Source organism: Ochotona princeps, chromosome 4 (assembly GCF_030435755.1).
Source record: "Ochotona princeps isolate mOchPri1 chromosome 4, mOchPri1.hap1, whole genome shotgun sequence".
In the NCBI taxonomy this organism is placed as follows: Eukaryota; Metazoa; Chordata; class Mammalia; order Lagomorpha; family Ochotonidae; genus Ochotona; species Ochotona princeps.
The window spans coordinates 95,885,256-95,940,705 of record NC_080835.1 but is presented as its reverse complement, the minus strand read 5'-3'; the positions used below and the strand labels follow the sequence as shown (position 1 = coordinate 95,940,705).

The 55,450-nt window shown below is 40.6% G+C and overlaps 4 protein-coding genes across 4 annotated transcripts; all 4 read left to right on the top strand.

The window, feature by feature from the left end:
• Positions 1 to 7,167: 7,167 nt before the first annotated feature.
• LOC101525152 (olfactory receptor 143-like) lies at positions 7,168 to 8,100 on the top strand. Its single transcript, XM_004597714.2, has one exon. The coding sequence runs from the start codon at positions 7,174 to 7,176 to the stop codon at positions 8,098 to 8,100; it is 927 nt and encodes a 308-aa protein (XP_004597771.2). The 5' UTR covers positions 7,168 to 7,173.
• Positions 8,101 to 26,163: 18,063 nt separating this feature from the next.
• LOC131480110 (olfactory receptor 8B3-like) lies at positions 26,164 to 27,440 on the top strand. Its single transcript, XM_058662559.1, is given in 3 exon segments — positions 26,164 to 26,476; positions 26,479 to 26,830; positions 27,179 to 27,440. Coding segments are annotated over 3 exon segments (927 nt in total).
• Positions 27,441 to 40,967: 13,527 nt separating this feature from the next.
• Positions 40,968 to 41,906, top strand: LOC101525391 (olfactory receptor 8B3-like). Its single transcript, XM_004597715.2, has one exon. It carries the CDS (start codon positions 40,977 to 40,979, stop codon positions 41,904 to 41,906), a length of 930 nt encoding a protein of 309 aa, XP_004597772.2. The 5' UTR covers positions 40,968 to 40,976.
• Positions 41,907 to 51,025: 9,119 nt separating this feature from the next.
• LOC131480109 (olfactory receptor 8B3-like) lies at positions 51,026 to 51,955 on the top strand. Its single transcript, XM_058662558.1, has one exon. It carries the CDS (start codon positions 51,026 to 51,028, stop codon positions 51,953 to 51,955), a length of 930 nt encoding a protein of 309 aa, XP_058518541.1.
• Positions 51,956 to 55,450: the final 3,495 nt, after the last annotated feature.

Here is a 55,450-nt window from a genome sequence, read left to right as displayed (position 1 = left end):
GGCTCACCCATGTGGAACAGCAACCTCCCTTGGCACATGCAAGATCTGTGGCTGTGAATAGGCCCAGCCAGGGAGCAAAGGGGATGCACTGGCTGGGTTGGGAGTCCCACTGGTGAGCATAAGAGCCAGAATGGGGGTAGCATGCTGGGCTGGACATGGCTGCAGTATCCCCAGCATGAGTTGGGACTTGCTCTGGGGATCACCAGACTGGGCTAGACTTCAGCTCCCACTCATGCTTGTAGGAACAGGCTCGGCTAGGTCTCTTCTCCCACTGAACCACATTAGGGCTATCTGTGGTGTGGACTCTGTGTGGCTGAATTGTGACACCCAACAGTAAGAACTGAATTGGGTACGGGCTACTTGGGCAAGGACACTGTTCCTGTCAGAACAAAAGGTGGACAAAATCAACTTGGGCCAAGGATTCATTGGTGTGTGCAAGATCTGCCATGGAAAAGGGACCTGATAGAGGAGTCTGGGGAGTTCCTTTGTCAGAATGCAGTCCCTGCAGGTGAGCACAGAACCAAGACAAGGATCAGCCTAACTTAGGTCAGGTTTCAATAACCACCAGCATACATGTGGGTCAGGTCTGGGAGCCAGGCCAGGCGAGTTCAGTGCATCCACTGGTATGTCTGAGGACCAGGACAGGGTGCAGAAGAGGCCAGGTTGAGCTGCAACCAGCCAGTTCATACACGGGCTGGGACAGGGGCTGGCTGAGCCAGCATATGCTCAGCATCAACCAGCAGGAGCTGGGACTGGGGGTAGGCTGGATCAAGCCGGGCTGAAGCGCCCACTGGTCGATGCTGAGGTGAGACAAACCATGTCAGTCTGGAAGCGGTGGGTGCTGGGATCATGAGCCCCAGAAGCCAGGGGTCTGGTAAGGCCTAGGTTGCCTGGCCTGGGTCTTTGAACCCAGGTGTGAGGTGGGTGCTGGGTCTTTGAATCAAGGGGTTAGGGATCCAGTGGGGTCCAGGTTTCCTGGCTTGGGTTTTTGGGCACACCTGCATGATGCATGCTGGGACCATGAGCCCCAGGGATGAGGGGTCTGGTGGGATATGGGTTGCCTGGATTGGGTCCTTGGGCCTGCCTGCATGGTGGGTGCCAGGTCCATGAACCCCAGAGGAGCAGGTCTAGTAGGAGCTGGGTTGTCTGGCCTGGGTCTTTGAGCTTGTCTGAGAAGTGGGTGCCATGTCTATGAGCCCCAAGGGCAGGCATTCAGTAGGGTCCAGGTTACCTGACTCAGGTCCTTGGGCCCGCTGGTTAACTGTGCGCAATGTCTGTGAGCCCCAGGGGCAAAGGATCTGGTGGGGTCTGGTTTGCCAGATCCGGGTCCTTTGGCCCACATGCATATTGGGTGCTGGATTCATCAGTCTCAGGGATGGGGGGATCTGGTGAGACCTGAATAGTCTGGCCTGGCCCTTGGGCCTGCCTGTGAGAATTGATCCTCCTCAGTGGAAAAGACAGAAGAGTAAGATGACTGGCCCAGATCCACACAGAGGATTTGACAGTCCACTGAGGCCTTCAGAAGACATCTGTCATAACAGAGGAAGGAGAACAAATCAGATTGGAAAACTACCCCAGCATAATGATGACAGCAACTGCCTGGGTGAATGGAGGCTCAAAGGTAGACGGACACTGAAAGTGTTCTCTCATGTTTGGATTGGTGAGATCCACATTTCAGAACTGCCAAACCACTTGGACAGAACCTTCAGAGCATACGCCACATCAGGACCCTGGGTTAATAGTGGGTGGCCGTTTCCCATCGCTGGGTGCTGAGGTGGTTGAGAGGCTGGGTGTGGCTTCTCCCCTTGTCTCTCACCTCCTCCAAGACACAGGAAAAAGAAATGAAAAACTTGGAATCAATGATCACACCCACTTTTTCCTGACCCTCTTTCTTCCCACCCTGCTCATCTATGTAAGCATTACCTAAAATAAAAATTAAAAAAAGGAAGTAAAGATGGGATAAAATAAATCAAATGCTTAAAAGTCTGTTACAGAAGTGATCACATATTCAGATCTTCTCTCTCCAGGCAGCCAAATGTGCACCTCTATTTATATCCAGTAAAAGATGAGATGTTGCCTTAAAGAAAGAAGCAAAGTCTTTAGATTAATACTGAAAACAGAATAGTAAAATAGAAACTCTATCTCATGAATATTGACACCACTGGCCTCTTTCGTCATTTGAACAGTCTTGACAGCTAAAAGCACATCACTAGGGAAGATAGGAAGACTTCTTTGTTATCACACCAGTCCATGAAGAGCATACAATGGCTTCTCTACTTAAAGATGCCCATTGGCACAGGACAGTGAAGCCCACCGATGGCAGACACCCCCTGCTTACACAGAGCTGAGAAACAGTTAAGTGTTAAGGCAAGTACTTAGAGATGCTTAGAGAATGCATCTCGTATGAAATGTTTGACTTCAACAAAAAGAAAAATTTGAAAGAAACAGAGAGTTCCAAAAAAGTTTTAAAAAACCTTGGGCCTGGCATGGTAGCCTAGCAGCTAAAGTCCTTGCTTTACACGTGCTGGGTTCACAAATGGGGGCTGGTTCTAATCCACCTAGCCCTGCTTCCTATCCAGCTCCCTGCCTGTGGCCTGGGAAAGCAATGGAGGGTGGCTCAAAGTCTTGGGACTCTGCACCTGCGTGGGAGACCCAGAAGAAGCTTCTGGCTCCTGGCTTTGGATCGTCTCCAGCTCCGGCTGTTGCGGTCACCTGGGGAGTGAATCAGCGGATGGAAGATCTTCCTCTCTGTCTCTTCTCTTCTCGGTATATCTGGTTTTCCAATAAAAATAAATGAATAAATAAATAAATAAATAAATAAATAAATAAGTCTTAAAAAATATCCAGACTTTCGTTATGTTTCTTCCCTTCTTCTGAGCCCTCACCGGAGTATCCATTAATGCTACATTTACAGCAACATCTGCTGTTTCTAGCCTAAAGCTCTGTGTTCATCCCACCTCTACCTGTCTACCCAGTGCAAAGCTGCTTCCAAATTTTTCTGTATTTCTTATAGCAACAACCCCACTAGTTATGACCCCACTTTTGGAACCAGTGTTTCTTGCTGAAGGTTGGAATCCAATCTAAGTTTCCAACATTTGCCATGGCCCTTTGTGCTGTGCCACTCTATCCCGTGAGGCACGAGGGTAACAGAGTGTAAGACAGCCAGAGACTGAAACTTCATTTTGAGAACAAACCCACTCTCGTAACAACTTCTCCACTCCCAGTAGAATCCCCTTTCATTTGCACTCCATAGCAAAATATACTCTTCAATATTACAAAGGACAGCCAAGAAATTACCAACATATTTGAAGGAAAATTTAAGATTATTATTTAGAAAATAGAATAAGGGTATGGAAAGTAGTAGAATAAATTAAGCAGAGAAACAAGAAATGCCACTATTTATGCATATGAAGATGTGAAGCCCTAGAAAGAGAAAGAAAAATGAGGATGGTGTCATAATTGATGGAATTGAAGAAATGCTTCCAAAAAGGAAGCACTTGAGCTTCTGAAATGAATTTAATTAATTCTCTTCTTAATGTACCTACATGGACACATGTAAAAAAACACCATTGTGAATGTTTAAAACAAAAGGAAGAAATATGAGACTGAACAGTTGTTTGTAAAAGCATCACAAATCAGAAAGTTATTAAACTTCTCCAGTTCAATCCACGTCATCAAAACATTTAATGTCAATAATTTCTGAGTCTGTTGTCCATTCCAATAAAAGTAGGCAATAAAGACAATATACAAAGATAATTTCAGACACGCAATGTCAGTCAATTGGCATTTACTCATTTAAGAAATCAAGTTAGTGTAGCTTATACCAAAATCAGTCATAAAATAGAAGATGGGTAAATATGTGATCCAATAAATAGAGGCTTTGTGGACATTGTCTGAGACCAGAACACTGTGGAGCGCTCTAGTGAAACCACCCTGAATTAAGCAAGTCACTAGTGATGGAAACTCCCTTTGCCAGCAGCAATCTTCCTCAGATGTATCTGTCTCCCAGATTATGGTGCATGTTGTAGTGATGGCTTCCACTTGGCCTGCTAGCCCCTTCCACCCTCGACCCCTACTCACTTGTAGTGTACTTTGGTGCATTTGCTTTGGCTCACTCTTCTCTGTCCCTTACTTCCCTGCTGAATTTTCACTCTCTATTTCCACTCTCAATAGATCACTTCCCTTGACAGGATTCATCTCAGGAAGGAGATAAAGGAGATCTCTAAATGACGATGATGGAAATCAAAATAGCAGATTTTGGTGCTGGTGCAGTGCATGTATACTAGATGAAGTTGTCACCTGCGATGCAGCATTTCACATGGGCACTGCTCCCTGTCTCAGCTGTTCTACTGCCTGTTGCTCATGTGTAAGCAGTAGAGGTTGGCTCGAATGCTTGGGCCTCTGCCACTCACATAGGAGGTCCAGACGAAGCTCTAGGCTCCTCGCTTATGCGTGGTCCAGTCTTTGCTATTGCATTCTTTTGAGATAAAGAACCAATAAGTGGAAGATCTGGTTCTCGATATCTCTCCCTCTCTGTAACTGTGTGTTTAAATAAATAAATAAATAAATGCTCAATAAAATTTCAGCCTTAGTGTTACAGCCTAAAGGCAAGTTATCAAGTTGGCAGTGGATTGAAAAAGAATTGCTTGGAAACATTATTTGACAAAGATAAAATTAAATCTCTACAACTGAATGTAGTGAAAAGAGATTTTTACGAACACAATTTGGGAAAGAAGTTTGTGAGGGAACAAGAAAACATATGGAATGGTGAGAGAAACTGAACAAGGACCATGGAAATGAAAATTGTAACATGATGGATCAGCTGTGCAGAGTGTTTTAGCACTGTCTTCATGACAGGGATGTTGGCATAACTGAATTTGTGAATACAGTTGTATTGTTGAAATACTCAACCTTGAGAACCAATGCTGAATCTGTACAGCCTGGACTTCTGCCTGATTTGCCTGGTGGATCTGTCTTACAGTTCTTTCAGCCATGTATGTGACCCAAATTCAACATGTCCCACAGTGGTCACCATGATTTTTAGGATTACCAGGGTCATTCTTCCTAGAGTCATCATTTTGGGGTAATTTTTATCACCACCCAGGCAACTAATCCACAACCTAAACTGCACTTTCCTCTCACTCATTGTTTCCATTCAATCTCTAAATCCCACAGAGCTAATCTTCTTCAAAGGCCTCGACTGCATAGTCTCTCTTCATCCCAAGGTTTTGATGACTCTCACAGTTTTCTACCTTGAACTTCTATAGTACATAAAAATTAAAACCATGTTAACTCCATTTTTATATACATTAGTGAATTTTATGTGTGTGGTGAGAAACTGTATCATTTGCATGTGTTCCTTTTTAAATTTTACGATCATTGTTAAATGTTTATTACACTATTTTTAAAAATTACTATTATTTTCTATGATACAGTCTTAAATGATTAATAATCCAATGATAAAGTTCTTTAGTAAAATTCATTCATGGTATATCAGGGCTAGGTGTATATACGTATATATGAGGGGGTGGAGAAAAAAATCAGCAAGCTGAGAAGCCTGGATTTAACTCAGACTGACTTGGGTGCTCATGGCATTGTATCAACCATTGTCACAATGTCTCACTTAAAGGATGAAATAGGTTAAGTATGTGGAGTAGTAACTCCATGATCCAATATTAATTACTAAAATCTCAAAACTTGTATATCAGCGCTAGAAATGGTGAGTTGCAGGCCATGTGTGATGGCTTACTGGCTAAATTCTTGCAAGCGCCAGGATCCCATGTAGGTGTAAGCTTGTGTTCTGGCCACTCCTCTAAAATCTTGGGACCCTGCACTTATGTGGGAGACCCAGAAGAAGCTCCTAGTTCCTGGCTTCGGATCAGCTCAGCTCTGGCTGTTGTGGCCATTGGAGAATGAACCAGTCAATAGCTTTCTCTCTATCTCTCGTTCTTTCTATAAATCTGAGTTTTCAATAAAAATAAATAAATCTTAAGAAATGATGAGTTGGGCAGGTGCCATAGTAAAGAAAATTATCCTCTGCCTGTGGCAGCAGCATAAAATATGGTTGCTGATTCCAGTTCTTCCTGCTCCCACTTCCTGTCCACCTCTTTGATAATGTTTTGAGAAGTCAGTGGAGGAAATCCCAAGGCCTCTGCACCCACATGGGAGACCTGGAAGAAGTTCCTGCCTCCTGGCTCCGATCCAGTCCAGCTCTGGATGTTGCAGCCATTTGGATAGTGAATTAGTGGTTGAAAGATCTATCTGTCTCTCCTTGTCTCTCTGTAATTCTGCCTTTCAAATCAAAATTAGTAATTTGTTTAAAAAAGAAATTTTAAGTAATTTTTTTCTGTTTTAAAACAGTGTAGTCAGAGTAACGAATGTGGTCACCCACTACTGAGGGATTAGAGAATTCCTGGTGGTACATTGTAAATTAAGTAGAAATTTGAGTCAGTCCCTAAAGAGCTGATGTTAGGTTTAAGGTACAGGATGTAAACATGGGCTCAGCAATTTTTGCTCTCAAGGGGTTCATCCAACTTGGGAGGAAATCTTAAAGGAGGGCACAATTTTCTTCACTTCCAAACAGGTGTCCCAGAAATATGAGCCTTGGCATAAAATCTCATTTGAATCAGACGACTGTTGTGGAGCGTCTTATAAGGTTATTGGTTTCTTCTTAGAAAGGAAAGAAAAAAAAAATAGGAAAACTCAGCAGTAGCAGTCATGACATGCCCATCCTCCTTCATCTGGCATGTCTAAGACTGAGGTCTGCGTTGATGACTGTCTCTTACCCCATTTCAGCAGAAACTGGCTCCTCAGAGCAGTAGAGAAGATGGGCCTTCAACATCCTGATCCATGAGGCTTCATGAGAAGGGTGAGCACTGAATTTTTTGTTTTTTAAAGTTTACGTTCAAGTCCAAAGCTATATAAATGAGGGATTCTGACAGCCACTACCTTTGCAGCCCTAATCCTCAACAAAGACTGAGGACAGCGGGGACATGGTTGGCGGAGACCTTGGGAGGTGTGCCAGTATTCCTCCTGGCCAGAGAGTCACTATGTGGGTGGAGGAAGGAGATGGGGAACCTTCAAGAATCATCCTCAGAAAGCTTGCTCCTTGGGCCCATTGTAATGTCATTTTGTATACCTTTTCACACAGATGTACCAGCGAAGCAAACAGCTATGGAAAATCGGTCTTCAGTGAATGAGTTTGTTCTTGTGGGATTAACACAACAACCTGAGCTCCGGCTGCCCCTGTTGTTTCTGTTCTTGGTGAACTTTATGGTCACTATGGTGGGCAACCTGAGCTTAATCACGCTAATCTGCCTGAATTTGCACCTTCACACGCCCATGTACTTCTTTATCTGCAACCTGTCCTTCATTGACTTTTGTTATTCGTTTGTCTTTACCCCTAAAATGCTGATGGGCTTTATCGCAGAGAGGAACATCATCTCTTATCCAGAATGCATGACTCAGCTATTTTTCTTCTGCTTTTTTGTCAACTCTGAGTGCTACGTGCTGACAGCCATGGCTTATGATCGCTATGTGGCCGTCTGTAAGCCTCTGAAGTACACGATCATCATGTCTCCAAGGATTTGTTTGCTGTTGATGTCTGGTTCATATTTGATGGGATTTTCTGGTGCCATGGTCCACACAGGGTATATGCTGAGGCTCATCTTTTGTAATTCTAATATCATCAACCACTACATGTGTGACATCTTCCCCCTGCTTCAGCTCTCCTGCAGCAGCACGTCCGCCAATGAGCTCGTGAGTTCCGTCGTTGTAGGTACAGTGATCGTTGCATCAAGCCTCATTATCTTAGCTTCTTATGCTTTGATTCTTTTTAATGTTATTCACATGTCTTCCGCTAAAGGTTGGTCCAAAGCCATTGGAACCTGTGGTTCTCACATAATAACAGTTGGCCTGTTCTATGGCTCAGGGTTGCTCACGTACGTGAAACCATCTTCTACTGAGTCTGCCAGCCAGGGGAAATTTTTCTCTGTGTTTTATACTATTGTGGTGCCCATGTTGAACCCTCTCATTTATAGCCTCAGAAATAAGGATGTCAAACTTGCTCTGAAGAAAACCATGAAGAGATTTACAAAGTAAGCACCACCTGTCAGGATGCCTTGCTGCTTTTTCTACTTTTTTCTCCTTTCCCCTTTTCCTGTACTTCCTCATGTCCTCATGATCTTCCTTCTAGTCTCTCTCTCCAACTTTATTGCTATATTCATAGCGGGATTTATATTCTGATATACTTTACTCTCTCAGAATTCAGTTTAGCTGGACTAGGGTCACGTAATCCCAAAGGGGCTATTTTTGGTCTCTATCTCCATACCAGATGGAAGCACTAAGTTGATACATTTTCCTATCTAATGGTAATCCTCTTACTATTCTTTTTCTTCTGTATCTTCACTAATTAAGGCAAGGCAAGTCTTTGAATTCTATCTGAAAGCTTCATTTTTTAAAAAACTTTTCTGAAAGCATTGCACACAGTGCTTTCTGCTTTCTCAGGATCTCATTACTCAAAACTGCATTAAAGCAGAAATGACAAAACTTAAATACATAGTGAAGATGTTGTATTTTCCTTGTTCTTTTAGTAATGACTCTTATTGTTGAACTTTAGTGTTATATCTTTTTAGGAAACGTAAACTTTATTGAATTTCCTATCTTAATGAATGCTTAAGATGGGTAAGATTCATGGCTCTGTCCACCATGCTTAGACTACACTAAAACAGCAGGGCTAATGTCGACTGATATTTATGATGAATAGAATTAAAATGTGGTTTCTCCTTCCTCTTAAATACGGATTGTGTTTGTGATTTTGGTTAAAAATTACACAATGATATTCCTGGATACACTATCTTTTTTTAAGATTTATTTATTTTTATTGCAAAGTCAGATATGCAGAGAGAGAAGGAGAGACAGAGAGGAAGATCTTCCATCCAATGATTCACTTCCCATGTGACCACAGCAGCCAGTACTGTGACAATCCGAAGCCGGGAGCCAGAAACTTCCTCCAGGTCTCCCATGGGGGTGCAGGGTCCCAAGGCATTGGGCCGTCCTCGACTGTTTTCCTAGGCCACAAGCAGGGAGCTGGATGGGAAGTGGGGCTGCTGGGATTAGAAGTGGTGCCCATATGGGATCCCAGCACATTCAAGGTGAGGACTTTAGCTGTCAGGCCACCGCACCAGGCCAAGGTCTATTTTTTTTTAAACATAGGTATATGTCTTGCTGAAATTGGGATTTGGTCTTTCAACATGTATACTTTATTCATCCCTGCTTTCCTTTAGAAGAAATAATTGAATCTGAGTCCAATACTGTATGGACTGCTCCTACTTTACAATTGTTACTAGACCTAAGTCTCCCTGATCTACATAATTTTTGAAGCATGTGTACTCTTAAAATGAATACTTTAGGCAAGTTTTGGCTCAGGTACTTGGGTCCCTGTCACCCCTTTGAGAGACCTGGATGGGGTTCCTGGTTCCTAACAGGCTTGCCACAATCGCAGCCAATACAGTGCTTTTGCACTGCAAACGAGTACATGGAAGCTAGCTCTCTTGGTCTTCCTCTCCCCCTCTCCACCTACCCCCAGACCTTTCTCTTTTTATGTTCATGTGTGTGTATGTCTGCCTCTCATATAAAGATAAATAAATGAATAAAATCTTAAAAAGAATACATACAGAGCCCAAGTTTTCAAAGCATTGCACATTCTGAAGAAATAGCTGGCAGGCAGTCTGGCAGGAAGATAGGAAGAAAGGAACTGTGATGGAATAGAAAGAACTTCTGGAGAATTGTTCCAATATGGGCTTGAAAGTGTGAGTGATATGAAGCTGACTGTCTCAGTTTTGTAGTAGCAAGATGATACACAGCCTTCAATGCCCACTTAGAAATGAACATACCTCTTAAGAACTGTTCCTGAAGGACTACACAATTATAACAACAAGGGGGGGTGATAATGTGGGGAGTTAGGGAGGGAGGAAGGAGAGGTGGACAGGTAAATGCCTATACCTATAAATAGTAACACACACATACAGACTGATTCTAAAATGAAGATAAAAAAGATGGGCAAAAGGGACATATCTTACCTTGCTGTTTCCCGGAGTAGTGAGGCTGAGTAGCTTAGGTCAAGTGTTCACGAGAAAACATATCATGATTTTCAAAGTAGTACTTGTATATTCTACTGGCTATAATCTATGGCTATCTTGAATGATTTCAGTGTAATACAGCCTTCAGGAGACCATGGTTACCGCGCTTCATTTTTATATTTACAGTATGATTCCATGATTTTGAAAGCTTCTAAAGGATTGGCTTTATCCACCAGAGAAATGCACATAAAAGTGACACTGAGGTTTTACCACACCAAATGAGATTGTCTATTATCCAAAAATCATAAGGCAATAAATTTCGGTGAGGATGTGGGGAAAATGAATGCTAATCTACTGTTGGTGGGAACATAAATCAGTGCAACAATTATGGAAGACAGTATGAAGATTCCTCAGAAATCTAGATATACGTCTACCGTATGACCCAACCATCCATTCCTGAAAATTTATTATCTAAGCAAAATAAAATTAGCACATGAAAAGATTAGCTATACTCCTATGCTTATTACAGCTCAATTAACAATAGTTAAGACACAAAATGAACCTAGATGTTCTGCAACTGATGATGGGATGAAGAGAATGCGGCATATAGACACTATGGAATATTACTTGGCCATAAAATGAGTGAAATACTATCTTTACAACGAAATGGATGCAATAGGAAACCATTTTACTTTGTGATAAAAGCCAAAAAGACAAACATTAGAAATGTTCTCTGATACAGGGAGGTTCCTAGGGACTACAAAGTCATGTAGGAATGAAACGGTCAACTTGGGATATGATTGTTGGTTTTACTCTGTGGAGCTGTGGTCTTCCTACTTTTTGCTGGTTGGAGATTATGATTAGTGACTAAAACTGTGAATATAGAGTTGATTAAAATTATGTTACTGCAAGAATTGGTGAAGAGAGGGGAAGGAGCAAGGGGGGGCTGTGGGATCAGGGAAGTAAAGGAAGTATTATCTTCTTGGAACTGTACCTATAGGATGTATAAACTCTGTTCTCTTTATATTAATCAAATTATTTATTAAAACATTGGCCTTTAAAAATAGCTTTAGATGATAATGACATCTGTTAAAACTTCACTCTGAATTAAATTACTATTATTTACTATTATTAGAAAAGAGTCAAGTATTTACATTTATGATAATGCTCATCTCACTTTGCATTGTTTTTTTTAATTTTTTAAAAATTTATTCATTAATTACATTGTATTATGTGACACAGTTTCATAGGTACTGGGATTCCCCCCACCTCTCCGCACACCCTCCCCACATGGTGGATTACTCTACCTTGTTGCATAACCACAGTTCAAGCTCAATTGAGATTCCCTCTTTACAATGCATTGTTTTTATATTTATTTTGTTTACATTCATGGTAGTTCTTTAAATGAAACTTTTCAATTGATTTGGTTTGAATTTCAACCTAATGCACCTATTGTATATTTTATAGGATTTTATTCATTTATTTATTTTTATGTGAAAGGCATACACACACATAATAGGGAGACAGAGAGAGAGTATAAGCCAGAAAGAGAACGGTGTGTGTGGGAGGTGGAGAGGGAGACCAAGAGAGAACTAGCATCCATGCACTCATCTGCTGTTTAAAAACGCTGGATTGGCCTGAGGCTGTGATTATAGCAGGCCTCTGCTAGAAACCAGGAGCTCCAGCCACGTCTCTCAAATAGGCGACAAGGACCCAAGTACTTAAGCCATCATTTGCCCAAAGTATACATTTCAAGAGTACACATGCTTCAAAAATGATACAGAGGAGACCAAATCCATATCTATAAAAGCTTGGTAATTTTAACAAAAGGTACAATGTGAAACACAAGATTAGGATATTATTTGTGGTCTGAGTCGTGGAGTATAGTCAGAAACACTTCCTGTTGAGCCAATAAGCAGATAGTCTTGAACAGCATTGTGAAATTCACAGTCTTATTTTTTAGGTTGGGATTCTTGTATTTGTTTGGAAAATGTAACTTATTTAGATTTTTTAAAGAAATAACTATTATTAAAGATTATAGTGTGTGTGTGTGTGTGAGAGAGAGAGAGAGAGAGGAGAAACAGACATTTTTGATTTGCTGGTTCACTCTTCAAATGGCACAATGGCCAGGTGTAGACCAGGGTAAAGTTGCGCAGGAATTTCACCCATGTCTTCCACCTGAGTGCAGGGCTCCAGGCGCTTGGACCATACTCCACTGCTTTTCCCAGGTACACGACAGGAATCTGGATAAGAAAAGGAGCATATTATACGATTTATATATATACGATATAGAAAATTTAGTCACAAAATTATATATATATATATATATATATATATATATATATATATATATATATATATATAAAAATTTTGTCAGCCAAGACTTGTGCCACCATTGTTTGACTTTTTAATGAAAATGGCACTTTATACTATTTCTTACTAAAATTGCTCAATTTCAAGGCAAATGCTTTGAAAAATTAATGTAATAAAGTTAGGCATGATACAGAAAAGTTCACCTTATTCTGTAGTTATTGAATGTTCAGAAGTTTTATGTGAGCTGGATGGCAAGTGGAACGGCTGAGACGCTCACTGGTACCAAAAGCTTAGCCTGATACAGCATGGCGCTAGCCTCATCGTGGGTTATCTCTTCACTTTCTTGATGATGTCCTTTGGAAAAACTGCTTATTTTGAGCAGTTTGAAAACATGCAAATATTCTATTGCTTTTTGAACCATCAAAACTACCCTTTATAAATATGGCATAATTCCCTTTTCACCAACAAATTGCGGAGTATTCAAAAATTCATACAAATGTGTATTTTGGCCAACACATGAGCAAAACTAAAAATCCTCCCAAGTTTTAATCCAATTTCCACAAATTCTGAAGACAGTCCCAGCAGTAATTTGTATATACAAATAAGCAGTATGTGTGTGTATTCACATATATAGTTATTATTTTTGTTTGAAAGGTTGAATTACAGAGAATGTGAGAGACACAGAGATCTTCCACCTGCTGGTTCACCACCCAGGTGGCCACAACAGCTGGGGCTGAGCCAGGCCAACGCAAAAAGCAAGGAGCGTCTTCCAGGTCTGCTAGCACTTCCTTTGCTTTTCCGAGGCTGAATCGGAAGTGTAGTGATCAGGACTCAAGCCAACCTACATATGGGATACTGCCATTGCCAGCTGCAGCCGAACCTATTATAACACAACACCAGTCACATATACAGATGAGTTTTATGAAATATGAGGTTTGAATATAGTAACAGAGATGAGTTGATTTGAAACTTAAGAGTAATCCACTTAACAAATAAATACATTCTATAGCAAAACTGAACCAATAAAATCTCTTGTTACAAATATCTTTCGCAAGTTTTCTGATTGAGAAGATGTTGCTGTCCCTACATAGCAAACTTTTTTTTCTCCCTTTTTTTTCTAGTTTCAGAAAATTCACTGCACAGCAGTGGCTGAAAGCAGAACTGGTGATTTTGTCAGTTGTCCCTGCAGTGAGCTTGGCTGTGTGATGTAACTCTGACTGAACTATTTGCTCTGTGGAGCTTCTGTTACTTTCTATTTGCTTTTGCTTTATTATTTGGGTATAGCTGTCTTAGGTGTGATTTTGGTAGCCAGAGAAATATTTTGTGACCAAGAAGGTAAAAGCCCCCAGGACTATAGCCAACAGTTTATAGTAAATGATTCTTGATGTATTTGGCTATTTTACCAATTCCAGGACTTTCTACTTCTTATTCATTGTTTTCTTTGAAGATTGTTTATTTGAAAGGCAGAGTGTCATAGTGAGAGGGGCATAGAGAGAGAGAGAGAGAGAGAGAGAGAGAGAGAGACAAACCTTCCTTATACTGGTTCTCTCCCAAATGCCCACAACCACTGTGGCTGGCACAGGCCATAATCAAGGGACAGGCCGTATTTAAAAGCCAAGAACTCCAACTGAATTTCCCACGTGGCAGCAGGAACCTAAGTGTTTGGGCCACCTGCCACCTCCCAGTCACCACCAACAGGAACTAGATCAGAACTTAAGGTGTTGGAGCTTGAATCAACATTCTGTTACACAAAGCAGACATCCTTAGGGGCAGCTTATTCTGCTGCAGCCACAATGCCTACATCCCATTTGCTCTCGTGTGAGAAATACAAGCTTCTAATTTAAACAGATCATTAAATTATATTTTGTGTTTTGAAGGAACTTTGCTATTAATAACATAAGTTGAAAGTCCTAGACAGTAAATTTTGAAAGGTGAATAGCTTGGAGGATATTCTCATTCTTCAAATTTGAAGAGAATAATTAACTTTGGATGATGATAAGAGATTGTGCAGAACTGACTTTAAACCTCCCCTGATGAATGCTTTCCTTTCTTGCAGACTCTGAAATGCGGAGCTCTTTTCAAGACACCTATCAATTGGTTATAGAATAAAGAAAATTTTTGTGGAACTGGTAGCTTATGTCAGAGTGCTGGTTTCTGCTGTGTTTCTGATCCATATTCCAACAAATGGGCCTCAAACCAGCAGAAGATGACCCAACTACCTGGGCCTGTGCCACCCACATTGGAGACAAAGGTGTATCAGGGATTCTGTTCATGGCTGGGCCCTGTCATGGCTGCTGTGGCCACTTGGAGAGCGAATAAATAGATGGAGTATCCCTGTTTTGTCACTTTCAGATAAATACATAAAAAACTCATATAGTTTTTTTTTTGTTTGTTTTATACAGTTTCCTCTTTGAAATGTTTTCTTTCTTTCTTTTTTTTTTTTTTAATTTTAAATTCATTAATTACATTGTATTATGTGACACAGTTACATAGATACTTGGGTTCTCCCACCCCTCCCCAAACCCTCCCACCATGGTGGATTCCTCCACCTTGTTGCATAACCACAGTTCAAGTTCAGTTGAGATTCCCCCATTGCAAGCATATACCAAACATAGAGTCCAGCATCTTATTGTCCAGATAAGTTCAACGGCTTCTTAGGTATACACTCTCTGGTCTGAAGACAGAGCCAGCAGACTATCATCCCGATCAATTAAAAGCTCCAACATACCATCAGCAAAAATTTACATCACCATGGAATTAATTGACATAGTAACGAGTAACCAATATGGTAAAAGTAAATGCGATTTCTTATCCACCTTCTGTGACCACCTCATTGACATTTCAATTTAGGTTTATACACAACATATAACATTCATAACATAACTTGTTATACATAACATCGTGTCATCTTAAATTAAGGCAAACATGTGGTATTTAACCTTTTGGGATTGGCTCATTTCCCTTAGCATTATGGTTTCCAGTTTGGCCCATTTGGCCACAAAGAACTGCATTTTGTTTTGTTTAATAGCTGAGTAGTATTCCATGGAGTAGATGAACCATAGCTTTCTTATCCAATCCTCTGTTGATGGGCATTTTGGTTGCTTCCATGCCTTTGCAATTACTGATTGTGCTGCTATGAGCATAGGAGTGCATGTTGGTTTCTCATAAAACAAGTGTTCTGGATATATTCCTAGGAGTGCTATTGCCGGGTCATACGGTATGTTGTATTTGAGTTGTTTGAATGTTCTCCATACTGATTTCCATAGAGGCTGTACCAGCCTGCAGCCCCACCAGCAGTGGAGTAGGGTTCCCTTTTCCCCGCAACCTCGCCAACAAGTGTTGTTGGTGCTTTTATTCATGTGGGCCAGTCTTACTGGCGTTAGGTGGTACCTCATTGATGTTTTAATTTGGATTTCCCTTATTGCCAGGGAACTTGAGCATTTTTTCATATGTTTATTTGCCATTTGGGTTTGTTCCTTTGTGAAGTGTTTGCCCATTTCCCGTGCCCATTTCTTGAGTGGCTTGTTTGTTTTGACATTTTGGTTGTTTTGTAGCTCTTTGTATATTCTGGAGATCAGCCCTCTATCACCTAAGTCGTGTGCAAAAATCTTCTCCCATTCTGTGGGTTGCCTTTTTACTTTGTTGATTGTTTCTCTAGCTGTACAGAAGCTTCTTAGTTTGATGAGGTCCCAATTGTTTATTTTGGTCTTGATTTCTACTGCATCTGGAGTCTTTTTTAGGAAGTGAGGGCCTACCCCTAAGTGTTCCAGTGTGTTTCCAACATTTTCTTCCAAAAGTTTGAAGGTTTCTGGATGTAGGTTTAAATCTTTTATCCATTTGGATTTGATCTTAGTATATGGTGAGAGATGTGGGTCTATCTTTTTGTTTCTGCAGGCTATCAACCAGTTGTCCCAACAGCATTTATTGAACAGACCTTCCCATTTGCCTGGGTTGTCGTTTGTCTTTTTGTCAAAGATTATTTGGCTGTATTTCTGTGGGTTCCCATCTGGTGTTTCTATTCTGCTCCATTGATCTTCTTCTCTATTTTTGTGCCAGTACCAGGCTGTTTTGATAACCACTGCCCTATAGTATGTCCAGAGGTCCGGAACTGTGATTCCCCCTGCTAACTTCCTGTTCTTGAGAATGGTTCTAGCTATTCGTGGTTTTTTGTGTTTCCAGATGAACCTTTGAATCATTGTTTCCAGGTCTGTGAAGAATGTTTTGGGCAATTTGATTGGGATTGCGTTGAATGTATATATTGCTTTTGGCAGTATAGACATTTTAATGATATTGATTTTACCTATCCAGGAGCATGGGATGTTACTCCATCTTTCTAGATCTTGTTCAATTTCTTTTTTAAGTAGTTTGTAGTTTTCCTCGAATAGGTCTCCTACATTTTTGGTTAGGTTAATTCCCAGATACTTCATGCTTTCCTTTGTTACTTTGAATGGTATCTTGCTGGTTAGATCTTTTTCCAACTTGGGGCTGTTAGCATACACTATGGCTGTTGATTTTTGTTCATTAATTTTGTACCCTGCCACTCTACCGAACTCTCGTATAAGTTCTAGTAGTCTCTGTGTTGAGCCTTTTGGCTCTTCCATATAAAGAATCATGTCATCTGCATATAGTGAAAGCTTGACTTCTTCATTTCCCATTTGGATTCCTTTGATTTCTTTTTCTTGTCTTATGGCCTCAGCGAGTACCTCTAGAACTATGTTGAATAGCAGCGGAGAAAGCGGACATCCCTGTCTTGTTCCAGATCTCAGTGGGAAGGGTTCCAGTTTTTCTCCATTCAGTATGATGCTGGCATTGGGTTTTGCATATATTGCTTTGATTATGTTGTGGATTTTTCCATCTATGCCTACCTTGGTTAGGGTCTTTAGCAGGAAGTTGTGCTGAATTTTGTCGAAAGCTTTTTCTGCATCTATTGATACTATCATGTGATTCTTGTTTTTCAGTTTTTGGATGTGGTGTATCACATTTATGGATTTGCGAATGTTGAACCATCCCTGCATTCCAGGGATGAATCCTACTTGATCTGGATGAATGATCTGTCTGATGTGTTTTTGAATTCTGTTGGCTAGGATTTTGTTGAGAATCTTAGCATCAATGTTCATCAAAGAGATAGGTCTGTAGTTTTCTTTCTCTGTAGGATCTCTGCCCGGTTTTGGGATTAAGGTAATGTTGGCTTCATAGAATGAGTTTGGAAGGGTTGCTTCCTTTTCTATTGTTTTGAAGAGTTTGTAGAGGATTGGAGTTAGTTCTGTTCGGAATGTTTTGTAGAATTCTGTAGTGAAGCCGTCTGGGCCTGGGCTTTTCTTTGTTGGGAGGTCTTTAATCACTGATTCAATCTCTGCTTCAGTTATGGGTTTGTTCAGGTTGATTGTTGCCTCTGGGCTAAGTTTTGGCAGGTTGTGTGAGTCTAAGAACTTTTCCATTTCTTGGTGGTCTTCTGATTTGTTGGAGTACAGTGCTTTGTAGTAATTTCTGATTATGTTCTTAATGGTTGTAATGTCTGTTGTTATGTTGCCTTTTTCATCTTTGATGCTGTTAATTCTTGCTTTCTCTTGTTTTTTCTTTGTCAGACGGGCCAGCGGGGTGTCTATTTTGTTTATCTTTTCAAAAAACCAGCTTTTTGATTCGTTGATTTTGTGTATGGTTTTTTTTATTTCTATCTGGTTGATTTCCTCCCTTGTTTTGATGATTTCTTGTTTCCTGTTGTGTGTGGGGCTCATCTGCTGCTGCTTTTCCAATTCCTGGAGGTGTGTGTTTAGTTCCTGTATTTGGCAACTCTCTTGGGCCTTGACATGAGCTCCAATTGCGATGAGTTTACCCCGTAGCACTGCTTTGGCCGTGTCCCACAAGTTTTGGAATGTTGTGTCAGAGTTTTCATTGGTTTCCATAAATTTTTTGATCTCATCTTTAATTTCTTCCCTGACCCATTGTTCGTTTAATAGCATATTGTTCAGCCTCCAAGAGTTTCTATATTTCCTGGGACATTTTGAATTGCTGATTTCCAGTTTCATTCCGTGGTGGTCTGAGAGGGTACATGGTATGATTCCTATCTTTTTGAAGTTATTTAGATTTGCTTTGTGTCCTATCATGTGGTCGATCCTGGAGAAGGTGCCATGCACTGCTGAAAAAAATGTATAATCTGTGGTCTTAGGATAAAAAATTCTATAAATGTCTACCAAGTCTAGTTGTTCTAATGTTTGTACGAGCTCTGTTGTTTCTTTGTTGAGTTTTTGTTTTGTTGATCTGTCTATAGTTGTTAGTGGGGTGTTAAGATCACCCACTATTATTGTGTGTGTATCTATGTCTCCCCTTAAGTCTGTAAGTAGTTGCTTCACGAAGCTAGGCGCATTGGAATTAGGTGCATATATGTTCACGATTGTAATTACTTCTTGATGGATCAGTCCCTTCACCAATATATAATGTCCTTCTCTGTCCTTTTTGATGTCTGTCAGCTTGAAGTCTAGGTCATCTGAGATTAGAACAGCTACGCCAGCCTTTTTTTCTCGTCCATTGGCATGAAATGTCTTTTTCCATCCTTTCACTTTAAATTTCTTACAGGATTTTCTGGTTAGATGTGTCTCTTGTAGACAACATATAGTTGGGTGCTGTTTGATGATCCATTCCGTTAATCTATGCCTTTTGATTGGTGAGTTTAAGCCATTTGTGTTTAGAGATAATATTGAAAGGAATTGGTTTTGGGCTGCCATGAGTGTAAGTATGCAAGTGTGTATTTGCGACTATTAGAGTTCTTGATTGGTTGACTTTTCTTGTATGGATTTTAGTGGGGAGGTCTTCCCATTTGCCATCTTTGATTTTGGTTTGTATTTTTTCTTTCTGGGTTTAGCACCTTCCTGAGGAGATTTTCCAGAGCTGGTTTCGTGTTGATGTATTCTTCGAGTTTCTCTTTACTGTTGAAGTATTTGATTTCATTCTCGAATATAAATGAGAGCTTTGCTGGGTACATTATTCTTGGTTGGCAGTTGTTTTGTTTCAGGATTTGATAGGTTTTACCCCATTCTCTCCTTGCTTGGAGCGTTTCTTCTGATAGGTCGGCTGTGATCCTGATTTCCCTTCCCCTGAAAGTAATCTTATCCTTTTTTCTTACTTGTCTTAGAATGGTTTCCTTGTATTCACTTGAAGGTAGCTTGAGGACCACATGTCTGGGAGACGATTTGTTTGGGTCGTATCTCCTGGGGGTTCTTTGCCCTTCCTGGATTTGTGCTGGATTTATATTTCCAATATTCTGGAAGTTCTCCTGTATTATCTCATTGAGCACCCGTTGCAAGCCTGTCTCCTTTTCCACTCCTTCGGGAAGGCCTATTATTCTAATATTTGATTTTTTGAGGTTGTCTTTCATTTCCTGTATGGACCTATTGGCTTTCTCTAGATTTGTCTCCAACTGTTTGATGAGCTGCTGCCTTTCATTCTGATTGTCTTCCAATTCTGATATTCTGTCCTCTGCTGTGTTCATTCTGTTGGTTAGGCTTTCAATTTTGTGCTCTATATCGAGGATTCCCTTTTTGATTTGATTTATTTCTGCAGTGATATGGTTTTCGAATGCCTTAGACTCTTCCCAGCGCTTTTCACTCTCTCTGACGAATTTCATCATTAGCTTCTTAAAGTCCTTATCTGATAGTTCCTCTATGTCTTCATCTTGCATCTCAGATATTGAGATTAGTTTTTGGTTGTATTGGGAGGGAGTGCTTGATCTTTCCTCTGGGTCATTGCTTTTTCTGATACTTCTCCTCATTGTGTTTTTGCTTCTTGTTGTTTTGAGATTTTAGCGGTGATTCAGCTGAGCCGGCTCTGGTTTGGGGTCTCAGGCTGAGCCCAGCAGGGCTTACTGCCTGAGTCACCAGCTGCTTTCAGGGTCTGTAGATCACAGCCCTGAGCTGGGTCAGGAGGCTTTGTGGGCCAGCCCTAGTGCCAGGCCCCTTCCCCTGTGGCTCCCTCTCAAAGGCAGTGCCCTACAGATTCACTCTGCTGAGCCGCGCCTGGGCTTTGGGTCACAAGGCTAATACAGCGGGGGTCTCCGCCTCAGTGCTGAGCCGAGACTCTCCTTCAGGGCTTGAGGTTAGCACAGCAGGGGCTCCTGCTGCTCGGAGTCTAAAATCCCCAACCCCGGCCTGTGCTGGGCTGGAAATCTCCGCGGCCCCAGTGCCAAACTCGGAAGCGGAGCAGCAGGCAGGTCTTTCCGAGTGGGCTCCTGCTGGGAAAACCTGTCCGGCCAGTTCAGCTGAGCCCGCTCTGGTCTGGCCTCTCTAGCTGAGCCCAGCTGGGGACTCTGCCCTGAAGAAGCCACTTCCTCAGCTGCACTCTCTCAAGGGTAGAAGCTGATCTCTGAGAGGCACAGAGCCCTTGAGGTGAGATATGCCCCCACTAGTCTGCTCCTCTGCCCAGGACGTGAGGCCCTGTCGAGCGTTGCCCAGCCTCTGGGGCTCAGGGCGAGTCCAGCAACAGGATCCACTGACTCTCCCACAGCCAGTCCACAGCTCAGAGCCGATACGGGGATCTCTGAGCCCCAGTCCCACAGCGCCGCTCCTGTTCCCTCTGCACTCTCCCTCAGCCGCTGAGCAGCGGGTAGGCAAGCCTCTGGGAAATCTCCCCTGCTTTTCCTCCACTTCTGCAGGGATGATGCACCCAATGATCAGTCCAGTAGCCTCCTCTGGGGGCTCCTGCCTTCCAGGGGACTGGTGCCCCTGTCGGTGTGGGCGCCTATCCTTCCAGCCGCCTCTGTTTTCCCTGGGGCGGTTGAGCCTCCGCCGCCTTCCCCCTGCCTGGGATCGTGACTCACCAGGTTTCTCGCGGCGTGCTGTATTTTCTTTCCTACTTTTTGCGGCTGTTCCTTCACGCTGTGTAGATCTTCTTGCTTTAGTGGACTCCAGTGACCTTCTCGTTCTTCTCCCTACAGTTTCGCACCTCCTGGCCTGTTTCTCTGCTGGATCGGCTCCCCTCCTTCCCTACTCCACCCTACACCAGCTCTCTGCAGTCGGCCATCTTTTTCTCTCAAAACTCATATAGTTTTAAGAAACTGAATTTATGTAGGAGTTAATATGCACCAAATATAGAAGTCAATTAAAATAATTGATTTTTCAATAAAAGACTTTATTATAATGAGTAAATTTTCCAGTGAGTAATGAAGACCAGAAAATTCTTAAGCTAAGGAGGCCAGAGTCATACTTTGGGAGTTCATTCTAACAGCAGTGTAGATGTAAAATAAAAAGACCGCATGAAGAAATGCTACATACTGGTGAGGAGAATTGCTTTCCTTAAATAAGAGTTTTGAGGTTGGCATTGTGGCATTGTGGGTAAAGCTACTATCTGCAATGCTGGGATCTCATATGGGCTCTTGTTTGAATCCCAGATGCTCTATTTCTGATTATCTCTGATCCAGCTCCTTGCTAATGGCCTGGGAAAAGCAATAGACAATGTCTCAATTGCTTGTGTCTCTGTCACTAATGTGGGAGACCTGGAAGAAGTTCCTGGCTCTGGCATCAGCCTGGTTCAACTCTTGCAGGCGGAGCCATCTAGGGTTGAACCAGGAAACGGAAGATTTCTCTCTTTCCTATGCTCCCCCCACCCCCCGCCGACCCTCTATATGTGTAACTCTAACTTTGAAATAAATAATATAAGTACATCTTTTAAAAAGTTCATCCTTTGTACTCTGCACTACACTTAGGAACAGGAATGGAAGAAGCCCAAACCCTTCCTTGCAGGATCCAAGGTCATTGGAACAACAGCCAGGAGCCCCGAGCAGTCCGCAGAAACAGAACAGTAAGCTTCCTTCAGGACTAGGGAGGGGAGCTTTCTATGGTCCTCACTTAATTCCAACTTTGGATCCCCACCCTATCTTGCAATGAGCATCAGGGTCGCTCTGGAGCCCCCTACCCCAAAACACACACACACACACACATTGGAATAGATAGAGAACAACAAGGAAAGCTTGGAACAAGACAGGAAAACGGTCAGCATGGACTCACACATGCCTTACTAGGTAGGACACAAAGATTAATTACTCCTTACTAAGGTATTGAAGATTTCTCTGCACACCCCTCCTAAATCTGTTCTGCACTTCAACTGTTGACATATGCCTTGTTAGAGTTATAAGCCAGTTTAGACTACCCCAAAATCTGTCAAGGTCAGCAAAATTAAGCTTCAACACTATAAACTGCTGAATGCTAAAATGAAAATAGTCACAAGACAGCTGAATAGCAATTTTAAGGTGTATAGCAGCCGGTTCTGTGTATAAACTGAAATTGAAATGTCAATGAAGTAGTCACAGGATGTGGTTAAGAACTTGCACTGTTTTAACATATTGATTACTCAATACCATGTCAATTAATTCCATAATGTTGTAAATTGATGTTGATGTCATGTTGTGGCTTATAATTGATCAGGATGATATTCTGCCAGCTCTGTTTTCAGACCAGAGATGGTCTCCCCAAGAAACCATTGAATTTATCTGGACAATAAGATGCTGGACTCTATCCTTGGTATATGCTTGCAAGGAAAGAATCTTGACTGAATTTGAACTGTAATACTGCAACAAGGTGGAGGAATCCACCATGGGGGGAGGGTACAGGGAGGGGCTGGGGGAATCCGAGAGCCTATGAGACAGTGTCACATAATGCAATGTAATCAATAAAAATAATTTAAAAAAAGAAGTAAAGGCAAAGGTGTTTTTTAGGGGAACTTGGAGATTAAAGAAAAGTTGGTGAGTGGTATGTGGTGGGTTCTTCAGCAGTTATGGGAGCCTGGCTAATGATGATTGGCATTTACTGGCTGTTCATCATTAACCATATTACTTGTATTTTTCTATTTAACTGTCACAACAACCCAGTGACTTAGATGTTGCAATTATGATTCCAATGTTAGGAATTTTGGACCAGAGTCACAGAGAGCTGAAAAGGAAGGCGAAGTACAGTATGTGGAAATAAATGCTTGCTACAGAAGGGCTCTTATTTAATAAACTCCAGGCATTATTTTCGATTGCTTAGTGATGAAGAACTGAACAATATATAACCATAAAATCTGCTATATTTTGATGCATGATATAGAAAAATTAGATCCATCCCACTTATCATATTAAAAAATCAAATCAAGATGGCACAAAGACCTGAAATTAAGAGTTGAAACTGTGAGGTTACTTGAATAAAATGTGGAGAAAAAATTCTAGACACTTGTGTAGGAGATGACATCATAAGTGTGACCCAAGAAGCAACAATCTGAACTCAAGAAATTGCATTAATTCAAATTTAGAAGTTTTGGCACATCAAAAGAAATTATCAATAGAGTGAAAAGGCCATCAGGCAGAATGGGAAAAATCAAACAAAACCTTGTAATTTCCTTATCCAGCAATGGATTACTATTCAGACTGTATCAGCAACTGAAATAACTGCATAAAAGGATTTAAGAAGACAATCATCAAAGAAAGAAATATAAATGGACAAGAAATACATGAAAAGGTGCTGAGAAACATCAGCCATCAGGGAACGTGAAGCCACAATGGGACTTTACCTCACCCCGTCCCGAGACAGAGAGGAACAAGTGCTGGAGAGGATGTGGACAAAGAAGAACTTTATGCACTGTTGGCAAGAGTGTGAGTTAGTGCAGACACGGTGCAAAGCAGTGTGGAGATTTCTCAAACATGTAGTGATAATGTGCTAATTTTGTAAAAGTTTTTAAGCGTGTGCTTATGTATTTTTGTGAAGTTGTTGTATATTTATGTGAAGTTTTGCAAATAAATAATAAATTTTAAAAGCCCCTAAGGCTGTAGCTCTATCCTAATGAATATATCTTAACAAAATGCAGACAAGAAAGGGCAAGTGTAGTATACTGGAAATTTCTTCCTGCTATAGAAGGGCTCTCGTTGAAAGAAACTAACACGTTTTTATGAAAGTACAGTGTTCTAGACCAGTCCTGGGCAGAGACAATTCTCTTTAGGACTTCCAGTCAGCAATTACTGTCAACTACTCTCATTAGATAAATGTTGTATAGATTTGTAATAGGTGATGTGTAGCAGTGTTTAGGTTAAGTGTATTAAAGAGGGCGTGATTCTGATTTTAAATTCTACAATTCTATATTCTTTCATGTTATACAATTTCATTTTATGCAATTCCATCTCCACAATGCTTTCTAGCATTTTGATAAGCGTTACCTGTAATAAATATGAGGAGACATTATTTTGATTATTTACTGATGAAGAGAATCTAGCAGTTTGTAAACAGAAAAATAATTTACTCCTGTCAATAGGCCATAAGAAGCCTTAATCTGTTAAGTTCATTATCCCTAATGATGAATGATCTTGAATTTCTTTTCATGAACCTTACATGTATCTTATACCATAAGAAAGACCTTCACATGTCTAAAAAAACAAAAATTATTTTACAGCTCAAATTAGTGAACAAAACAAAACGATAATGCTAAGCCAAACATCCAAGTAGACATTTCAGAAGTTCTTAGAGGTCAACACTTTAGAAAGGATATAAACCATGGTCCGATTTCAGCATTGGCAAAAAATTACCAATAACTAAACATGTAACCAGGAAGGTAGATCCTCTGCGTGTTTTGGCTGCAGCAAGAAAGAGAACAAGAACTGGAACACGAGATTTCCCTGTAGAGATCTCGACAGGAGGGGGTGGGATTTTAACTTTGGCCCCGCTGAGGGAGATGTGCCCTTGAGAGAAGGGAAAACTTATGTCAAATATTGTCTGATCTGGGCCCCAAACTCTGATCACACCCTGGGGCAATACAACTCCCTTCCTTTGGCAAACAGAATCTGTACTCTGAGGAAAAGATGGTGTCAAATTCTAAACTGATTACCATCAAATACATGATATAATGAAACACAAATCATCTGTGTTAAACATGTGATAAGTCTGGTAATAACAAGATATAGTTTCCTCTGTGAAGTATGACTATTTGATGCCACATTCATGAATTATCATTGCAGCTCAGAAATGATTGCAGGATGTACCAGTATGAAGTGTGGACTGCACCCTCTGAGAATCAAATTGCGAGCAGGGTCAAAAAGACAGAACTTGAAGTGAGATTACTCATCCAGCAACAAAGAACACTGCAAGGCAAGAAGCACTGAGGTATGGACTAAGGATGGTGAGTCTTATGTTGGAACATACAGCCTAGAAACAAAAGACTGTATTTCCCAGCTGTCCATAGTTTTGCAGAATATTATGATGCAAGCGAAACCAGCAGAAGTCAGCTGTCTGAGACACAAGTGGGCTCAGGGGCGGCAGCATGGGTGTATGTTAGCTCCCTCCCCACAGTCAGAACCCTCTGTCCTTTTAGGCACAGCGTGTTCTGTGAGAGGACAGTGAGTGAACTCTCCTGGATGATGCTTTCTTAGTTTAGCTCTAGAAACCAAATTTGGATTTCCTTCTCACTAGTCTAATGTGCATTGTGGCCAGCAACAGACAGGTCTCAGCCTCGAGTTTTATTGCAGAGGGAAGTCTCTAATGAAGGAGAAAGGATGTGGAAACAAGGACAGTGCTGTCACAGACATCCTGCATCTCCTTCAGCCCTGTTCTTGCTGGAAGTCGTGTTGACACATGGCATCACTGTCCTCCACTCTGTCAGTGTGTTGCTGGTGTTTATAAATGCTCATTCTTTAGCTCTGTTATGGCTATTATCAGAGACTCCAGCATGTCCCTCACACCTGCAGACAAGGTGCTGTTGGAAGAGCCTGGCTGTCCCTTCATGGAACCCTTTCTGCTTTACCCACAGATTCACAAACACAGGAATGGCTCCTGGAAATGGCTCAGTTGTGACAGAGTTCATCCTGAAAGGATTAACAGACCGGCCAGAGCTCCAGCTCCCCCTGTTCTTCCTGTTTCTGCTCATGTACATGGTCACTGTGTTGGGAAATTTGAGCTTGGTGACTCTAATTGGGCTGAACTCACACCTTCACACCCCCATGTACTTCTTCCTCTTCAATTTGTCCTTAGTAGATCTCTGCTATTCTTCTGTCTTCACACCTAAAATGTTGATGAACTTCACATCAGAGAAGAATATTATATCATATGTGGGGTGCATGGTGCAGCTCTACTTTTTTGTTTCTTTGTTGTTTCTGAGTGTTATGTTCTGACATCAATGGCCTATGATCGCTATGTGGCCATCTGCAAACCACTATTGTACAATGTCATCATGTCCCCTAACGTGTGTTGGAGTCTTTTGCTTGGTTCATACTTGATGGCCTTTTCTGGAGCCATGGCTCATACTGGCTGCATGCTGAGACTGACCTTCTGTGATGCAAACACCATCAACCACTATTTCTGTGACCTCCTCCCGGTGCTGCAGCTCTCCTGCACCAGCACATATGTCAATGAACTCTTGGTTTTTATATTGGGTGCAGTCAACATCACTGTACCCAGCATCACCGTGTTCATCTCTTATGGCTTTATTCTCTCTCTTTTTTTAAATATTTATTTTTATTACAAAGTCAGCTATACAGAGAGGAGGAGAGACAGAGAGGAAGAACTTCTGTCCGATAATTCACTCCCCAAGTGAGGCGCAACGGGCCTGTGCACACCAATCCGATGCCAGGAGCCAGGAACCTCTTCTGGGTCTCCCATGCGGGTACAGGGTCCCAAAGCTTTGGTCCATCCTCGACTGCCTTCCAAGGCCAGAAGCAGGGAGCTGGATAGGAAGTGGAGCTGCCGGGATTAGAACCGGCTTCCATATGGGATCCCGGGGCTTTCAAGGTGAGGACTTTAGCCACTAGGCTACGCCGCTGGGCCCTATGGCTTTATTCTCTTTAATATCCTTCAAGTCAGCTCTGCCAAGGGCAGGTCCAAAGCCTTCAGCACCTGCAGTTCCCATATAATTGCTGTGTCTTTGCTGTTTGGATCAGGTGCAATTATGTATCTTCAGCCATCTTCTGCTGGATCCATGGATGTGGGAAAAATTTCTTCTGTGTTTTATACAAATGTGGTTCCTATGATGAATCCGTTAATTTATAGCTTGAGGAACCAAGATGTTAAACTTGCTTTGAAAAAAACGTTGAGTAGAATGCTTTGATCAGGGCCAGTATTGTGGTACAGCGGGACCACCTGTGCCACTGGCATCCCATATTATGTGTTGTTTTGTGTCTTTGCTCTTCTCGTATGATACAGCTAACTTCTGTGAAACTGGTGAGCAGCAGATGCTGGCCCAGGTTTGTTGTGTTGCCCATTCGTATGGAGACAGTTGGTGGAGTTTCTGTCTGCTTGTTTGGACTTGGAACTGGCCCTGACTTTTCTTGCTCTCTGGAGGGAGCAGAGAAGGTAGAAAATTTACCTGTCTCTTTCACTCTCAATCTTTCATTTTGTCTTTCAAGTAAGCAAATAAATATGAAACAGTTGTGATTAAAGATAACATACCTATGCATGAAAGTTTTTGTGCCTTTAATAAAAGATTTAGTTTGATGCATACTTCTTTTTTCCAGACTTACTTTTTAAATTGAAAATGTGCACTCAGTATCTTATCAAGTAATTGGGTGATTTTAAGTGTATAACCCGATAGTATGAAGTATATTTACTTTGTGGAAAAACTAAATGCTTGTCCCGTTTCTGATTTACTATGGCAAAGGGTATTTGAGCCTTCTGTTCAAGATATTTCATTTTTTTTCAATTATTTTTTAAAGTTGAGCTTTCCCCGTTGACTGTTTGAACATTCCTCTAACTTTCAACCTGTGACCTTGTCCAAAAGGTTAAGGAAGAATCTTATTTGTTCCTTTTCTGTTGTCATCAGAGGAAGTGTCCGGAAAGTGATGGATTAAATTAATAGCTGGATACATTTACAAAGCTGCAGAGTTGCAGCTCATCAGAGAGGTGCCGCAGTTTTTCTTCTGGACGCACTCTCAGGGGCGGAACTTGCACTTCCCAGGTAATTCAAAGGTCTGATCTCACAGGACTTTTCCCAGCTCTGGCACTTGTTAGCCAATACTTCAGCAAAGCCACCCAGCCTGCATTTATTCTTGCTCATGGATATATCAGAGGGTACGGTCTCTTAGCCCAGCCTTAATCTCTCCCTAACCCAGCTCATATGCATGCCAACGAGTGTTGTAGCGCTGCAAGCTTGGTCTGCCCCCAGGCACAGTTTTCATGCTCATAATCAGGAGCAATGGCTGAGCAGGGGAGCACCTACCTCTCCCTTGCTGGGCTCATCCTGCATTATGGGTCTTACGTGTGCTGGTTGGAGCTGTGGCCCAGACTGCCATGATTTGCCTCACTTTGTCATCCACCAGTAAGTGCTACAGCCTGATTAGCCCGGGTTAGCCCCAGTTCAGCTCATGCTTGTGGGTGCTAAAACCTAGCCTAGCCTAGCCTAGCCTAGCTTAGCCAGCCCTCAGTTCTGGCCCCAATGTGAACTGGCTGGTGTCATGGCACAACCCAGCATGTCTTGCACTCCATCCTGGTTCTCATATCTGCCAGTGGTTGTTACGAACTGGCCCAGCCTGGCCCGCCCCCTGACCTGACCCACATGTATGCTATAGGTACTGTAACCTGACTTGATCTGGGTTGCTCCAGCCTTTGTTCATATGCTAACCTGCAGGGACAGTGTCCTGAGAGTTTCCCAAGCTCCTCTGTCAGGTCATCTCCCAACATAGATCTTATGCACACCAGAGGGTCCTTGTCCAGCCTGTCTTGGCCCAAATCCCATCCTCTCAGAAATAGTGGCCTTGCCCAGCTGGCTAACACCCATTCTGGTTCTTACTGTTGGGTGCTACATCTCAGACACACCTGATCCACACCCAGTCCCAGCTCTCACATGGTTCAGCAGGTGCAGAGACCTAGCCCAGCCTGTCCTTCACCTACCCTGCATCTTTTATTTTTAATTTTTGACTTTTATGGTACAATTCCATAGGGTCTGGGAATCCCCCCTCCCCAAAATCTCACCCTCCAACTGATTTTCCCCATATAGTTACAATAGTATAATCTTTCTTCAGGAGTTATAATTCCTTATGAATATAATCAGTCTGTTACTTAAGTGTGCTCACCATTGCTGATACAGACAAGGTCAGAGAGTCAAGCACCTAGGTATGTCCAACAGTTTCATTGGGAGTTCATCTTTGATTTGGAAGTAGGGATGCTTATTATTGTATTGTATTTTCATATCTAGACATGGTAGGCTTTATTACTCCATCACTATACATTCCCTTAAATGAGAAGCCACCAAATAAGGTCAAGATACGAAATTAAAACAAAATCTTTAAACAGAAGAAAAAAAATTACAGCATCAAGGAGTTGAAAAGAACACACCACTGAATAACCAACACATTGCCCTGGCTTTTGTGTACCAGTGGGTACTGGAGCCTATCAGGGTCTGAAATATCTCAGATCCAGTCCACATCAATGCCAAGGTATGCTTCAGCCATGTCTAGCCAGTTTTGCTGCACCCCCCATTCCAGCTCTTGCATTCACTAGTGGGAACTGCAGTTCAGCAGGGCTCCCTGACCAAGCTCACTCCCAGCCACAGATTTTGCACATGCCAGTGGTTACTTTGACTCATCTGAACATAACATGTTGCTCATCTTGGTCTTTGCCATTAGAAGCTGCAGTCTGGCCTGACCTGACTTTCCATCAGTTCCAACTCTCACTAGAAGGTGCTGCAGTCTAGCCTTATTTAGCTGGCTCCCATTCCTGGCTTTCATGCAAAATGGTAGGTGTGATAGCCTAGCCTGGTTCAGTATGGCCCACACCCCAACAGGGCTCCCACACATGCCAGTGTGTTATGGTTTGGCCTGTCCCTGTGTGACACTTCCCCTACAGAGCCAACTCATACACCTGATGACAAGTGAAGCGGCCCTGCCTGGCCTGGCCGACATCTAGTCCTAACTGTCATGCTTACCAGCAGGAGCTATAGCAGTCTGACCCCCCAAGTGTCAGCCTTTGTGTGTGCTGGTGGATGTTCAGCTTGGCTCTCCCCACATCCAATATTTGGGTGTGCCTGTGGGTGCTGCAGCCTTTAACCAGCCTGGCCTGTTCCCAATCCCAGTACCCATGAGTCTTGCTGAGTTCCATACTCACGAAGCCCCATAGAATCTGCTCCCAAACCCAGTTCTCTCATGAGCTGATTAGTGTCATGACCCACCTTAATACAGTCCACCTCTTGCCCCAACAATCAATATAATTAAAATGTACAGTACTAAATACTACATGCTTAATGCTAATGTCTAATTTTAATATTCAATGCAATCTATAGCAAAATAGCAATAACATTCTTTACAGAATTTGAAATCGTAATCATAAGATTCATGTAGAATCACAAGACATAAAATAACCAAATCTATCTTGAGCAGAGAAATAAAAGAAAAATAAAGCTAGAGGCATCACAATTCTTAACTTCAATGTAAAATACAAAGCTATAGTAATTAAAACAGCATTCTCTTGGGAAAAACTGATATATAGACCAATGGAACAGAATAGAGATGGTAGAAAGTAATTTATGCAGCCAAGTGACTTATGACAAAAATTGCCAAGACTTCACTTTACAAAAGATAAACCCTGGATCTGGTGCCATGACTGCATGGCTAAATCCTACCTTCTAAGTGTTGGCATCTCATATGGACACCAGTTATTGTCCTGGATGCTCCACTTCCCATCCAGTTCCCTGCCTGCATGTGGGCTCGGAAAGCATTCGAGGATGGCCTAATGCCTTGGGACCCTGCCTCTGCATGGGAAAACCAGAAAAAGCTCATGGCTCCTGCCTTTGGATTGGGTCAGCTTTGGTCATTGCAGGCACTTGAGGAGCGAACCAGCAGATGAAAACTCTTTCTCTTTAACTTTCCTTTCAGTAAATCTGCCTTTCCAGTAAAAATAAACAAAATAAACCTTTCAAAATGATAATCCCATCAATAACTTCATATTATATAATTTCGTAGTTTTATGAATTCATTTATATTTCATACTGTATAAATAATGTTATTTCATATTACATGATTTTGTATTATTCATTTTCGTTTCCACAATTCTTTCTAGTGTCTTGATAAGTGTTTCATTTAATAAACTTTTTCAGGCATTTTTAAATTAAGTTTTATTTTTCATGTCACAGTTGTATAGGCTCAGAGATTTCCTCTTCAATCCTCAGCATTTCCCTTTCTTCCCACTATTTCCTCCATATTATTATAATAGTATAGTCCTTCAGCAACAGTCATGAGTATGATGGTATCATAGGTATGCATCATGGTAGAAAGACTGCTTAGCAATGAGAAACCTGAGAAATGTGTAAATACAAAATCTGTTAAAGCTTATAGATATTATAGAATAATGAAATTAGATCCATGCCTATCACTACATACAGAATTCAAGTCAAGATGGATCAAAGCCCTGAATTCAAGACTTGAAACTAAAATGTTACTTGAAGAAACTGTAGGGAAAAGACTTCAAGACATTGGTTTAGGTGATGACATCTTGAATGAGAAACCCAAAGCACATAAACAAAAACTAAACTCAAGGAATGGGGTTGTTTGAAATTTCAGGAGTTTCGACACACCAAAGGAAATTATCAACAGACTGAAGATACAGCGAACAGAATGAAAAAATTAAAAGAATTGTAATGTATTTATATGTGGGGAGTCAGATGAGTTAAAAGGTAATTAGTTAGGATCTGTGGTCCCTAGTGAAGTTGCATTTTGAAAATATAAACTCTTGCTTTTCTCCCATTGTATCCTCCCATGGGTACACTCTAAGTCAGTGCCCCTGAGAGAAAGCATCCCCATCTCTGAGATAGTCAAGATCGAAGTAAAGAAATGGCATCTGATTGTTCTCAGTCTCTTGCAAGAATTGGAAGAGGTGTGACCAGTCCCACCCTGCTCAAAAGGAACTAGATAGGATCACTACACTGCCCGAGCCTGCTAAAATATTGGTCACACCTGCAAGTGGGTGGCACAGGGATTGCCCAGCCATTTCTTGATTGCTTGAGAGACCATCAATGGGGAACATCTTTCCCACAGGTTTCCACACAGACAAAGAGGGGTTAGGGAATGCTTAAAACCCAAAGATCCTTCTGAAAACATTTGATGTCTCTTCTTCTCTTCTTTCAAGAGGCACCCCATTTCCAGGACCAAACCCAGGAGGTGCCTTCCTCTTCCTTTTCCTATCACATTCACTTGCTCAATTCACAGATAAAATTTATCTGCCTGCAACTGGTTCCTGGCATTGTAGGATAGAAATATCCTAAGCTGAGGAAAGAACCCACTGAGCTTTGGTCGTCGAGTGCTGCCCATTGATGATGAATTCTCCTCTCCCCTTTGACTCATTTGCTTCCCTCTCTGAGATGGTGCATAAAAGACACCACTTCCACCATTTTCTCAAGTCTTTTCTTACTTGGAGCCCCAGCCTGTCACTATGGTTGGAGATCTTTTTCTGTCTTAAATAACTCTTGCTTTGCACACTGAAATTGTCTTCATGAAAATTCTTCTTTCAGGTGAGACAAGAACTGAGTTTGCTGTTGTCTTTTGTTTCAAATTCTTTGTAACAATTATGCAACAATGGATTATTATTCATAATATATTGGCAACTTAAAAACACCCCAAAAGGATCTGAATAGGCAGTTATAAAAATATAAATGGACACAAAATATATAAAACATGCTGAGAAACATTAGCCATAAGAGAAATTTAAATCAAAACTCTAATGAGACATTACCTCATCCTTGTCAGACCAGCTTCTATCCAATAGACAGAAAGTAACAAGTGCTGGAGAGGATGTGGAGAAAGGGGAACTTTTATGCACTGTTGGCAAGAATGTAAATTAGTGCAGATGCTGTGGAAAGTAGTGTGGAGATTTCTCAAGCTTGTGGCAACAGTTTTACTTTTGTAAAAAAATGATGAAATAGGTTTTAAACCCACTTGCATGTATTTATGTGAAGAATTCAAAAAAAAGGATAAAAAAACCAACATTGGAGCTCTATTCATAATGAGTACATCAGGGATGGGCAGGGGGCGGGGAGGAAAGAGGTGGCAGAATAAGGTGAGGAGAAGTTTAAACAGACAGAGAAGGATTAACCAAAGTGAAGCAGAGGGTATGATCACTGGAAATAAGAGAGACAGGTTGACAGCAGAGGGACATCTGGAAAACCCATGACATGGGGAAGCAGCCGAGACAGCAGAGTAATGTTACAGTGTCACGACACCCTAGTGGTGATCATTCAATCAGAGCTCCACCAGCAGGCAGGTAGGAAGGGGAGTCTACTGGGAACTCAGGAGGTAAAATCAGCTATAGAGCTGTGCTATTAACTTGCTGGTTTGTTTAATTCAACTGCAAGCAGAAGCAGATGGCAGAGCTAAAGCAGTTAGGTTCAGGGACATGCTGAATTTCATGGCCCAGACTCCCACCAGCTCCACACTGGTCACTGAGACCATCCAAGCCCACCAAAATACTGGACGTAACTTCAAGTGGATGGCATAAGAATTGTCTAGTTATTTCTCAACTGGTTGAGAGACCACCAATGGGGGACATCTTCCCCATAGGTTCCTTCACAGATAAGGAGTTATCAGAGAATGCTTAAAATACAAGACCCTTCAGAAAATATTTGATGGCTCTCCCTCTCTTCTTTCAAGGGGCACCCACTCTCCCAGCTCCTTCCCAGCAGGTGCATTGCCTTCCATCTTCTTTCTCTCGCTCTCTTCTTTCAGGAGGCATCCCATCTCCTGGCTCTCTCCCAGGAGAACTTTCCCCTTCCCTCTTCTTTCAACCTTCACTGGCTACTTTGCAAATGAAAGTCAACTGTCCACAACAGATTTTTGTGTAGTAACACGGGAATAATAAAAAAGCTGGAATAGAGACTGAGTCAAACTAAGAAAATTATTTAGGAGTTAAGGTACACTATCAAAAGAACAAACCTAAGAGTTATGGGTTGCAGAAGGCTGGGTTCAAATGTGTTCAATGACACATCATAATCAAGTACTCTTTGCTTGATTGAACAGAAGGAAAAGATTCTTAAATATTCACATTAAAAATCAATTAACTTTTAGAGGAACCCCAATCAGACTCACAGTCGCTCTCTCAGAGGAAATTCCACAGGCCAGAAGATAATGGAGTAACATATCCCAGATTCCAAAAGAAAACAAATGAAGAAACAAAAACAAAAAAATGACATGCCTAAAAAAGTTGGCCAACAAAGCTTTCCTTTGCCTTTGAAAATGAAATAAAATATTTCCACAGCAAACAGCAGGATTAAACTCCACCAGGCCTGCCCTACAAATGTTACTTAAAGATGTCCTACTGACACAGCAAAAGAATATCACCTATCAAAACCAAAAGAAAACATGGAGAATGTTCCAATAAAACAAAAAAAGATGGCTAAATAAAAACAAATGAGCAATCCATTACTAAAATGACAGGATCAAATCATTACCTACCGATATTAACCCTGAATATAAAAGGCTTAATTCATCAATCAAACATATATTAGTGGGCTGGAACAAAAACTGAAACCCATCTATAAGCTAGTTTTATATAAAATTATATAGACTTTTACTTGAAAAGCATTAAAAGCGATAAATCAGGACACCACATAATGATGAAAGGATTCATTTAATAAGAAGAAATCACCAGAATAAATGTACATATAATTAATGTCAATGTACCTAGCTATGTGAAACAAATATTAGTGGATTAAAAGGGAGAAATTGACTCCAATACAAAATTAGTGGGGGATGGTAATACTCCACTAATCTCAATGGATAGATCAATGAGACAGAAACTTAGCTAAGAAAAAACAGAGCTCACCCAGACAATAGAACAAATGGACTTGATTGATATCTACAAAACCTTTCATCATACAGATGCAGAATATTTGTTTTCATCTGATATGGAACCTTCTCCAGGACCTATCATATTATAGGTCACAAGATAAGCCTCAACAAATCAAAAAATTAAATCATATCATGCATCTTCTCAGACAATTATAACATGGAACTGGAGACCAACACATCAAAATGAAAAAGAGAGTATGCAAATACTTGCAGACTTAACCTATACGTTTAAGTGAATAATGGGTTATGGAAGAAATCAAAGAGGAAATAAAAAATTTCTTGTAACAAATGAAGGCATCTATACAACATACCAAAGCTTGACACCACACAAACAAGGCAGCGTTAATAGGACTGTTCATTTCAATCAATGCTTATGTCAAGAAATTAGAAAAGCACCAAGCAAACATACATGTGAAGGAGCTAGAAAAGACAACAACAAAATAATCCCAGGATTAGCAGGAAAAAAAATAATCTAAATAATGGAAGAAATCAGAGAGAAACCAAAAGAACAATACATAAAATCAATGAATCAATGAATCAAGCAGCTGGTTCTTTGGGAAGATCAACAAACTAGATTCCTCACTAGCCCAACTAGACAAAAAAGGAGGGAGAAGATCCAATTCCATAGAAACAGAGACAAAACAACAAATATAGCAATCATACGCTGGGCATACATAGAATACTGAGGAGCTATTGCAAGCAACTCTATACCAAGAAATCAAATGACCTATGAGAAATGGATAGATTTTTGGACCCATACAATCTACCAAAATTGAATCATAAGGCAATCAATAAATGGACTTATAACGAGGACTGAGATTGAATCAGCAATTAAATCCCTTCCTCCTTCTGCCAAGAAGATCCCTGGACTAGATGGCATCACTGCTTAACCAGATATTTCAAGAATCACATTCCCCAATCCTTCACAAGCTATACAAAACAATAGAAAGGCCGGTAATCCTTTTATACTCTGTGAACCCAACATCATCTTAATGCCAAAACCAGACAGACACAACAGAGAAAGAAAACTACACACCAATATCCCTGAGAAACACAGAAACAAAAATCTTCAACAAAGTATTACCCAACAGAATCAAAACAGGAATTAAAACTATCCCTTTCACAGATGATATAATTTTGTACCTGGGAGAACTAAAAGACTCAATCAAGAGACTTAGAACTCATCAGAGAGCTTGACAGAATAGCATGACACAAAATTAATGAACATCAACCAATGGTTCTAGTACACACAAATAACTCCATTGCTGAGAAAGAACTTGTAAGCACAGTCCCCTTTAGACTAGCAGAAAACAATCTTAAACACCTTGAATAAACATAACTAAAGATGTAGAAAACCTCTGTGATGAAAATATAAAACATTAAAATCTAAATAGAAGAAGATATTAAAAGATGGAGACACTTATCATGTTCCTGGAGTGGCAGGATCAGCATCAATAAAAAGTCTGTCACAGTGAAAATCACATACAGATTCAGCCCAATCCCAAGCAAAATCCCAAAAAATTCTTCTCAGAAAAGATGATACAAAAATTCATCTGGAAACACAAGAGACTACAAATAGCCAAAGCTTTCCCGAAGAATAAAAATCAAGATGGAGCAATCACTTTTCTAGTCCTCAAAACATACTACAGGGAAGTGGTTATAAAAACAATCCAGTACCAGTACAAAAACAAAGATCATCAACGGAACAGAATAGAATCCGCAGAAGGGAGCCCACACATGTATAGCCAATCAATCTTTGACAAAAGAGCTGCAAAGAACTCTGGGAAAAAGTTTGGTGTTCTCAACAAATGATGTTGGGACAACTGGATGGAGGCCTGCTAAGGTAAGAAGCAAGACTCCTACTTGTCATCTTATACAAAATTTATTTCTAAATGGATCAGGCACCTAAATCTGTACCCAGGAACCCTCAAACTATTAGAAGAAAACATAAAAAGAACTCTGCAAAATACAGGTATTGGGAAAGGCTTCTTAGAAATGTCACCAAAAGTACAGGCAGTCAAAGCCAAAATAAACCACTGGGACTATGTCAAACTAAGGAGCTCTGTACAGTAAAGGAAATGATCACCAAATGATCAAGCAACAGAGTAGGAGAAAAATCTTTGCACACTGTACAACCGATAAGAGATTATAATCTCCAGGATTTACAACGAGCTTCAGAAATTAATGACAGCAAAACAAACAACATTGTGAGGAAATGGGTGAAGGAAATGAGCAGGCACTTTTCAAATCGAATTCAAATGACTGATAGGCATGTGAAACATTCTCATACTCCCTAGCTATCAGGGAAATACAAATTAAAACCACACTGAGAGCCTAGCGGCTGAAGTCCTCGCCTTGAACTCACCGAGATCCCATGTGGGCACTCTTTCTAATCCTGGAAGCTCCACTTCCCATCCAGCTCCCTGCTTGCGGCCTGGGAAAGCAGCTGAGGAAGGCCCAATGCTTTGGGACCCTGCACCCACGAGGAAGACCCGGAAGAGGTTCTTGACTCCTGGCTTTGGATTGGTGCAGCACCGGCCATTGTGCTCACTTGGGGAGTGAACCATTGGACAGAAGATCTTCCTCTCTCTGTATCTTACTTTGTAATAAAAATAAATAAATCTTTAAAAAAAACCCAACACATTGAGCTTCCACCTAATCCTACTGAGATTGGCCTACATTCAGAACTTTACAAATAGTAACTGCTAGAATGGATATGGGTGCTACAGACTGAATGTGCAGGTATAGGCTAGTACAACCACTATGGAAATCGTATGAAGAATACTAAGACAACTGAAAATCAATCGCCCATATGACCCAGCTGTCCTACTGTGGTAAACATCCAGAGAGAATCTGCATATGAGAAAGTGACATGAAATCTTCTGTGAACAGCAGTGCAATATACAATAGCAAAGATGTAGAAACAACCCAGATGATCACTGAAAGAGGAATGGGTAAAGAAACTGTGGTACACATATTCTGAGGAATACTCCTTAGGCATCAGAAAGAAAAAAATTCTATTTGCAACAAAATGGTCTGAACTAGAAATCATTATGCTCAATGAAATAAGCCAATTCTCAAAGGACAAATATTATATATTCCCTCTGATATAAGTCAACCTTCATGCAGAATACAAGATACACATGTATACATATGTATATATACATATATATACATATATATATACACATACATGTGTGTATGCATGCATATACAGATGTTCACCTGGAGGAACTGTATAGTGAAGAGTGGCATACTAAGAAGTGACACTACATTGCTAAATGCATCTGCACTCCCAAATAAGAGATAGACTCTGAATTAAATGTTTAAATGCATCTTGACAATAGGTTGCTGGACTTCTACCATTGTTTATATCTTTAATGTTAGCATATGCTTAAACAACTGAATTATGGACTTGTGATTGTTGTTGAAGTACTATACTATTGTAATAATAAAGGGAAAATCAGTGGGAGATCAGAAAAATGGAACTCTAATAAAAATTCAAAATTAAACACATCTTAATAAAATATTGGTAAGAAAGCAAAGTGCAGCGTATGGGATATACCGTTCTGCAGAAGAAAGGAAGCAGTGTTGTACAGCACTCCTAGGCAGAGAAAATTCTCTTTAGCATGTCCAGAGTGAAATATATAGCACAAATATGATAAAAAATTTTGTTTAGGTTAACTGATAAAGAGGGTATGGATCTGATTTCATATTATAGAATTCCATGTTATATTTTTATTAGAGTCGAAGGCACACAGATTAGCTTAAGAGAGAGAAAAAGAGGCTTTTTGTCCCTAGAAAAGGTTTTATTACTCAGGGGAGAGAGTCTGAAGGACTACTTCCACAGGGGGATGACCAGGGGCCACGCCACTACCACATGGTGGGATGGTATGAGGAAAATGGCCACTCAGGATAAGCAGCACTGGGGTTTTGTACATTTTAGGTGTGGGGGATGGGAGAAGGTGAGTTAGGTAGATGCTCTTTGCTTCGGCATGTATACGAAATGTAAAAGATGGTATTCATCATGGCAGACTGAGATAAGATCTGCTTGGTTCCTGGAGGGTATTCCAGACTTTCTTTATAAGATAAGGCCAGCATGATTTCTGCAGGGCATTCCAGACTTACCTCCATGGGATTGTCAGGCATCTGGCAGTGTAGAAGGTAACAGCCATAATGGACCTCCTCTCCCTAAGGTCAGCATCCTATTCTGCCATATATAACAATTAGTTCATATTATGCAATTTCAACTCCAAAATTATTTCCAGTGTCATGGCAAGTGATTCCTTTAACAGATTTCTTCAGGCATTATTTATGATTGGTTCGTGATAAAAAATTTCAGAAAGGTATAAATATAAAACTAATTTTAATTCTTCTAACTGATGAAACTAGTGTCTCAAACTGTGCATTTCATTTCCATTAATGATTCATGATGTTGTGAATCTTATCATGTATCTGACATCCTTGCTATACCATAAGGAAGACTTCACAAATTCAAGAAAACAAAAATTATTTTACATCTCAGTTCTATAAACAGAATAAATTTAAAAACAGAGGTAAAAAATGAGGTAGACATTTCCAGAATGTATTAGAGGTCAACACTTTAGAAAGGATGTAAACCATTGGACTGATTTCAGCAATGGCTGCAGGGGGAAGTTCCCAGGGGTGAATTCCAGCAATAAACAGGTGACCAGGGAGGCACATTCCCTGGGATTTTACGATGCAGGAAGAAAGAGCACAAGACTGAAACGCCAACTTTTCCTGTAGAGGTGTTGACAGGTGGGAGCTGGGAGTTTGTCTTTGGCCCCGCTGAGGGAGATGTGCCCTTGAGAGAAGGGAAAACTTATGTCAAATATTGTCTGATCTGGGACCCAAACACTGATCACACCCTGGGGCAATACAACCCCTTTATTTCCACTGAGAAATAGAATCTGTACCCTGAAGATGGCGTAAGATTCTAATCTGATTACCATCAAATACATGATATAATGAAACACACAAATCATCTGTGTTAAACATGTGATAAGTCTGGTAATAACAAGATATAGTTTCCTCTGTGAAGTATGACTATTTGATGCCACATTCATGAATTATCATTGCAGTTCAGAAATGATTGCAGCATACACCAGTATCAAGTGTGGACTGCACCATCTGAGAATCAAAGAGTAAGCAGGGTCAAAACGGAAGAAGTGAAATTACTCATCCAGCAACAAAGAAAACTGCAAGGCAAGAAGCACTGAGGTATGGACTAAGGATGGTGAGTCTTATGTTGGAACATACAGCCTAGAAACAAAAGACTGTATTTCCCAGCTGTCCATAATTTTGCAGAATATGATGATGCAAGCAAAACCAGCAGAAGTCAGCTGTCTGAGACACAAGTGGGCTCAGGGGTGGCAGCATGGGTGTGTGTTAGCTCCCTCCCCACAGACAGAACCCTCTGTCCTCTTAGGCACAGCGTGTTCTGTGAGAGGACAGTGAGTGAACTCTCCTGGCTGATGCTTTCTTAGTTTAGCTCTAGAAATGAAATTTGGATTTCCTTCTCGCTATTCGAATGTGCATTGTGGACAGCAACAGACAGGTCTCAGCCTCGAGTTTTACTGCAGAAGGGAGCCTGTTGTTGACACATGGCATCACTGTCCTTCACTCTGTGATCATGTTGGTGATGTTCCACAAAAGCTCCTTTTGAAGTTCTGTGTGGGGCTATTATCAGAGACTCGAGCAAGTCCCTCACACCTGCAGACAAGGTGCTGTTGGAAGAGCCTGGCTGTCCCCTCATGGAACCCTTTTTGCTTTACCCACAGATTCACAAAGCAGGAATGGCTCCTGGAAATGGCTCATTTGTGACAGAGTTCATCCTGAAAGGATTAACAGACCAGCCAGAGCTCCAGCTCCCCCTGTTCTTCCTGTTTCTGCTCATGTACATGGTCACTGTGTTGGGAAATTTGAGCTTGGTGACTCTAATTGGGCTGAACTCACACCTTCACACCCCCATGTACTTCTTCCTCTTCAATTTGTCCTTAGTGGATCTCTGCTGTTCTTCTGTCTTCACACCTAAAATGTTGATGAACTTCACATCAGAGAAGAATATTATATCATATGTGGGGTGCATGGTACAGCTCTACTTTTTTTGTTTCTTTGTCATTTCTGAGTGTTATGTGCTGACGTCAATGGCCTATGATCGCTATGTGGCCATCTGCAAACCACTATTGTACAATGTCATCATGTCCCCTAACGTGTGTTGGAGTCTTATGCTTGGTTCGTACGTGATGGCCTTTTCTGGAGCCATGGCTCACACTGGCTGCATGCTGAGACTGACCTTCTGTGATGCAAACACCATCAACCACTATTTCTGTGACCTCCTCCCGGTGCTGCAGCTCTCCTGCACCAGCACATATGTCAATGAGATGGTGGTTTTCATTTTGGTGAGCATCAACATCATTTTGTCCAGCATCGCCATGTTCATCTCTTATGGCTCTATTCTCTCGAATATCCTTCAAGTCAGCTCTGCCAAGGGCAGGTCCAAAGCCTTCAGCACCTGCAGTTCCCACATAATTGCTGTGTCTTTGTTTTTTGGATCAGGTGCAATTATGTATCTCCAGCCCTCCTCTGCTGAAACTATGGATGAAAGTAAAATTTCTTCTGTGTTTTATACAAATGTGGTTCCCATGATGAATCCCTTGGTTTATAGTTTGAGGAACCAAGATGTTAAACTTGCTTTGAGAAAAACATTGAGCAGAATACTTTGATTAAAACCAGTATGTTTCTTTTACACTACTGGTTTGAATGTAAATTGGCATATTCTTTGTAGAATACAGTGTGGAGTTTCTTTGACAAAAAAATCCATAGAAATAAAGATGTTTCCTATTCCAGCAACTCTCTATGCCTGAAGATGTATCATAGGGATTATTGTACTACATTGTTTCTTGCAAAAGTTCACAATAACTAAAGTTTGGGATTCACCAAACTGTGTATCACCAGATGAATGGATAAAGAAAATAACATCCCGCCTGGCACACACACTGGGTATTAATCAGCTTTATAAAATAAAATTCTATTATTTTTCTTAAAACAGGTGCGACTGGAAATCATCACATTGAGTGTAATCATTGGATCAAGTAGGACACAAAGATTAGTTGCTCCTCCCTAGGGTATTGAAGATTTCTCTGCACACCCCTCCTAAAACTGTTCTGCACTTCAACTGTTGACAAATGCTTTGTTAGAGTTATAAGCCAGTTTAGACTACCCCAAAATCTGTCAAGTTCAGCAAAATTATGCTTCAACACTATAAACTGCTAAATACTAAAGTGAAAATAGACACGAGAGAGCTGAATAGTACCCTATAGCCACTTTAAGGTGTATAGAAGCTGGTTCTGTGTATAAACAAAATATGAAATGTCAAAGAAAGAGTCACAGGATATGGTTAAGAACTTGCATGGTTTTAACATATTGATTAATCAATACCATGTCAATTAATTCCATAATGTTGTAAATCGCTGTTGGTGTTGTGCTGGGGCTTTCAATTGATTGGGATGATATTCTGCAAGCTCTACCTTTAGACCAGAGATGGTCTTCCCAAGAAACTGTCGAATTTATCTGGATAACAAGATGCTGGACTCTATGTTTGATATATGTTTGCAAAGAAAGGATCTTGACTTAATTTGATCTGTAATACTACAACAAGGTGGAGGAATCCACCATGGGGGGAGGGTATGGAGAGGGGTTAGGGGAATCCCAGAGCCTATGAAACTGTGCCACATAATGCAACATAATTAATTTAAAAAAAGAAGAAAAATTTCCAATATGTAAATAAAATGTACTAATTAAAAAATTATTGGATCAAGAAGACAAACACTTTATGTTTTCTCTTACATGTTGCAGATAGATCTAAAAAAACAATCAATCAAAAAGAAGAAAATGTTTTTGTGGATTAGCAATTCTGCTGATATAGTTTTAATTCTTTTGTCGAACCAGTGCTTAGTAATATTTCAGTGTAGCTATAATAATCTGTGATTATTCTAAAATTCATTGTGAATGGGTGAAATGGTTATTTTTGCACTAAATCATTGCTTAGAACTCATGTCTATATTCCCATGGTATTGGAATCTTTTGCTTATTAAACTTGTTTTGGAGAAACTATCAAGCATTGTTATTAGAATGTGAACTTAAAGTATATTTTCTCAAAAAGTGTAGAAAAGAAAATGGAGAAGGAGGAAAGTTGTAAGGGAAGATAGACATCAGCGAGAAAGCAAATATAATTAAAGTTTTATAACTCTATTTACAGGGACTGGTGTAGCCAAGCAACTTTGCACACACCGAGATCCCATACGGGCACCAGTTTCTAATCCCGGCAGTCCTGCTTCCCATCCAGCTCCCTGCTTGTGGCCTGGGAAGGCAGTCGAGGACGGCCCATAGCCTTGGGACCCTGCACCCATGTGGTAGACCCAGAAGAGGCTCTGGTCTCCCGGCTTCGGATCGGTACATTTTTGGCCATTGCAGCTGCTTGGGGTACTAATCAATGGACCGAAGATCTTTCTCTTTCTCCCCTGCTCTCTGTATAAGTGACTGTCTAGTAAAAATAAAATAAATCTTAAAGAATTCTATCTACTAATCACAATTGTTAAAATTTGAATTTGAACAAATCTGAATTTGTTAAAAAACCAATTCGTTTTTAAAAAACGAAAAAAGAAACACACACACACACACAAACACGGAAACCTGTGTGTTTGGGGCCAACGTGGTGGCATACGGGTGAAGCTGCCACCTGCAAAGCCAACATCCCTTATGGGCTCTGGTTCATGTATTGGCTGCTCCACTTCCCATCTAAGAGTGTATAAGGTGCCTGGATAAAAAGTGAAAGATGCCCCAGCTGTTTGGGCTGTTGCTACCCATGTTGGGGACCCAGATGAAGCTGGTAGCTCCTGGCTACAGACTGGCCCTGTGCCAGCAGATGTGGTCTTTTGGGGAGTGTACTAGGTGGTGCAAGATTTCTCTCCCTATCTCTCTTTATGTAACTTTTACTTTCAAATAAAATAAATACATCTTAAAAAGACTCAGAACAGTGTATTCTGTGTTATAGGCCTGGGGGATTTGGTTTATTTAATGATGATTATTTTTTCAGCTTGTAACAGCTGTCTTTAAAAGATTTGTTATTAATTGGAAAGGCAGATTTATAGGAGAAGAAAACACAGAGGAAAAGACCTTCTGTGTGCTGGCTCATTCTCCAGGTGGCTGTAATGCCTGGAGAAGAGCCAAGCTTCCTCCAGGTCTCCCACAGGATTCCAGGGCTTTGAGCCGTCCTCTCCTGCTTTCCCAGGCCACAAGCCTGGAGCTGGATGGGAAATGCAGCAGTCTAGACAGGAACTACTGCCCATATAGGATCATGGCACATGCAAGGTGATTGAGCCATAACACCTGGACCTTAGATTATTTTATATAAAATATTACTCTTCAATTTACTAAAATTGAAAGTAATATTTCTTTCAGAAACTTGAGAGGTAATGATATGATTTTAATTTCTAGAATATGGTGTTGTGAATACTATATAAATTGTGGAATGATTACGTTCTAGTTCTATCACTTTTCCATTTGCAAAGTGAATTTGAGTCTTCTAAACCATGTTTCTGGTATTTTGAATTTGAGTTTTCTCTCAACTTTCTCTCTCTTTCTGCCCCCCCACCTCTATTTTCAATGTTATATGTTTAATATATAAAGAAAAAATGTCTCTGTTACTCCAATATCATGCAGATTTTCCTTCTTTTCTCTTGGAGAAAGCATGGGAATTCACAACGATTAGGCAATGTAACAGCTGGTTACATTGTTCCATTATGGGTGAATCTCTTTCTTTCAAAAATATGAACTTGAGGGTCCGGCGGTGGTGGCCTAGCAGCTAAAGTCCTCGCCTTGAACACACAGGGATCCCATATGGGCGCCGGTTCTAATCCTGGCAGTCCTGCTTCCCATCCAGCTCCCTGTTTGTGGCCTGGGAAAGCAGTTGAGGACAGCCCAAAGCCTTGGGACACTGCACCCGTGTGGGAGACCCGAAAGAGGTTCCTGGTTCCCGGCTTTGGATCGGCGCGCACTGGCCGTTGCGACTCACTTGGGGATTGAATCATCGGACGGAAGATCTTCCTCTCTCTGTCTCTCCTCCTCTCTGTATATCTGACTTTGTAATAAAAATAAATAAATCTTTAAAAAAATATGAACTTGAAAGACATGAAATTAGGAAGACAGAGGGAATAGAGAGGCAGAGAGACAGAAGGAGGTAGAGACATTTTCCATTAACCAGCGCAAATGCCTTCCTTGACAATGAAAGTTGAGCCAGATTGAAGCCTGGAGTCAAGAAATCTGTCCAGATTTCACATTGGTGTTGGGGGTCCAAGCATGTCAGCTGTTATTTACTGCTTCCGGAGCAGCCAGGTCTCGAACCTGTACTCTGATACAGGATTCTAGGTTCATAGCTACTTCTTAACCTCCTACAGCAGAATATTGGTCACATGCAAGGATTTACTATCATTCCTTTTGCAGGCGCCGTTCCCAGATGGGACCAGATCGCCTGGCTGTGCTGTTGGTGTGTTCTTGTTTGGCTAGGAGGGATGTCTATTCTCCAAAGGCCAGAGTCACAGATGTGTACGAAGATGTGTATGAAGATGATCAAATAGAATGGTCTTAAAGGTGTACAGTGTGCACTAAGCTTCTTTTGGTGGATGATTCATATTTTCCTTTTGCATAAAGCATCACATACCAGATTGTGAACATGTATTTACTTTTTCCATATCACACAGCTTGTTAATGAAAAAACCTGTGGTATACTCTTCCTTCTTATTGGCACATGTACTACTTTCTCTAGTACATTTTCTGCCCATTTCATTTTGTTAATTTTGTTTCAGTAAACAGGAGCATAAGAAAATATTTAGAGTCTCCTCTGTTTAAGGTCTGATGACAGCCAGAAACAAAGGAAATTTGGATTGTATATTCCTTTATTTCTTCAAAAATTCAAACCCTCATAATTTCAGTATGCACTCCTCTTTACATTACATTCCAGCTTGCATTTGCCTATGTGTATGTACACACACACACTCGCACATCTTTGTAATTAAATCTTGTAAGTAAGAAGTGTTCAATGCCTAAAATCATTTAAACAGCATAGAACCACTTTAAGACTTTGGAAGTGTATTTAGAAAAGGATTTACTGGTTTCAGATATGGCTGAAGAGAAAGCTCTTGCTGAATTTGGCAGAAACCAAAGATACAACTTCAATCATTTATTCATTTGTGGAAGAGCAGACACTCATGCACACACACAGTTTGCACAATTGTCTATGTGTCACAAGTTGCTGTTTGTCACACCCATAAACAGATACACTAACAGAAAGACACAAAAGTAGAAATTTGAGGTGTTCTCAAAATGTTTGTGAAAATACACATTGTAAAAAGACTATATGGGGCCTGGTGTGGTAGCCTAATGGCTAAAGTCCTCACCTTGCAAGCGCTGTGATCCTGTATGTGGGCCGGTTAGTATCTTGGTGGTCCCACTTCCCATTTTTTTTTTTTGTAGGTGTCAAGAAGTCTTTATTGAAATAATAGCACAGTTACACTTTAGTACCTTTTCCACTGTGTACAATAGGTTAAAAATGCTTACTACATACCGTGCACACACAGTTCAGTAATTAAAACTGAATACAACTGCATTTGAAATAAATAAAATAGTCTATTCAATAATTTAAAGTAAAATTACTGTACAATATGAAAATAAAGATACATGTTAGAATCTACAATGCAGTAGAAATAAAATCATTCTTCTGCGTTACACAAAACAGTGCAAAAAATCCAAGTAGGCTTTTGGAGTGCAAAGTTTAAATTTTCCATTTTAAATTATCATGCGGACAGAGCATTTCAAGCCATGCTGTGTTCTATGGCAAAGTTTTTCAGAGGAAGGATGCTAGCCAGTAACTTCACTGAACCAGCAAGTGCTGCATTACTTAACTGCTGCTGCTGCTCCTACAGTACAATCTGGAAGGGAGGTATCCTGCTGCATTCAAAAACTGAAATTAACAAGTTCTGGAGCAAACACGTGCACCTTCTAGCCTGAAACAAAAGTATGTGGCAAAATAGTAATCTTATCCCTGGGGTGAAACAAAACAAAAGCCCTACACTACATAATAAACTAAGAAGCAGTTTTCCACTCATCTTTAAACTCCATAATAATCCCTAGGTAAAAAAGATCATATAATTTTTGAGAGAGATAAAATTCCGACCTTTAGAAGACAAGTGATATAATATGGGACTTGTGGCCTGGGAAAGCAGTCATGGGTGGCCCAATGCCTTGGGACCCTGCACATGCACGGGAGACCTGGAAGAGGCTTGTGGCTCCTGACTTCGGATTGTCACAGCTCCGGCCATTGCGGCCACTTGGGGAGTGAATAAACACACAGAAGATCTTCCTCTCTGTCTCTCGTCCTCTCTGTATATCTGCCTTTCCAATAAAAATAGAATAAGCATTAAAAGAAAGACTACATGGATCTCAAAATTACTTTGAACCAAAATAATGATGTTATTTTTTACATCCCATGAAATTTTGAAAAATCTTTTTTTAGTAGAACAGTATAGTAAGTGTGACGTACTTGTACCTTAAATTGGTTTTACATGGTTAGTGTAATTCATGAAAATGGACTCTGGTGTCATAATGTTCATGTTGATACTGATGTATTTTCCATAACTCTGACCAGATTGTTTTTCTCTCAGGTGTTGTTAATTCCACAGAGCACTATGAGTTTTAATTTATGTGCAGAGGTCCTGGGATGTAAAACATGCATCTTTAAATATTAAAACCCCATTCAGTGTAATAAACTTTCTGAATGCAGAGCCCTCATCTTCCTAAGTGGATGGAGACTGAAGTATTTCATGCACCATCTAAGTAAGCTGGATTAATGCTCCTGCAGTATGCGTGGTAACAGCGGCTGTTCCACTTGCCGGGCAGAGGAGTAATGTGCACGTTTGCTTGGCACCGTCCCACCCATCTCTGTGCTTCCCTGGAAAGGATGTGGGGATCAGTTAGGGAAGACACTGAGCCTTCATTTCAGAGATGCTAATTGTCCCAAAGACTGGGATTGGATGTTTTGATTCCAAATTAGCAAGAGATTATTACGATTACAATGATCATAACTTACTAACTTTGCAAAAGCAATCAATTATAAGCTTCAAAACATACATAAAGATGAAACAAATAATCAAAGTTCCTGGGAGGGTTTTTTGCAATCTATGTCGGAATTCCTGTTGTTTAATTAGAAAGTGGGGGTAAATTCTAAATTTATGCTTGTTCTACATATGCTGAAAATACAAAGATGTTGGCTTAATGTAACCATTGTTGTATTCAAGTGTTTAGTAAGTCCCAGAGTCAGCAACAGGTCTTACATTTTGTATCTTATTTAATTTCACATCACAGATTTGACAGGCACCACTATGAATTTTCCAGGATGACAGAGATTGCTGCTGTTCATTTTTGTTCCAGAACATACATTTCCTGTGGTCTATCCTGTGGCAGAGTGTGGCATGTGACTGAATTCCAGAAAAGAGGGATATCATTGCCAAGGCAAAGTGTGCCTTTTCACATTCTGTGGGCTGGATGCGTATGCAATGGGACTTTCTATTATTTAGGAAGCTCTAAGGAAAAGCCAGAAAATGATTGCAACAAAAGCAGGATGAAGAAGGAAAGAAGGAATAGAGCCACACTTAGGCACAGGTGCATAAGCCTCTTTGACTTATCAGTTCTATTTTATTTGTGGATCTCTAGTATCTACAAATATAAGATGTTCATTTAATAAAATAGATTTCAGTTTACATGGTTTACATCTTCATATACTTACATAAACGTCGTAGTAAAATAAGGTTACAATTATTTGATTGAAGTTCTTATGTGTGGACAATAAACAAATCTTAAGCAAATAGACAATGATATAGCAAGTATAATAATGAAAAACTACCTTTCTGAAAATCAAGGGAGACAGGGGAAAAATGCAGAGAAATGTAGAGCAGTCCAGCACAGAAGCCAATGAGTATTTTTAGCAGCATCCACTGGTGCTTGGAAATCAATATTTACAGATCCGCAGTGTATGATAAATCCCCCTGTTTAGGAAAAATTGTGGCAAGGATGGCACTGTTCTCATCCCATATTTGAGAATTTCATTTCCACAAACTTTTTGAATTTATTGCCAGGTATTGTCTTTATAAAACTTGTTCAAATATTGCTTGTTATTGCTCTGTGATAAAAATAAGAATTAAAAGTAGAGGAGTTTTTAAAATCCTTGTTGGCCTCAAGGAGGATCCACTATGATGTAAAACAGTTTCTTCCTAATGATTAATGATGTTTGGGTTTCACTCACTTGTGCCAACTAGACTTTGCATCAGTAAACTCTTGACAAAATTAAGAATATCAAATTATTTTGTGTTTCTGATCAATAAAAATGCTTGAAAAGATTGAGCGAGGCACTTAGGTTGGTATTTGAGGGTTTGTAGGGATGCAGGCCATTAAAAGTGATTTTGGTGACAGCTTGGGGTCAGTGCATTGGAGGTGAAACACTGCAACCATGGGTAACTTTCAGATTTAAAAAAATGAATGTGGAAGGACCTGTGGGAATTAAAATTCTAGGTGTGGAAAAAATGCAAGCAATAGATTTCCCTGTAGAAACCTGGATAGGAGTTTAATTTTGTAAATTTATGAGAGATGCATAATCCACTGGGAGATATGCAAACATAAATTAGTTATTAAGTCCCTTAGGAATTTAAGACTATCATACTCTGGGATATAAATACAATCTTCTAATTTCCTTCTAACACCCAGAACCTGTCTTCTGAGGAGGACACTGAGCTATACTGTATTCTGATCATGACCAAGTACATTATATAATTAGACAGACATAAGCCAAGTGTGTTTTATTCAGTGGTAACTATAGAAGATAGTAAAGTCTGTTTTTCTTTGGTGCTAGAAACCATGAGAATTCACAAGCACATGTTATGATGAGTAGTTCCAAAATATTTCCGGCACATCATGAGAAAACAGAGGAGCTGAATGAGTTTAACACTTTGAACTTGAAGTTGCTCTTCTAAGAACACAGGAGTAAGCCACCTGACAGAAAAGCAGAGGTAAGGAAAAAACATGATGAATTTACAAATCGCACGAGAATTAATGCTTCTTGTGACATGAAAGACTGGGATCAAAGCTTTGATATTTTCCTGTTTTTTTTTCCCACGTTGAGCAATCTGAAAGTGATGAGAAGAATATGTCCCATGGGTGGTAGGGACGTTTTAGAGACATTTGTAGAATGCATACTGTAAGTTTTCTCTCCATGGATGGAAGCCTTTGTTCTTTCCATAGTGACCTTCTCAATGAACAGAACAGTAATTTAACCTCTCTCTGACTATGCTTCCTTAGTTTAGATCTTGAAAAAATTGCGTTGATTCCCACCATACTATTCTAATCTGCACTTGAGATGACAAGTCATCAGATGGCAAAGGCTTCCATTTGAACTTTTATAGTTGAAGGGAGTGCTCAAGTGTAGGAAGAAAGAATACTGAGACAAACATGATTCTGTCCTACAATATCCTGTATCTCTTTTATTCCTGTTTCTCCCATAAGTCATGATTGTAACTGTACCATTGCCCTCCACTCTGTGAGGTAAATGGTGGTGTTCATAAAGTTTCAGGTTGCGGTTATAACAGAGCACATAGTGGGTTGGGGTGGGGTTACTCTCAGAGACTCCAGCATGCCATTCACACTGGATGGCAAGGCATGGACAAGGTATCATTAGAAGAGCCTGGCTGTCCCCTCATGGAACCCTTTATGCTTTACCCACAGATTCACAAACACAGGAATGGCTCCTGGAAATGGCTCAGTTGTGACAGAGTTCATCCTGAAAGGATTAACAGACCGGCCAGAGCTCCAGCTCCCCCTGTTCTTCCTGTTTCTGCTCATGTACATGGTCACTGTGTTGGGAAATTTGAGCTTGGTGACTCTAATTGGGCTGAACTCACACCTTCACACCCCCATGTACTTCTTCCTCTTCAATTTGTCCTTAGTGGATCTCTGCTATTCTTCTGTCTTCACACCTAAAATGTTGATGAACTTCACATCAGAGAAGAATATTATATCATATGTGGGGTGCATGGTGCAGCTCTACTTTTTCCTGTTTTTTGGCATTTCTGAGTGTTATGTGTTGACATCAATGGCCTATGATCGCTATGTGGCCATCTGCAAACCACTTCTCTACACAATAGCCATGTCCCCTAACGTGTGTTGGAGTCTTATGCTTGGTTCGTACGTGATGGCCTTTTCTGGAGCCATGGCTCATACTGGCTGCATGCTGAGACTGACCTTTTGTGATGCAAACACCATCAATCACTATTTCTGTGACCTCCTCCCGGTGCTGCAGCTCTCCTGCACCAGCACATATGTCAATGAGTTGGTGGTTTTCATTGTGGTGAGTATCAATGTCATTGTGCCCAGCACATCCATCTTCATCTCCTATGGCTTTATTCTCTCGAATATCCTCCAGGTCAGCTCTGCCAAGGGCAGATCCAAAGCCTTCAGCACCTGCAGTTCCCACATAATTGCTGTGTGTTTGTTTTTTGGATCAGGTGCAACTATGTATCTCCAGCCCTCCTCTGCTGAAACTATGGATGAAAGTAAAATTTCTTCTGTGTTTTATACAAATGTGGTTCCTATGATGAATCCCTTGGTTTACAGTTTGAGGAACCAAGATGTTAAACTTGCTTTGAGAAAAACGTTGAGTAGAATGCTTTGATCAGGGCCAGTATTGTAGCCCAGCGGGACCACCTGTGCCAGTGGCATCCCATATTGTGTGTTGTTTCAAATCCTTGCTCTTCTGTTACAGTAATGCTTGCTCATACAGAAATGGTGAGGAAGCATATAATTGCACATGTTTTAAGGCTCACCAATTCATGTGGGGATTCTTGATGGACTTCAGGCTCATATTTTGACCTGGAACTGGTCCTGACTTTTCTGTGTGGGAAGCGAACTGTAGGGTAGAATGTCTCCCTGTCTTACTTGCCGTGTCCCTCCATTTTAGTCTATCAATTTACAAAAAATGTAAATCTTAAAAAAGTAGAGATTAAGTGTATCTACAAAGATGAGGTTTTGTACATCTAACAAAATATGTAGTTTGACTTGTATTTTATTTTCAAATATATTTATTGTTTTTTAAATTAAAATGTTTTATTGATCATCTTGTTAAGTAACGGGGTCATTTTAAGTATAGAATCTGATACTTTGATGTATATTTACTTTGTGGAATGATTGAATGCATGTCCAGGATCTTTATATTCCCTTGTCTGGTGCTATTCCCAACCAGGACAGGATTCTGGAGTGTTCTGTTTTGGCCATTACCTGGATGCTGCATTGGGAATGAGGCACCTGGGAGCAGAAATGGCACTCCTATGCAATGCTGGCATGGCAGACTTCCTATTCTGGCAGGATGGGGTCTCAATATGCATCCACAGCTTACATATTGTGTCAGGAGTTGAGGCAGCCTACAGTGTGGGTAGCATTTCTTTCCTTTGATGAGTCTCAGAATATAGATGAAATATGTTTCATCCAAAAATATACTTCCTATTAAGGAGACAACATTGTTTCATATTATTGTGGAATTACAAAAAGGTTGCAAATGTAAAATGTGACTAAGTTTTCACAGAGGTGATTAAGCTGATGTCAGTTCAGATCAGGTAAGCTCTATGTATCCATTTCAGCTGTTTTCAAGGAGGGGCCTATTAGAGGACCTAAGTAAAATGTGAGACATGAGCAGCATAGAGCAATCCTTTAGTTTTGAGTCAAATAATATGTCTGTGTGCCTGGACGGCTGTGTTTGTAAATCACTGTGAAACTTTGGGATTGTTGTGTTGTTTACACAAAATGTTTCTATAGGTTAGAGCCAGAAATAAAATTACTGACTACATTCTGAATTTTTTTATTGCATACTTTCTCTTAACAGGATGCCGTTGTTTTTAGGACTAGCTTGGCATGAGTGTAGTCTGGGTAAGGGCTGATGACATCAAGAAACGGAAGGAAATTAGAAAGGTACATCCCTGGCCTACTCAAAATCATCTCCACAATCCACATTATCCACTCCCCTTTACTGCCGCCTTGCTAGCAGTTATGTACCTACACACGCATACACGCACGCACAAGCTCACCTAGGCTTCCGGTTTTGTGTTTATGAATTCATGACCTAACTCCATTTGCATGTGATGGGATCCATTTTTGACTCTGAATTCATATTTTCGTAAACATTTACTGGCTCCAGTCAGACCTCAACAGAAAGCTAGGCTGAATTCTGCATGCGTCAGCAATTACTGTTTTCTCAACTTATTTTTTCCCTTTTCATAAAAGGAATGACCAAGAGCGCACAAACACACTCACACACACACTCCACACACACTGCAGCACTGTGAGTTTGTGTTAATGTGCTATAACTCATGAACATGTATAACCATGGTAAAAGAAAGATGCAATATACACGTTTCTACTGCAGTGTGAGGGGTTTTCCAAAAGTTCATGAAAATGCATTTAGTGTAAAAACGTAAAGGGATTTCAAAACTGTTTTGCACAAAATGAACTTATCTTCCTCTATATTTTCTAGCAATTTCTTGAGAATCTGTGGAGTTACATGTGACATATTTGTTCTCCAACATTCGTGTTACATGGTACAGGTATTCATGAAAATTGCCTATTGGCATAATTTCTGGGTTTCCATTTGATATATTTTCCCTTCAGTGTGGAATCAATGGTTTTACTTCATAGGAATGGAATACGGGACTGGAATCCTAATTCCCATTTGGTAGGTTTTGGGCCTGATATTCAGACATGTTCATGATTGCAGCAGGACCAGAATGGAGACAGAAACAAAGAATAGGACCATAATTAGGGAGCTGAATGCGGTTGGTTTGGCGTTACTAGCCTTTTTGATTTATAGGTTAGATAGTGGGTACTATGTTGTTATTACTTGCTTATTTTTAATGGAATAGAATGATGTAATGTAATTCCTAAATATAATTCTAAGTGTATGATGGGCACAGGCATGGTGGTTCAACATGTTTATCTTCTGCTGCAAGCGCAGATCTTACATGAGTGGTAGTTCAAGTTCTGGTTGCTCCACTTCTGATCCAGCTCCCTGCCTAAGTCCTGGGAAAGCCGCAGAGAATGGAGCAAGTCCTTAGCATCCTACAACCATGTGGGAGACCTTGAAACTTTTGTTTCCTAGCTTTGGAAAAGCCCAGCGGTGGCCTTTGTGGCCATCTAGGGTGTGAATCAGTGGATGGAAGATCTCCCTTTCTCTGTCTCTCCCTATCTGTAGATCTGCCTTTCAAATAAAAAAAATCTTTTAAAAAAGTATATGTAGGGCCCGGCGGCGTGGCCTAGCGGCTAAAGTCCTCGCTTTGAAAGCACCAGGATCCCATATGGTCGCTGGTTCTAATCCCAGCAGCTCCACTTCCCATCCAGCTCCCTGCTTGTGGCCTGGGAAGGCAGTCGGGGACGGCCCAATGCATTGGGACCCTGCACCCGTGTGGGAGACCCGGAAGAGGTTCCTGGTTCCCGGCATTGGATCGGCGTGCATCGGCCCGTTGCGGCTCACTTGGGGAGTGAATCATCGGACGGAAGATCTTTCTCTCTGTCTCTCCTCTTCTCTGTATATCTGGCTGTAATAAAATGAATAAATCTAATAAAAAAAAAGTATATGGAATACTTGCCTTCCTTCATTCTTCTCTCCCTCCCTCCATTCCTCTTTCTTTGCTGTTCTGTCTTCGCTTTCTTTTTACATTTGATATTTTAAAATTTTATCACAAATACATTTTAATATCTTTTCTTTTATCTTTATTTTTATATTTATAATATATTTTTACATTTTCTTTCTATCTTAAATATCATAGATTTTATTTTTATATTTTATTTTTATATTTGCTATATTTTCATTTCTATCATAGTCAAAGACCTAATGCTGCATTAAATAACAGTTCAACAAGGAGAGAGTAATAACCATGGTTCTGCAGGAAAATAGGCAATAGCTATAAATAATAATCAAATTGAAAATATACATTTCACTGACAGCATAAATTTTACAAAATCAAGGTTTATTATAACTGTATCAGCTATTTCAGTTATGTTATTTTTATTTATTTGCTTGACAAAGCGATGAAAAATCTGAACAATTATATTTGCAACAATCCTGACACACATGAACATTTTTTTCTGTATTTTTTTCTTTCTTTTCACATTTTAGCTCTCA

Bases quoted from the DNA above. Each gene is read 5' to 3' on its own strand.
- LOC101525152 (XM_004597714.2), top strand. From the start codon at position 7,174: ATGGAAAATCGGTCTTCAGTGAATGAGTTTGTTCTTGTGGGATTAACA.
- LOC101525391 (XM_004597715.2), top strand. From the start codon at position 40,977: ATGGCTCCTGGAAATGGCTCATTTGTGACAGAGTTCATCCTGAAAGGA.
- LOC131480109 (XM_058662558.1), top strand. From the start codon at position 51,026: ATGGCTCCTGGAAATGGCTCAGTTGTGACAGAGTTCATCCTGAAAGGA.